Source organism: Medicago sativa, chromosome 1, assembly GCF_051527215.1.
Source record: "Medicago sativa cultivar Bolivia chromosome 1, Bolivia_mono, whole genome shotgun sequence".
Taxonomy (NCBI): domain Eukaryota; kingdom Viridiplantae; phylum Streptophyta; class Magnoliopsida; order Fabales; family Fabaceae; genus Medicago; species Medicago sativa.
Window position 1 is genome coordinate 6,211,810 of NC_140749.1, and position 72,089 is coordinate 6,283,898.

At 33.3% G+C, this 72,089-nt stretch overlaps 4 protein-coding genes across 4 annotated transcripts; 2 read left to right on the forward strand and 2 right to left on the reverse strand.

Moving 5' to 3' along the window:
- The first annotated feature begins 20,261 nt into the window (after window positions 1-20,261).
- On the forward strand, window positions 20,262-25,279 carry LOC146952080 (cysteine proteinase mucunain-like). Its single transcript, XM_085741054.1, has 5 exons — window positions 20,262-20,788; window positions 22,350-22,585; window positions 22,722-22,862; window positions 23,484-23,936; window positions 24,836-25,279. Exons 1-5 carry the CDS (start codon window positions 20,305-20,307, stop codon window positions 24,929-24,931), a joined length of 1,410 nt encoding a protein of 469 aa, XP_085597180.1. The 5' UTR covers window positions 20,262-20,304; the 3' UTR covers window positions 24,932-25,279.
- Window positions 25,280-32,054: 6,775 nt separating this feature from the next.
- On the reverse strand, window positions 32,055-34,886 carry LOC146952081 (protein RICE SALT SENSITIVE 3-like). Its single transcript, XM_085741055.1, has 7 exons — window positions 34,633-34,886; window positions 34,452-34,505; window positions 34,173-34,304; window positions 33,933-34,041; window positions 33,572-33,613; window positions 33,381-33,437; window positions 32,055-32,712 (listed from the first exon to the last, which is right to left on the reverse strand). Exons 1-7 carry the CDS (start codon window positions 34,773-34,775, stop codon window positions 32,284-32,286), a joined length of 966 nt encoding a protein of 321 aa, XP_085597181.1. The 5' UTR covers window positions 34,776-34,886; the 3' UTR covers window positions 32,055-32,283.
- A 7,620-nt stretch (window positions 34,887-42,506) lies between these two features.
- Window positions 42,507-48,570, forward strand: LOC146952082 (Mannose-P-dolichol utilization defect 1 protein). Its single transcript, XM_085741057.1, has 8 exons — window positions 42,507-42,761; window positions 43,391-43,544; window positions 44,528-44,600; window positions 44,697-44,763; window positions 44,946-45,005; window positions 46,253-46,313; window positions 46,407-46,448; window positions 48,178-48,570. The coding sequence occupies exons 1-8, from the start codon at window positions 42,615-42,617 to the stop codon at window positions 48,279-48,281; spliced, it is 708 nt and encodes a 235-aa protein (XP_085597183.1). The 5' UTR covers window positions 42,507-42,614; the 3' UTR covers window positions 48,282-48,570.
- Window positions 48,571-49,875: 1,305 nt separating this feature from the next.
- On the reverse strand, window positions 49,876-52,331 carry LOC146952083 (F-box protein At1g47056-like). The gene has a single exon (XM_085741058.1). It carries the CDS (start codon window positions 51,916-51,918, stop codon window positions 50,275-50,277), a length of 1,644 nt encoding a protein of 547 aa, XP_085597184.1. The 5' UTR covers window positions 51,919-52,331; the 3' UTR covers window positions 49,876-50,274.
- Between the last annotated feature and the right edge of the window lie 19,758 nt (window positions 52,332-72,089).

A 72,089-nucleotide genomic window follows, 5' to 3' on the forward strand; every position in this document is an offset into this window, starting at 1 on the left:
ATCAATATTATTTTAAGGATTTAACTTCTTTTTTTTTTGAAGGAAGGATTTAACTTTTTTAGTCAGTCGGGACTTAAATTCTCATATTTTCAACTCATTAACTTCTTGAACTTCTTTCAAAAAAAAAACTTCTTGAACTTTTAGCTTAAAACAATTGAGCTATGTAACCCTTTTTTAAGAATTTAATTTATAAATATTGATAATGTACAACTGTTGTTTTATATATGCATTTGAACAAATCACTTTGAGATAGCTGGTCTCCAAAATATCTCCATACATATATATATCTACTCGACAGTAATTTTTTGAAGGTTTATTAAAAAAAAAAGTAATTTTTTGAAGGAATCTAGTTGACAGTGTTTGATTAGATGCATATTTACGTTGTTCTTCAAAAATATCAAAATTAATCGCTTATTTTAAAGGCACGTTATTCTCATTACAAATATAGAGCACAGATATTTAAAATACAATAACTTTGTTGCTTTCCTCAAGAAAAAAAAAAAAAAACTTTGCTGCTTTATTTGATTCATCTAACTCTAAGCATTCACGTGAACCGCGAGGAGGCAACCATGAAAAAATATTTTTTTTTTTGAGGGAGAGGCAACCTTAATATTTAAAGGCTGTTTTACATCTTAAAAACACATACTCCGTAAGTCCGTATTATACATACAAGTCGTTGTTACGTGAAGGAATGAGGAAACATGGATGGAGGAAAAAATAATCTCTCAACTTGAAGTTTATGTATATAAAAGGGTCGATGCTAACATGCATCTTATTTATCTTTTTATAATATATAAATAAATAAGAGGGACTTAAAAATTATTGGAGAAATATTTTGAGAATTTCAGAGGACCTAAAAAATTTATTCAAATCCTCTACACATTTTAGCATGTTCTCAAAATTAAAAATATATCAACTATAGTTACTTTATTTTATTTTTCTACGAAACTGCATCTCGTCTTAAATATGGTCGTAGATTTTTATCTTTCTCCTCTCTTTCTTACAAAGCTCTTACATTTTCTTCTCTTTAGACTTTCAAATAAAGCTTAAGCGTATATTTCTGGGAGGAGGATTTTGGGTGGTAAGTGATGACTTGTTTTTCTTTTCTATGTTAAGCACACTATAAAATGCATGTTGTTAAAAACCACCGAATTGTGGTTGAAGGATCATATGTTAGTATTTTCTTTCAATTTTATTAGGAGCAAATAGTCACTTTAGTCCCTGGCTCTGCACCTCGCTGTCACATAGGTCCCTGACTCATGATTAAATACAAACAAGTCCCTGACTCTACACTTCCGTTATCACTTTAGTCCCTGCCGTTAAAAAAATCTGTTAAGTGATGACGTGGCACGCTGACAAGGAGTATGACGTGTCACAGGGACTAAAGTGAAAGTAAAAAAAATGGTCACTTTGGTCCCTGAATCGAAAATCAATATCCTCAATTTACTGTTAGATCACTGACTGTGTATACTTACTGTCAGTTAGGTCTGAAGGTGAGAAAAACACAAGAAGGGGGGTTGAATTGTGTTTTGAAAAATTCTTCAATTCTCCTAAAAACTGAACACACTGATCAGAAGCTAAGTGAGACAGCTTCTGAAGTGATAATCAGAATCTAAATGCAGCGGAATAAAACAGAGAGAGAGAAGAAGAACGACACAAAGCAATTATACTGGTTCCTTCCACAATCCGGAAGTAGTCCAGTCCCCCTTGCACTTCCAAGGAGATTTCACTATGAGTAATATCTGATTACAAATGCTCAAGCACACAAGCAAGAGACTTCCTTTGCTCAAGCACACAAGCTAGAGACTTCCTTTGCTCAAGAACACAATCAAGAGACTTCCTGCTCAAGCACAACTGCAAGAGACTTCCTAACTAAACAAAATTACACAGAAAATTGTTTAAGGTTGAACACTTGATATACAATCAGAGGTGCTCTCAATACAAATCAGATACAGACTCAATGGACTTAAGAATTTCTAAGATATGACTTTGAGACACAGAAATTCTAAGTGAATGCAGAACAATTTCAGCAGAGGTTTGGCACTTGTAAAAATGTTATGAGTCCTTTGTTCAGCGTTCTTGCATTACCAAATCTTTAGGTCTTCACTCCTTTATATAGAGGTGTGAAAGAGACGTTGTGAAATTGCCAGCACACCAAAGAGTCGTTGTTGAAGCTTGATCTTTCACCAATGATCTTTTGCCTGATTTGGTTGTTGTCCTATGAAGAACCAATTTGAAATCCATTCCTTATCCAAAGGAACATATATGCAGGCGAGACCGTATTCTGGAGCTGTTTTCTTGTCTTGAAGCGTGGACACAAAACAGAGTAGTGGAGAACGTGGCTGTACAATTCGTACAATAGTACAATGTCAACGCTTTCGTCCAAATTGCAAGCACATGCCTTCAAACACCTTTGAAATGACCGTTGCAATGTTCCACTGATTTTCTGCTGTGTTTTCGAGACCAATAGGCAGCTTTTGCAATGTAGATTCTTCAATCTTTGAATGTTTTGCAAATCCAGTTGATCTTCAGCTTCTGGTGAAATGACTTCTGATGAGGCAGCTTCTGATGATGCAGCTTCTGATGAAGCAGCTTCTGATGAAGCAGCTTCTGCAGTTTCTGATGGTGCAGCTTCTTCAGCTTCTGATGATGTGGCTTCTGGACCTCTTGTCTTCAGAAGCACTATTCTTCAGGAGCAGCTTTACTTCAGGAGCGCTTTGCCTTCAGAATTATCTAAGCTTCATTTTCTTTTGCTCTTTATTTGCTCATTCAGAACCAATGATGATGTAACTTTATAATTATGGTCCTGTACACTTGAACAAATATTAGCTAGTCCAATTTACAATTTTTAATACCTTGTTATCATCAAAACTCTTTAAGGTTCATTGTTAAACACATTTTGTTCCAACAATCTCCCCCTTTTTGATGATGACAAACAATAGTATTTAAAAAAAATTGATCAATTGTTGTTAATCTAATTAACAAGTTGACTTTGGGGTTCTGAGGTTTGTAAGCTCAGAATCTGAGGTTTGTAAGCTCAAACTCCCCCTGAGTCTGATAGTCTTTAAGGTGAGGTTTGTAAGCTCCCCCTAAGTTCTATCCAGGTTAATTAAATTCATTTTTCGCACAATAAAATTATCAGAGCTTTAAAAAAAAATTGAATCATTGAAAGAATTGACTTATAGATAAGAAGAATGGTTCAATTAATTTTACTTGAATTTTGATACTTCTTCGTTCGTTCATAGCTTATACCAATAAGGTAAAAAAAAAATGATAGAAGTTTTTCAAAAATTTCAAATGCCATTAATGGGGCTCAGAGCCTTTAAATACTTGTCACATATATTCCCCCTTTTGTCATTATCAAAAAAAATGAGATAAAAATAAGCATAAAAGACAAAAAGATTTTGAGAAAAACTCAAACATGAGAGAGTATACTAAGAAATTAACTAAATAAATCAGACAAAAGTATATGAACATGAATATCCAATTATCAGAAGCAGCTAAGCAGTCAGAATCATTTAAGCATTCAGAAGCATAGAAAAATAAAACAAGATGGTTTCAGAAGCAAGGACTAAAAATTTAAAACACACAACAAACAAAAGATAACACTAAGGTGTGCAACTAATGATTGGTTTGTTGTTGTTTCTTCATCTTCTCCATTTCTTCAGTTTTTGTCTTCAACAATTCTTCAAGGTATTGTTGCTTCTGGAGAAGAGCCTGTTCCCTTTCCTTAGCCTCTTGCTGCTGATGTGCCATCTGTTTCTTCAGAAGCTTACACAACCTTGCTTCTCTGGTCAAGTAGTCCTTTTCTGAGAAGAAAGGCTGGTTTGCCAGGAGCAGTGTAGAACTTCTTACTCTGAGATTCTGCTTCAGATTTTCCATAAGCCTTCTGACTGAAGCTTGCTTGACTCTGATGCACTTAGCCTTTATGTTTTCAATGAGCTCATTTGCCCGGTTCTGAAGTGATACCCAGGAGTCTTCATATGCGTTGGTGAGATCAATTGACCTTCTTTGATCCACCAGATTATGCATGTGACTAAGGATTGTGAGAAGCTCAGCATTAATATATCCAGATTCCAGGATGTTTGTGGGTGGTTGTTCAAGGGTTTCAAGATCAGAATCACTGATTTCCAGGTCTTGAACAGGGTTAGGAACTGGAATGGTAAAGTGTGTTTGTGTGTTTGAAGATGAGGGCTGGTCAGAAGCAATGTGTGCGGTAGAGGTTGAGGCTTGAACATTGACTTGAGAGTTGTCAACATCCATGGGAGTTGGTTCTGGGGAGTGTTCAATTTCAGTTGGTGGTTGTTGTGGTGAAGTTGATGTTTGAGTGTTGAGTTGGGGGTCAATGGTAGCTGTTGGTGATTGTGGGGGTGTTGTGGGTTTATGTGGTTCAGGTGTTTGTTGATGGGGGTTTTCTGAAACAACATTTTCAGAAGCAGCTGCTTCTGGAGTTGTTTCAGAGGCTTTTTCTGAGGTAAACTCAACATTTTCTGGAGGAATCATGTTGAGAGGTTGAATGTTAAGGGGTTGAGGGTTAAGGCGAAAGATAGTATCAATGACTCTTTCTCTCTGCTCAGCCATTTCAGCCAACTTCTCATTAATTATGTGACCAACTGGTTCATAAGTAGTTGACTGAGAGGGCTTTGTGTTGGTTTTGGTTGATGTTGACTGGCTTTTTACTGGTTTTTGAAAAAGTTGAGCTAAGGGTATATCATCATCAGAATCATCAGAATCTGATAATGATGAGGATGCGGAATCTGATGATATATTAATTACCTTCTCTGGTTCAGGATCAGAATCCTCTTTAGCAGACTCACTGATCATCAGCATCAGTTGCTTGGCTTCTGAAACTACAGACTCTTGTAGGTCAGCAGCAATTTCCAAGACCTTTTCAGCTGCTGCCTTCTTCCCTTGTAAGTCCTTTAACTCCAAATCAGAAGCAGCTTGAGCTGTCATGGTGATATGAGGAAAATCCTTGGTCCTCCTCAAAGCTGGCTTCCTCTTCCTCTTTGGTATAGCTGGTTGTACAGGGGCAATACCAGAACTTAGGACTACACAAGAGTTGTTGTCTTCAGCTACTTCTTTAATTGATGGCATTGCAGAACCACCAATCTTAAGCTTGACAGAAGCAGGTCTTGCCTTCTTTGCAGATTCTTCAACCTTCAGATATTCTTCTTTGGTCATTTTCCTCTTAACACTCCTGCTTTTTGCCAGAGGCACAGTACCACCATACATTTCCTCAGGTACCTCATCCAACCTGATGACCTCTTTGGTTGCCACATAGTGTTCCTTGATGTACCTCATCTGTACTTCAATAGGATCCTGTTTACAGATGGGTGGAAAATCCCTCATAAGATCAGACACGACATGAGATTCACTTAGATCAGTTCTAAGTTTGGTGACCTTGCTGATCAGCTTCATGTTCTTGAGAGTTTGAGCATTTATGAATGCTCCAGTTTTTGTATCCAGCATCTGATCTGTGTAGCCTTGAGCTCTGCTTAAACTGTCCAAGACACCTCCTTGAAAGAATATCTCTGACAAGAGTCTGCCATAAGGAACCCAAGGCCTTGGTTTGTCCTGCAGCTGACTCTGTTTCAGACACTCTACCAAGTACTTGAACATGTATTTGGGCACATTCACCTTTTCCTTCTTGATGAGGTGCTGGAGAAAGACCTTCTGAGCCAAATTTGGTTTCTCATTATCACCACATGGAAACAAATCCTCATTCTGAATCTTCAGAAGCATCTTGGTTTCCATGTTTAATTCAGCATATTTCTTCTCCTTTTCAGAATTGAATATAACCAAGTTAGCTTTTTCCTTCCAAATGCGTTGTTCAGCAGCACTTAAAAGATCAATTCCAGAGTAATATCCAGACACTTCAACCTTAAGAACAGCTTCTATTTGCCATTGAGTAATTCTTACTGGAATACCGCAGATACTTGATCTGATTTCATCCTCAACAAACGGTGCAAGACCCATTTCTTCTCTTGTTTTCCTTTCTAATTCAGGATACATTAACACCATCTGACTTTCCTCAGCTAGGGATGCCGCTCTGTTGTAAAATTTTGCTCTTACCCAGAAGTGTCTAACCAGAGCCTCGTATGTTGGTCCATTCAACATTTTGAAGTAATGCATGAGTCCTTGCTCTTCAAAGTAGCTTCTGATCCAACACTTATGAAAACTCAGAGAATCAAAATCCACTTGATTCTCTATCTGAACTTGTAAATCCCATTCTTCCAATTTCATGCTTCTTCCTCTGTAGTCATATTCTGGGACCATTCGTGAAGTAGATACTGAATCTTCTTGTTGCGAACTTGATGATGCCATTTGATGATTGACGAAGATTTGAAGAAGATGAAGATTTTAGGGTTCTAAGGATGAGAGAATGCGCTTACTTCGCAAGAGGTTTGAGAGCAAATGTGTTTGTTGTGAGTGAGTAGTGTGTGAATTGTCAAAGTGTTAAAAGTAAAACGATTGCAATTCAAAAGAGACAAACAAACATAACATTAATGACAAAATTGGGGGCGCGTGAAAAGTACTTTCAAAGCTAAAATCATCATTGCCCTTTTTAGTTATACACCAACACATACAGGCCACGTAAGAAGTTCACAGAGTAACTACCAAGTTAGTGGGCCAGAAGTTACTTTTAAAAAGTAACTCCCAACGTTTCCATTAATTCAACTATTCAGAAGCAATAAATCCAGCTTCTGGACTTCAGATGCTGACGTCATCAGAAGCGAGTTTTCCTCAGAACCTCAATAAAGAGCTTCTGATGGACTACTGCTTCTGAACTAACTTCAGAACCTAAAATCCTATTCAGGAGCAAGCAAACATCTAATCAGACACGTAATGCATGTTCAAATTTTTCTTTATAAAATCAAATCTTTCAACAGTTAAAGGCTTAGTAAATATATCAGCCCATTGATTTTCAGTATCAATGAATTGTATATCTAAAATTCCTTTTTGAACATAATCTCTGATAAAATGGTGTTTGATTTCAATGTGCTTAGCTCTTGAATGCAAAATTGGATTTTTAGACAAACAAATAGCAGCAGTATTATCACAATAAATGGGAATACTGTTGGCAGTTATCTGATAATCTTCCAACTGATGTTTCATCCAAAGTAGTTGTGTACAACAACTTGCAGCTGAAATGTATTCTGCTTCTGCTGTAGACATAGCAATAGTTGTTTGTCTTTTGCTAGCCCAGGATATAAGATTATCACCCAGAAATTGACAATTGCCACTGGTTGACTTTCTTTCAATCCTATCACCAGCATAATCAGCATCACAGAATCCAATTAGCTTATAATCTAAGGATTTCCTATAAAGGAGTCCAAGATTAGTTGTTCCTTTCAAATACCTGAAGATTCTCTTGACAGCAGTCATATGAGATTCTCTAGGATCTGATTGGAATCTTGCACACAAGCATACACTGAATAAAATATCTGGCCTAGATGCAGTGAGGTATAACAAAGAACCAATCATACCTCTATACAGCTTCTGATCCACTTTAGCTCCTTCATCTTCTTTGCTTAAGGTGCACGTAGGGTGCATTGGAGTGTTCATCACTTTACAATCTTCAAGTTTGAACTTCTTCAGAAGCTCCTTTGTGTACTTTGATTGATGAACATAGACTCCATCTTTGCATTGATTGATTTGAATGCCAAGGAAGAACTTCAGCTCTCCCATCATGCTCATTTCAAAATCATCCTGCATTAACTCAGAAAATTCCTTGCAAAGAGATGCATTAGTAGAACCAAATATTATATCATCAACATATATTTGCACAACAAGAATATCTTTCCCAAGGGTCCTTCTGAAGAGTGTAGTATCAACCTGTCCTCTTTTAAAATCATTCTTGATTAAGAAATTACTTAGTCTATCATACCAAGCTCTAGGAGCTTGTTTCAAGCCATATAGTGATTTCTTCAGTTTAAAAACATGGTCAGGATATTTAATATCCTCAAATCCAGGAGGTTGCTTGACATACACTTCTTCTTCTATGACACCATTTAGAAATGCACTCTTGACATCCATTTGATATAATATTATGCCATGATTAACTGCATAGGAAAGAAGTAACCTGATTGCTTCCAATCTTGCAACCGGAGCAAACGTTTCAGTGTAGTCAATGCCTTCTTGTTGACTATATCCTTGTGCAACAAGCCTGGCTTTATTTCTTGTTACTTCACTTTGCTCATTCAGCTTGTTTCTGAATACCCATTTTGTTCCAATAATGTTCTTGTGCTGAGGTTTGGGTACCAGGTCCCACACATCATTTCTTTGAAATTGATTCAACTCTTCTTGCATAGCTAGGATCCATCCATCATCTGAAAGTGCTTCATCAACTGTTGTAGGTTCAATCATTGAGATTAGTCCAATCATTGACTCCACTTGTCTGAAATGTGATCTTGTTCTTCTTGGACTATCTTTGTTTCCAATGATTAGCTCCTCAGGATGTGAAGACTTGTGTTTGAATGTGTTTCTGGGAGGATCTGCTTGATGTGAGCCATCTTGTGCTTCATCAGAAGCAGCTTCATCTTGTGCTTCTGATGTGGGTTCAGCTTCTGGACTATCCTCAGACTCAGCTATCTGATCAGGTTCTGGAGTAGCTTCAGGAACCTGTATCTCTGCAAAACTTTCACCTTGCTTTGAAGTTTTATCTTCAAGCTCCTTGTCATCAAATTTAACGTGCATAGATTCTTCAACACATAGTGTTTCTGAATTATACACTCTGTATGCCTTTGACCTTTCAGAGTAACCTAAAAAGATTCCTCTTTGGGCCTTGGCATCAAATTTCTTTAGGTAGAGCTTGTTGTTCATAATGTAACATGTACATCCAAATTGATGAAAGTAAGAGATATTAGGTTTTCTTCCTTTAAAGAGTTCATATGCTGTTTTCTCCAAAATAGGTCTAATATAGATCCTGTTTTGAACATAGCATGTTGTATTCACTGCTTCTGCCCAAAAATGTTTTGGTAAATTGTTTTCATGAATCATGGTTCTGGCCATTTCTTGTAAAGTTCTATTCTTTCTCTCTACAACCCCATTTTGTTGTGGTGTTCTAGGAGAAGAGAATTCATGGAAAATTCCATGTTTTTCACAAAAAGCTTCAAATGGCTCATTTTCAAATTCTCCACCATGATCACTTCTGACTTTCAAAATTTTTGATTCTTTTTCAGATTGAATTTGAGTGCAGAAGCTACTGAATACATCACACGCAACATTTTTACTCTTTATGAATTTCACCCAAGTCCATCTGCTGTAATCATCAACAATGACTAATCCATATTTACTTCCATATAAGGATGCAGTACTCACTGGTCCAAATAAATCAATATGGAGTAATTCTAAAGGTCTTGAGGTTGAAACAATGTCTTTGGTTTTAAAAGATGATTTCACAATTTTCCCTCTCTGACATGCACCACAGAGTGCATCTGAATGATAGTCAATGTCTGGTAGCCCTTTCACAAGTTGTAACTTACTAAGCTTAGAGATTAACCTCCAGTTAGCATGTCCCAACCTTCTGTGCCACATCCATTTCTTATCATTCACTGATAGTAGGCACATCACCTTCTGATCAGCCAGTTCAGAAAAATTGATTTTATAGACATTGTCAACTCTCTTTCCCTTGAACACAATGGATTTGTCTTCCTTATTGATTACTGTACAGTTGGGTTTTTCAAAAAGCACATCATAACCATTATCACAAAATTGACTAATGCTCAAAAGGTTATGTTCAAGACCATCTACCAACCATACATTATTAATTGAGGTAGAGAAATTACCAATAGTTCCTGTACCTATGATCTTGCCTGACTGGTTGCCTCCAAATTTCACATTTCCTCCTGTTATACCCTAATTTTGGACCTAAAAATACTAATCAATTTCTCCTTTTCTTGCATTATAAGTCATTTGAATTGTCTCTGATCAACTGCATCTTTCTCTGCATTTTATTTCAATGTTATTTGTAAAATTTACATGCAAGGGTATTTTAGTCATTTCCTATGTCAAATCTCTCTCAGTCTTTCAAAATTTTGTTTGAGTCCTTTCAAATAGGTTGAATAAGTCTTTGTTTCATTCTGTGTCAAAATCCATTCCAAAATTTGCATTTGAAGTCATTTTGAGTCAGTTTTGCCCCTAGGGGCATTTTGGTCATTTCAAGTGTCAAGCCTTGTTTAAATCCTAAAAAATTTGTCTCTGAGTCTTTTAAATTTTGCTTGTATGAGTCTTTGAGTCAATTTCTGTTAAAAATCCATTTTAAATTTGCATCTGAGTCATTTTTAGTCATTTTAGCCCCAGGGGCATTTTGGTCATTTCACACGAAATTTCGGCAGAGAGGTACTTTAAAGTACCTCATTTAGGCCATTGGTTCGTTTTAGTCCGTTTTGTCAATTTTAATCGTTTCACTTTACGTTATTTTCCAATTACCAATTTTAATTCATTTTATTTTTTTTATTTTTAGTCCTAAATTCCTAAAAATTGCATTTTTAGTCCATTTTTGTCCAAGTCACAGTCCAGGTGCCACGTGTCCTTCTTTCATTTGTCCAAGAGTTAGTTATGCCACATGTCATCATTTAACAGGTCCAGCAGTCACAATTGTCAGCTATAAAAGCCACATCACAGTCAAAAGGTCAGTTTCACCAATCATTACAATACAGTCATCAAAAACACTTTCTCTTTCTCTCTCTCCACCAGAAACAGATCAAAATCATCAAGATTCACATGAACTTGATGAATCTCATCAAGAACACATGAATCCCAAACCCTAACAAACTCAATTCCTCCCCAAAAATCATAACAATCCGAGCCAAATTCATCAAAATAACCACAGATTTCTCAGTTACGAGTTAGATTCGTCTGAATCCAACAACAACGCCACCAAATCACACAGAAATTGAATCAAAAATCAGTACCGAATCATAACAAATTCGAATCCGAAGATTCCAGTGCCAAATCACACATCCGAATCCAGTTCCAACACTGAATCAAGCAAAGGCTCAGATCAAAGGAGCAACACAGAGGAACGGTGCCAGGGAAGCCGTCGTCCACAACAAAAGAAAAAAGAGGAAGAACGAGTTGCGGCAGTAAAGAGGTAGAGACACAACGCAAAGAAAGCAGTAAACGGTTAGTTCTTCCTTCATCCTTCTTTCCAACTTTACTTTTCGTGGTTTTAAAATGTAGATCTAGGCACATACGAGTCTCTCCTTGAAATTTCAAGCACGGATTTGGAAAGAGCATAAGAAAAGATTTACGAAACTGTACAAAATTTTGATTCCGAGCTGAAGCGCCGCCGCCGGCGCCGGAAACTAACTCCGGCCGCCGCGCCGGCATGCCAGGCCTCGCCGGAGAAGATGAAGACTCATCTTCTTCCGGCATCTCTTTCCAGATGCGTGTTTGAAGGGAGAGAAGAGAGTTTCTCTCTCTAGGTTAACCTTAGAGAGAGAAACGGTGGTGAATTGTGTGAAAATCCCCTTGTATTTTGTTTATATACCATGCCATGATCCTGTGTGTGCGCGTGTATCCGTTTCCCATGTATCTTCGCCACCAATGGCCTTTGGATCTTGGATCTGATCCATGTGGATCAATCCAACGATCCTTAAGCAATCTGGTGAACCGTTTTATGTGATGTATGGGCCTGGACCTAGTTTTTCTGCTGAATTTCGTTTTTCCTCTATGTTTTTGCTATGTGCACCACACTGCATGCTGTTTACACCTCCTGCATACCAAAATTTCTTTAAGAAGCTCCAAATAAATTTCCACAAATTTTTGATGACTTTCTTGATGTTTTCTAACCGTGTTGCATAATAAAACCTGATAAAAAATATGTGTAGTATTTTTATACCATTCTTGATAAAACTAGTATTTTGTTTGGTACTTTTTAGTCTAAAAACCTTTAAAAAAATTCCTAAAAAATTCACATAGGCTTCTTGATATTTTTGTAGCATTTTTGTGATAATTTTCGCCTGTTAAAAATGGTTAAAAAATAAGGTGTGAATTTTCTTGCTATTTTTGTCATATTTTGTGTTAAAAATGATTGAAACTTTGCTTGATTTTAATCCAAATTGCTTGATAAATGTTGGTGACCTATACTACTTGAGTTCATAGGATTTTAGCTACTGTTTGTGTTTAATTTTGTTGCATAATTGTGAATTTTGGTAGGTTACTTAGCTTACAAGTCATTAGGTAGTTAAATAATGTAAATATGCTCCAAATTTGTTTTAAAAATGTCAAGTAAATCATGTAGCCTTAATTCCCATTCCAAAACTTGTTTCTAAACCTTTAAAATGTAATTGGAATGTGAGAATTATAGGTCACTTGGTTCTTGCATTTTATGAACAAATTTTAGCCATGTTTGCACTTATTTTCTATCTTTTATATTCTAGTATTTCTCTTACTTCACCTCTTTGATATTGCCTTATGCTACTAACCTTTTCATTTCATATTTCATATTCACCATAAGCATCTCCATTTCATCCCATTCTCATCTCTATTCTTCTTGCAATATGATTTGTACCAAAGTTAGAATGTAATAATTAGGAATTCTTGTAATATTTTACTTTCATGCTTTTAATTTCTTGGCAAAGAGGCCATAGAATGTATCTAGGGTATGATGTAAAGGACAATGGACTCTAATGATGTACACCGACACAAGCACCGACACATGCACACACATCACTATATAGCTAGAATATGCATGTTTAGATGTATGCTTAGGATTGTATGTTTAGATGAATGCCTAGGACTTATACTTAGAAAAAACCAATTTTCCAAACAAATGTGAACAACTTCACTCAAACCTTTTCCAAATAAACCTTGGGATCCAACATCCCATTGTATTTTCTTTTCCATTTTCTTAATCAAATTTCAATGAAAATAATCAAACTTTGACTTCTTTTGCAAATCACTAATCAAACCTCACAATTTCCCAATCTCATGCCCTTGAGGCCTCTTTCTATTCTTCAAACTCCAATTTTCAAACTTAAAATCAACCAACAAAAACAAAAACATTTTTGGAAGAGAACTACGGTGGATTTGATCCCTTAAACGGGTACGTAGGCAAGGAACAAAATTCCTTCAATTCAACTAAAATAAAAATCCAAAAAACATTCTTCTCCCTCCAATTCTTCATTTAGTAAGTCTTAGGCTTAATATTCTCTTTTAAAATAGCATTTAAAAATAAAGCGCGCACGTAGAAATTAAAGACGGTTCCTATAGGTTACTATAGTCGTTATGGGTGCCTAACACCTTCCCGTAGCGAAAACAACTCCCGGACCTCGATTCTCAAGGGTTTTGCTTACTTTTTTCCCTTCCCAAGAAAAAATAAGATATCACCGGTTTAAAAGGTTCAAACGTAATCAATGTTTGACACCCAAAAACCAAGATAAAACACCTCCCTCTTTCATTGTTAGGCTGAGGAACATGGACTTGTCTCCTGTCATGTGTCTTGAGCAACCGCTGTCTAGGTACCATGATCTTTGCTTTGGCACTGCTCTTAGACATACCTGCATCATTGACATTTTTAGATTTAGGTACCCATTGTTCTATGGGTCCTGGAAGGTTAGTACTTAAGGCTTTACTCTTCACTTCTTGTACCTTGTGCTGTGAGTTGGGTTGCTTCTGATTAACCATCACCTTAGGTTTTGGTACTTCAGAAGCAGTAACTGTCTTCTTCTGAAACTTAGACTTCAGAACCCCAGATTTTGGTTTCACCAGACTCTGAGGAATAGGTTCTGATCTTTTCAGGATCCTGACCTTTGAAGTCTTGGAATCAGATTTGATCATAGCCTTTGACTTTGAGTTCTTTGGCTTTGAAGTAATCTTAGCCTTAGAACTAGAAGCTTCAGGTTCTGATTGAACAACAGTTTCCAACTCAGCCCCTTCTGGTACAAAGAAGGTTTTCAGTCCTTCCTTGATGCATTCACAACAAGATTTTAGATTGGTTTTCTCAAGTTTCACTTCTGGAAAACCAATTCCTCTGCCATTGTTCTTGTAAATGCTATAAATCATAGAAGCTACTCTGCTTCTGTCAATGCCAGATATAATAAAATCTTCAAGAGCAATTTCATGGTTACTTAAAGGTTTTTCATTACACTTTTCTTGTAGCTTCTGACATAAGAACCTGAGCTGTTCTTCATATGTTTTACACATGAAGTCAAAGCCCCTAAGTCCTTGTTCAGAAGCTTTCAGATCCAATAGAGTTGATTTTTGCTATTGTACCAAATCAGCATATTTTTCTTTTAAATCCTTCAACTCATTGGTTCTTACTTCAAAATGTGTAAGAAGTTCTTTAAGTGACTCAACAAGTTCATCTCTGGGAATTTTGGAATATACCTCGTTTTCATCTTCTGAGTCTGAATCTGATCCAGCTTCTGAAGTTGCTGTTGCTACCAACCCAACAGCTACCTTTGCATCTTCATCAGCTTCCTCTTTATCAGATCCAGATTCACTACCCAAATCATCCCAGGTTGCCATTAAACTCTGCTTAATCTGCTTCTTGAGTTTGCTTGGTTTGAATGTAGACCTCTTTGACTTGTCCTTTGACTTTTCTCTTTGAAGATCAGGGCATTCAGCAATGAAGTGTCCAGGCTTCTTACAGTTGAAGCATCCCTTCTGATCTTCTTTCTTTGAGCTTCTGGAGTTACCCCTTCTGGAGAGAAACTTTCTGTTCTTCTTGGCCAGATATTGAAGTCTGTTTGAGAGCATGGCCATTTCAGCAGCATCTGGTTCAGAATCTGAACTTGACTGTTCTTCCTCTTCAGATTCAACTACTTTGAGAGCTTTTGATGACTTGCCTTTGGATGGAAGAGCTATTGATTTACTCTTCTTAGTAGACTCATGTTCATTAAGACTTAACTCATGAACTTTGAGAGAACTAACAAGATCTTCGACACTTAACGTGTTTAAATCTTTAGCTTCCTCAATGGCAGTCACCTTTGGTCTCCATCTGGCAGGTAAGCTTCTGAGTATCTTGCTTACATGATCAGAAGCAACATAGCTCTTCTTTAGAATCTGTAGCCCAGAAACTAAGGTTTGAAACCTTGAGTACATCTCCTCAATAGTTTCATCATCCTTCATCTTGAATAACTCATACTGATGTACAAGCAGGAGAGCCTTTGCTTCTTTGACCTTCTTGCTCCCTTCATAATTTGAACAGAGAGAAGCAAACATAGCTTTAGCAGTGGATTTGTCACTCATCTTCATATACTCTGCTTTGGGTATGGCAGTGACAAGAGCTCCTCTGATAATATGATGCTTCTTGTAGAGTTTCCTCAGTTCTGGAGTATGTTTCTTTCTATCCACAGCAACTCCTTCTTCATCAAGGACTAAATCACCAACACCATCTTCCAGAATATCCCATAATTCTTCATCTAGGCTCATGATGTAACTGTAAAAGTTGGTCTTCCACCAAGAGAACTCTTCAGCATCTCCATTGAACTTTGGAACTTTTCCAACACTGGTTTTCTTACTATCACTATAATCATGTGAGACATTTTTATAGCTAGTATCACCAGGACCAGTAGGAGGAGGAGTAGACATGTTTTTCTCAGATCTTTGACTGTTGCACGGTTAAGTGTTACACAACAGACCAAGGCTCTAGATACCAATTGAAGGTGAGAAAAACACAAGAAGGGGGGTTGAATTGTGTTTTGAAAAATTCTTCAATTCTCCTAAAAACTGAACACACTGATCAGAAGCTAAGTGAGACAGCTTCTGAAGTGATAATCAGAATCTAAATGCAGCGGAATAAAACAGAGAGAGAGAAGAAGAACGACACAAAGCAATTATACTGGTTCCTTCCACAATCCGGAAGTAGTCCAGTCCCCCTTGCACTTCCAAGGAGATTTCACTATGAGTAATATCTGATTACAAATGCTCAAGCACACAAGCAAGAGACTTCCTTTGCTCAAGCACACAAGCTAGAGACTTCCTTTGCTCAAGAACACAATCAAGAGACTTCCTGCTCAAGCACAACTGCAAGAGACTTCCTAACTAAACAAAATTACACAGAAAATTGTTTAAGGTTGAACACTTGATATACAATCAGAGGTGCTCTCAATACAAATCAGATACAGACTCAATGGACTTAAGAATTTCTAAGATATGACTTTGAGACACAGAAATTCTAAGTGAATGCAGAACAATTTCAGCAGAGGTTTGGCACTTGTAAAAATGTTATGAGTCCTTTGTTCAGCGTTCTTGCATTACCAAATCTTTAGGTTTTCACTCCTTTATATAGAGGTGTGAAAGAGACGTTGTGAAATTGCCAGCACACCAAAGAGTCGTTGTTGAAGCTTGATCTTTCACCAATGATCTTTTGCCTGATTTGGTTGTTGTCCTATGAAGAACCAATTTGAAATCCATTCCTTATCCAAAGGAACATATATGCAGGCGAGACCGTATTCTGGAGCTGTTTTCTTGTCTTGAAGCGTGGACACAAAACAGAGTAGTGGAGAACGTGGCTGTACAATTCGTACAATAGTACAATGTCAACGCTTTCGTCCAAATTGCAAGCACATGCCTTCAAACACCTTTGAAATGACCGTTGCAATGTTCCACTGATTTTCTGCTGTGTTTTCGAGACCAATAGGCAGCTTTTGCAATGTAGATTCTTCAATCTTTGAATGTTTTGCAAATCCAGTTGATCTTCAGCTTCTGGTGAAATGACTTCTGATGAGGCAGCTTCTGATGATGCAGCTTCTGATGAAGCAGCTTCTGATGAAGCAGCTTCTGCAGTTTCTGATGGTGCAGCTTCTTCAGCTTCTGATGATGTGGCTTCTGGACCTCTTGTCTTCAGAAACACTATTCTTCAGGAGCAGCTTTACTTCAGGAGCGCTTTGCCTTCAAAATTATCTAAGCTTCATTTTCTTTTGCTCTTTATTTGCTCATTCAGAACCAATGATGATGTAACTTTATAATTATGGTCCTGTACACTTGAACAAATATTAGCTAGTCCAATTTACAATTTTTAATACCTTGTTATCATCAAAACTCTTTAAGGTTCATTGTTAAACACATTTTGTTCCAACAAGGTCCCTCAATCGAAAATCAATATCATCAATTTATGTTAGGTCCCTGACTGTGTATACTTACTGTCAGTCAGGTCCCTAATAGTAAACACGAAATTAGGGGTCAAAATCCAAATGCACGTCTGAATGAACTACAAATGCTTACATCTTTCATGCCAACTCCAAGGGGTCCGAGGCCAACTATGTGATGTTTGTTAGTTTATTTATGTACCAAAATTGCTAAATTATAAGCACAACTGTGGTGCGATATTTTGTTTAATATTTTGCTGAATCATTATGTAATGACTTGTTGAATTATATGCCCAAATATGGTGCAATCTTTTAATTACTCTATGGTTGACATTAATGACTTAATAGTTATGTTATGGAAACATTTGTTATTAAACTATGGAATCATTTTTATAAGTGTTATAATAATATTTTGATATTTAGCACAAATACCTTAGTGTTGAGTAAGTAGCATGTTAAACTAACAACTTGCCAAAGATCTTAGTGAAATTTCGTGTTTAATGTCAGGGTTATAACTGATAGTAAGTACACACAGTCAGGAACCTAACAGTAAATTGAGGATATTGATTTTCGATTCAGGGACGTAACTGACAGTAAGTACACACAGTCAGGGATCTAACAGTAAATTTAGGATATTGATTTTCGATTCAGGGACCAAATTGACCATTTTTTACTTTCACTTTAGTCCCTGTGACACGTCATACTCCTTGTCAGCGTGCCACATCATCACTTAACAGATTTTTTTTAACTGCAGGGACTAAAGTGATAACGGAACTGTAGAGTCAGGGACTTATTTGTATTTAATCCTGAGTCAGGGACCTATGTGACAGCGAGGTGCAAAGTCAGGGACTAAAGTGACTATTTGCTCATTTTATTAGCATCTTACATACCATGCGAGTTTGTTTCGTTTTAAAAATAGGGAAATGTTTCTTTCAAAAAAATAAAAAAGGGAAATGTTAACAAAAGGACACTTGTTAAGAAGTTTAAAAAGGAAATTTTATCTTGGGTATGATGTATTCAATACATTGAAAGTTTAAAAAGTAATTTTATGTACATAAAACTTGTAAATTATTTATATATTTGAATCATTAACTAATGCCCTAAGGGCATTGGTTAACAAGACCCTTAAAAATATGAGGGAATGAAAGTGGCTTTAATCGAATGAAAGTGTAAAATTACATTTTCCACCTTAGTAATGCATAATGTCACATTAAATAAAATAATATTTAAGTCCAAATTTTGGTGAAATAATAAATGAATAGGCCTGATAATTTTTCTCTAAAATTATCTCTACCTTTTCACTAAAAAGCCTCGCACGCCTTTCACTCTTTTTTCCTCCCCAATCCAAACCTTCAGGTAAAGATGTAGAGATTTGATGGTGGTGGTGCTCTCGCTTTTGATTTTCATAATTGAGGGCTTAAATCTTTAATAGTCGCGACTTAATCTTGTAGTTCCTCTTACTTTTTTTTTTGTACGACTCTTTTGTTCCTTTTGCACTTCTCGTGCTAGGGAGAACTGTTTTCGTGATATACATAATTTATTTTGCCTTATTTGTAAAAAGTTTTGAGCCACATTATTTTTTTTTTCCTTTTATCAAACTAGTCAGGATCACATCATTACCTGAACAAAACCACCTTAAGGTTGAGTGGATTAGACCCAAACTTAAACAGGTTTTGGTAAAATGCGGACTGATTTGAATTTGTTCATTGGGTTGAACAAGTCACAAGAACCCGTTTGGTAAAATGCGGATTGATTTGAATTAGTGCATCAGGTTAAACAAGTCACAAAAACCCGTGTGAATACTCATAAATAACAATGTGTCATTTTACTGTTTATCTACATCTTTATTTCGTTTTACATTTTACAATTTATATGCATTGAAAAATACACAAAATAAATGACACCGTAATCAACATAAAAAATTGATATAAACAAAATATTTTTCCATTTCTTTAACAAACATAAAACTCAAAATACTCCTAAAAAAATTAGTAAAAGTAATCTAAAAATATTTAAGTAAATACGTATAAAATACTTATACCTTTATTATAAAATGAATGGGCGTAGACATGTGCCCAATCAAGAAAGAGATTCCCAATTCTGTGGGTACTCTACTCTCCTTCCGTGTCCCCACCGGCCCCCCAATCACATTCAATCCACATGCGCTCCCCCCTCTTACTTGGATCACTTGTCCTTACCTTGCACTTTCTCACTCTTCCTACCTTATTATTACAAAGTCGTCATTTTCAGTTTATTTTGTTGGACAAGAGTTTCAGTTTTATATATTTATTCAATTGAATCATTCAAATTAATTTTTTAGAATAATAAATAATTTTCACAATTATTAAAACGAATATAGTTTTGTCCACCGAAAAAAACAATTATAGTTTCAAATATAAAGGTTTGATCTATTAGTAAAATGACATACCTTGAATTAAAATAGTATGATTTGAGCTATACCACCCTATACTATACTAATACCATTCAAGAAATCCTTCAAAAAAATACCTTTGAAGAAAGATAAAAATGTAAATACTTTTTGGGTCTATTAAAGATATTTTATGTGCATAATTACAAAACTAATTTATCTAAAATAATTGAGATTCATTTAAAATGTTGATCCCTTTATAGATATTTTTTTATACACGTTGATTGAGATTGAACGCTAAACCAAATAGTCAAGGGGTTCAAGTATCCAACGTTTATGTCACACTACATTACTTGATATTTTTGTAAGTGCATTTTGATATTAAAGTCTTATATATCTCGAATCGAACACTATCCCTTATCTTAAATTGTTTTCATTAAAAAATAATATATAGTTTCCATCATTAATAAATCTTAGCAAACAAAATATAATCTTATCTTTGCAAAAAAAAAAAAAAGTCTTATCTCAAACAATCGTGCCTTAGCTGTATTCTCCACGTTAAATTTACTTAGTTCATATCTTTACATCTTATCTCTGTATATTCTTAGTCTAATTTTAGGAAAATATATTTTTTATAAGGTCTTAGAAAAATATTGTTAGTCATTATCAATAACCCATCCATCAAAATAAATAAAAAAATCCCACGCTATAATTTCTTACCTAATCAACATCGATTATGATAATAAATATAATAATTATCTATAATTAAAATAATTTAAAATTAATCCATTTTCCAATTTCCCACCCCTCGTGTCTTTATAAGGTCCACGTTCACTTCACCTTTTCTTCTCATTCTTTCTCACCTTCTTCTCCTTCTTCATCTTCCTCCAAAAAATGGATTCATCGATGAAACTCATGATCGTTTTCATCTTAGCCACTTTCACAGTTTCACTAGCCTTAGACATGTCGATCATCTCCTACGACAAAACCCACCCAGACAAATCAACAAGCAAAAGAACCAACAAAGAAGTGTTGACTATGTACGAAGAGTGGTTGGTGAAACATGGAAAATCCTACAACGGTTTAGGTGAAAAAGACAAAAGGTTTGAGATCTTCAAAGACAACCTTAAATTCATTGATGAACATAACGGTTTGAATTCGACATATAGATTAGGGTTGACCCGGTTCGCGGATCTAACCAACGAAGAGTATAGAAGCAAGTTTTTGGGAACAAAGATCGATCCGAACCGTAGGATGAAGAAATTGGGTGGTTCTAGGAGCAATCGTTATGCGCCACGTGTCGGTGATAAATTGCCTGAATCTGTTGATTGGAGGAAGGAAGGTGCTGTTGTTGGAGTCAAAGACCAAGCAAGTTGTGGTAAGCACTTCGATCACTTATCTTAAACACTTTCGATGCTTTTTACTTTTTTTTCTTTTTCTTTTAAATAAAAAATAAATAAATAAAGCTAAATTCTTTTCTTTGTTTCTAATCATTCTTTGATTTTTTTCTCAAAAAAAAAAAATCATTCTTTGATTTTAAATTAATAATTAATAATATCTACTGTCTGTTACTATTGACTTATTGTGAATATTATTTTGTTTTTAAATTTTATGATCTTATCTTTGATTTACTGCCATCCATGTGTAACAATATCTGGGAAAAAATATTTCAGTGTTAATGATGTACTTTAATTTGTGGCTGAAAAATATTGATTTTATTTATTTAATTTTAAAATTAAATACAAGGCTTTTAATTTTAGATTTTTCTTATTTTCTTGGATATGTTATTAGGATTTCATGATTCTTATTTGTGATCTGACTATGATATGAATCAAAGTATCAACTCTTGATCCTGATAATTCATCTGGATTTCCTTATTTGCTTTGGGATTTCATGTTTTATAATGAAATCTACAAAAATAAATAAATAAATTGAAGAAGAAACTTACAAAATTTTAATTCATAAAAGGGCAACCTGCGCACTAAAACTCCCCGCATAAGTAGGGTCCGGGAAGGGTCCCATAATTTTTTGGTGTATTGTACGCAGTCTTACCCAGTTTCTTGGTGTATTGTATGTGGCCTTACCCGGTGCACAAAATTTTAAATCATACACACTGATAATCAATTGTCCTCCTAACTCTCAGATCATTAAAATTGTTTGACTTTAATTATACATAGACCATACGATTGATTTTGATTTACTGATAGTGTTAAACTAAAAACAATTCTTTGGATTTCGTTTGCAGTATGGATTCCTTTTTTTTTTTGTATTACTTAATACTTAAGTTCTTTGTTTTGTAGTCATATAAGGTCTGTTTGGAAAGTAAATATAGTATAAAGAGTATCATCACCACAGCTGATGGATATCTTACACCTAAAATCACCAGAATTCTTGGTTTGCATTTGTTTGTTCAATATGGGTTTAATTGATATGCACTTTTATCTATCAATCAATCATAACATGGCTCGAAATATACGCCTTTAATCATGTCTACCTTAAAAGTCATACGAAATATATATTTTGTGACTGTTTAACTACCTTAAAAGTTTTACGACGACGGTGCATCAAAATTAATCTCTTTGAATATTCTCAAAATTGTTAAGAGAACACGTAGATAATCATGTAACATGTGGTTTGTGCTTGTCAATCAGACTCAGATTCTTCAGCTCCCAAGAGTACTCAATATATCAATCATTGGTGTAATAATATGGCTCTATCTTACCATAATATAATGCTTTTTTGTTTGTCAATAAATAATGAATATCCTTTATTTCTTGAGCAGAAGTATTAATCACTCTTCTAATGAAAAAGCCCTTCACCCCATGATTAACTGAGTTTGATTAAGGAACATGATAGTTTTTGGCTTCTTTTAATTGTATTCATACAATTTAATTTGTCCACAAAAAATTGCTAATATTATCTTCTTTTTTTCAATGAAGGGAGTTGTTGGGCATTCTCAGCAATCGCAGCTGTTGAAGGAATAAATAAGATTGTGACAGGAGATCTAATTTCACTATCAGAACAAGAACTGGTGGACTGTGATACATCATACAACGAAGGATGCAATGGTGGACTTATGGATTACGCCTTTGAGTTCATCATCAGTAATGGTGGCATTGACTCTGAAGAGGATTACCCTTACAAGGCTATTGATGGTAGATGTGACCAGAACAGGGTTAGTTACTTGGTCATTGATTTTTTAATGACAATAGTAAATGTTTGTGGAAGATAGTTAATCAGTAGGACTAGTTAGTTAACACTCTAATTCTTTCATTGGTTTTAAACTGTTTGGTTATTCTCTTTGTGCGCAGAAAAATGCTAAAGTTGTTACAATTGATGACTATGAAGATGTTCCTGCTTATGATGAATTGGCCTTGCAAAAGGCTGTTGCAAACCAGCCTATCGCCGTTGCTGTTGAAGGAGGCGGTAGGGAATTCCAGTTATATGAATATGTAAGTTTCTAAATTAATTCTACTATGAAACTAGGAATTTTATACTGTGTTGCATTGGGATAACGTCATATTCATGTCATGGATTTTGATTCCCTGACTGCAGAGAATTTGGTTTCCCTGACTCCAGGGAATTTTTATTCCATATTCACATAATCACGCAATCTTAGACTAGTATTCTGACTTTCTAAAATGGATTCAAAGCATGTTTCAGATGGTCCGAAATCACAAAGCGTGATTGCATGACTGCAGTCAATCTGTTTCCGAATGAAAGATATCCCTAGTAGTGGCTATATAGCATGGCAGCAATGAATGGAAAGAGTCGAAATTTCCAATGTATCTAAACCATATTGTATCTAACAATACATTGGAAATTTTAGTTCCTTCTCTTCTAAACAATTTATATTTTCCTCATTGCCTATACATTCGATAGAGACAAATATGCTACATATTGATTTTGAATAAAAATCATCTGTCTGGCAAGTGGTTTTGCTATAACTATCCTTCACATTATCTTCAATAGCCTGTTAATTTATTTTTTTTTACTTTGCTTCACAAGATTGGTACATACTGTTATATTTCATGAACTTTTTGTTAGAATGTATTCCATTTGTCTCTTGTCAGGGTGTATTTACCGGTAGATGTGGAACAGCACTAGACCATGGTGTTGCAGCTGTTGGATACGGTACAGAAAACGGGAAAGATTATTGGATTGTGAGAAATTCATGGGGTGGTAGCTGGGGCGAACAAGGTTACATCAGACTCGAACGTAATCTAGCTTCAAGCAGAGCAGGAAAGTGTGGAATTGCGATCGAGCCATCTTATCCAATTAAGAATGGACAGAACCCCCCTAACCCTGGACCATCACCACCTTCACCTATCAAGCCACCATCTGTCTGTGACAGCTACTACAGCTGTGCTGAAGGCTCTACTTGTTGCTGTATTTACGAGTATGGAAGATCTTGCTTTGAGTGGGGATGCTGTCCTCTTGAGTCTGCTACTTGCTGTGATGATCACTACAGTTGCTGCCCTCATGAGTATCCTGTCTGTGACACTCGTGCTGGACTTTGTCTTAAGGTATGTCCAAGTCAACCTTATCTTTTACTTGCTTGCATTTTTGATTGGATTTTCACTTGGAACCAATGCTTTAAAAGCCAAACCGGACATTGAAACGTAAAGACTTCAGTCATGGTTCAACCGTTTTAAACAGCTCAAATTGGAATGAAACCACGATCAAACAGTTTAAATAACCGAACCGTAGATAGTGTCTGTTCATTGCTCAACTGGTTGAACTGTCTTGTCTGGTTCCATTTTTAAAACATTACTTGGAACTAATTGTTGGCTACTATTTTGGATTTTTTTCCTGTTGATAGGGTGATGTCCCTTTTGCGTTCATTTGGACTTTTTGAATTATATTTTATGTTTTCAGTTAAAATATGATTAGTTTTAGCAGAAAAAACAATTTCTCAATGTTAAGTGTTTGTAAGTGAGTTAAATGAGATAGTTTTCTTAAAAAATTGAGATGCATTATGCATATTATGTTTAGAAGAGCTTATAAAGATAGCTTATAATATATCCATAAGCTGGTTTCAGATTATCGTCATAAGTTTTATGTGATAGCCTATAATTTTTTTATAAAAAGGCTTATGCACTATGCAGAGTTAAACTAATAAGCTCTAAGTATTATATTATTTGAGTTTATCTACTGAGACTGTTTGGGAGAACATGGAAAAATAGCCTATAACATGTCTATTATTCGTTTTCATAATATTTTCATAAGCTCTTCAGAATAACTTAAGAATACAACTTATAGCTTGAATAAAAACAATTCGACTTTATCCAAACAAAGTCAAATTCTTATGGGAAAAGAACTTATAGAACAAGCTCTTAATTTAGTTGTTTTATCGGGAATTATCCAAATTTGTATGGATTGTTTACACTTTTGCTTATCCAAATTTTTATGTGCTTGATCACAGGGCAAGAACAACCCATTGGGAGTGAAGTCATTCAAACGCACTCCTGCCAAGCCTCACTGGGCCTTTGGTGGTAAGAACAAGATGAGCAATGCTTAAGTCATCGACTCAAAAATGTACGTGCTGAAGGATAAGATGAGGAGGAACTCAGGAAGATTAAAGGACTAAAACACTAGCTGAATGCCCTTTTCCTTAGTTTTCAAAGACAATGCACGTAACATTCATATTTGTTCGCTATTTTATGATACAAACAGATACATTGTGTCAAATTTCAGTCACACACTGACTGTGTACATAACTATGCATTGTATTTGCATTGTATTTCTATATTCAAATTCCAAACCAAGAACTTATTTGATTATTGTACTTTTCATCGTTTGTAAATTATCTGATGATCATTCAGTAATGCTTGGATATATTCATATATAATAACATGTTCATGTGTTACTTTTGTTGAGTATCCTGGTCCTTACGTGAAAGCACATGCATTGATGCTTTATGTCTTTAGCTTAATTGCGTTAGTTGTGAAGATATTTTTTGATTTGATACATTATATTTTGATAGAGAAAGCGCATGTGGGACAAATTGATGGTGATAATATAATCAAGCATCCATGTTGAAACAATGAATGCATTTAGATTCCAATTTGAAACAAAGGCTCGTTTGTCACATGTTATCATGATAGTCAAATTGGGATAAGTATTGTGTATTGTTCAACCACTTGATACACGAACAAAAAAAAAATTGACTCAAAATATCATATATAAACTATAAAATACTTCAAATTAAAATAAAACTCAAGTCATAAACAATAGTAAATAACATAAAGCATCCTTAGTTCAATCAAAATCAAACATATAGACCGTAGAGTGTAGGGAAAACATATCGTGTATGTGCTGGAAGCTGTAAAGGAAGAGAAGGTGAGCGGCTTTTGGGAATAGCTCCAAATTAATTGATAGGTTACAAAACAAAACCCTTAATACAAAATGGTTCACATGCATTATTTGATGGGTCAAATAAACCCGACCCAAGGAAACCAGGTAAATTTGGGGGTTTTTTTGGAGGGTCATGCAAAACCCAACTCGGTCCATAAAAAACGAAATTTTTTTTGGAACTTTTCGCGAGTCGCGCAACCCGGGCAGGTTTCTGCAATTGAAACGCAAATGTCACAATATTGTAGGGTACTAAATTGAATCATGATACATGGGATACGCCCACAATACAATGTCATTTGGGATACAAACCCATGGTTGTTTTCATATCGTATCAAGATACATATGGTGGGATACCGACTATATTGTAGATTATACATTCATAGAGTTTTTTCCTTCCTTTTTTTAAAAATCTATTGTGTTTGTTTATCGTAATGAAAAAATATTTTTTTTTCTTCTAGAAAATGTGTTATAAAAAATAATTAAATGGAAAAAATGCTCGTAGGGACAAGTCTTAGCCATTAATTCTTTTCCTTAGATCCGAAGGATTGTATTATTTATTGACTATTACTTTTCCCACCCTGTTGTATTCAACCACACCCTATTTTTTCTTCCAAAAATACCCTTAGTCCGGATTACACAATCCGAACTGTTTTTGGATTATGAAATCCGGACAAATTCGTGGATTTTGAAACTTGAAGCACCCTGATCCCTAGGTGCAAGTTAAATGTGCATGCTAATATGCATAAGAGGATGGAGCAATCAAATGTGGGTTGAGGGTTGATTGAGGAGACAATTGCTCTTTAGACACCTAACCATTGCTCATAGACACCTATTGAACCACAATTAATTGTCATTTTGCACACCGATTTAAAAAGTGTGTCGAATGGTAGTCAATTACGGTTCGGCCTTTTCTAAGTGTCTAAAGAGCAATTGTCAGTTGTGGAGGCTTGAATTGGGGTTTTGATGGTGAATGATTATATGGTTTCTCAAACTTTCAGAGTTGTAGTGTTTACACTGCTGAGTAATGTAATGGCCAATGGGGGAGTCAACAATCGGGTGCTATCATTTCACTCGTTGCTATTTTTTGGTTTCTTGGGTGCTATACTTAGTGAGCGCTATTGTCTAATAGTTTTAATATGTCGCATAGAAAACAACTTCATGGACATCTACAACAGAAAAGAAAGAAACAAATTGAAATTAATATTGAATCTCAAAAGTGTGCTCATGAAAATGAAAATTTTATTGTCAAATATCCTACAATTTCTGTTCATATAATGATGTAAATCCAAATAAATTATTTTCTACAGCTGAAAATTTAGAGAATGAACAAGTAAATAGGGAGTAGAGCGAGATAATTTTAGTGAATTCAATAAAGAAAAGCTAAAAGCTAAAGAACATGAATTCACTACTCCTATAAGGTTTTAATTACTACAGTTTAGAAAATAAGGAGTAGTGAATTTTCTAGAATTCACTACTCTAGAAGCTAAAAACTGTAGTAATTCATTACTGTAGAAAGTTCTAGAATTCACTACTCCTATAAGCTAAAAACTGGTTGTTCCATTACAAACTCTAGAATATAAGGTTTTAATTACTAGAATCACCTTTCTATACGGCTTAAAGAGCATGAATGAAATACCAACCCCTCATCCTAAATTTTTCTTATCAATAAAGAAAAGACATGAATTAAGTGGTCCACAAATGACTTTCGTGAATAAATGGATTGATTGACAAATCAGATTTCAAAACAACACCGCATATTGATTAACATCTTAAGAGCGTATATGAAAAGAAAAAGAGAATTAGAAAGATGTTTTAGTTAGGATATTTTTTGATTAAAGGGAAAAAAAAAACAAGAAAAAGAAACTAAGACAAACGATTCCTAGAAACCCCGGAAGCGTCCGCCAACAAGATAAGGTTCAATTGAGGAGGTGGGGAAGTCCACATCATCAAAGTGTCCACACTATTCGCACCAAACTTTGCCAACCAATCAGCACACTCATTGCCTTCTCTGAATGTGTGGTTGAAGGTCACTGACCAAGGGAGGGAGATTTGCTTTCTGATGAGAGAAAGTAATGTTCCATAAGGATGGAAATCATGTTGATGCTCCTTAGAGATCAAGTTCAAAGCTGTCTTAGAGTCAGATTCCATAATAATAGTCCGGTAACCAAGATCCCAAGCCAAATAAAGGCCTCTCCAAATAGCTGAGAGTTCAGCTAGCAAATTAGAAGCTCTACCACATGATCCGGAAAAACCATGTAACCAAACTCCAATATCATTTCTTAAAAGGCCTCCAAAACCCGCATTACCTGGATTACCAAAAGAAGAACCATCCACATTCACCTTGATGCAACCTTCAGGAGGAGGGTACCATCTCACTTGTCGAGACACATGACGGTTCTCAGATTGCCCAAGTGCACGCACCATGGAAGAGTGATATGAGCATATGCTATTGATTGAAGCCCATGCATCTTTTTTCACATTTTGAAATATCTCCTCATTTCTGTTCTTCCAAATCTCCCAACATATCACAATAAAAAGAGACCCTGTTTTAGTTAGGATATAATTTATGTTGAAAGATATCTTGATTACAAAAATTAGCTTTTTATAGAACAAACACGATTATTAACGTAGAGAACAATCGATATCTTTTCTCACTTGAGAAGATTGTTGAATGGCATCATGTTATGAAAAAACATCTTGATCACATCACTACTCTCTCTCTCTCTCTCTCTCTCTCTCTCTCTCTCTCTCTCTCTCTATATATATATATATATATATATATATATAGTTATAGGGGTAGTACTTAGGTGACATTGTGACATTGGCCAACCACAATGTCACAAATATCTTTCTTTTTTCTCTTTCACAATATTTTTTTGTTTCTTTGTACACGTGTGACATTGCGGTTGGCCAATGTCACCAATGTCAACAACCACAATGTCACCCAAGTATTATCCAGTTATAGGGCATAATAATTCGCATAAGATACCTAAAATTTCAGGGATAACCTTGCCTTTAAGTTATAAATATTTAAATATTAGGATTAGGATAGGATAGTTTGATCCCTTAGATACATTCCCAAAAAAGATCAAATGTATAATGTTTATAACTTTTGAGAGTAAAATAGAACAAAAGAATTTTAAAGGATCAAATTAAAAACTAAAAATAACTTGAAGACCAGAAATATAATTTAACCTAAATTATAATTTAACCTAAATTATATTTCGAGCAAGAGTATTTAATCTGAAAAGGTATTTTTTGTTGGTGAAGACATTTAATGTGAAATTTCAGATTTGATTATAAGTCACCACACTCTTCTATCTTCGTGTGTGTTGATTTGAACATATATTGACTCCTAAGGCAATATAAAAATGAAAAGAAAAGAAAAACTAAATATTTCGAGCAAAGATGTTTCTTCTCTAGCAAATCAACCTTAATTATATGTTTGGGGCATGCTTTAAGGGCCTGTTTGTTTTGGATTTTTTTTGAAAAAAATTTATTTTTTTGAGTAAAAAATCACTTTTTTAGTTTTTGTTGTGTTTGTTTGAGATTTTTAAAAAATCCATTTTGCTAAAAAAATCATTTTTAGCTTCAAAATGAAAATCTATTTCAAGTAGCTTTTCCAAAATCTATTTTTTTCTTAATGCAAGGAACTCAAGTGTAAGTGTTTCAAATCTCAAAAAAAATGATTTTTATGATATTAGACAAACAGAAATAGCTTTAGATTTTTTTAAAAATCTCTAAAAAAAAAATCTCTAGATTTTTTTAACTCAAAATCTATTTTTTTTAAAGCTGAAACAAACGCACCCTAAATCGGTGAGTCAAACCAAGACTGGCTTCGTTTACATGAAAATAAGGTCTCTTGTATTTTTCTTTTATCCTTTTTGTGTTTGGGATGTTTCATTTACAATTTTTCTTTGTTAAGTATTTTGGTGGCTAGAATTTTACCTTTTTAAGATGAATGAATGGAGAATTCGATATTCGAACAATAGTCCTTATATATATAATACAGTATCCATGTCACTTGAGCAACACTCACATGGACTCATTTACTATTTTAATATTAGTGATTTTTTTTTATACTATTTTACTTATATTAATATTACAGTACAGTTATATAGACACGCTATTACATGGACTACAAAAAAAATTATCACTCATCTAAATAAGTTATACTTCGTCAGACAAACGTTTAAGAAAAATTATCTAAACATATATCAAACCGAAGAAAACCAATTTTAAAAACTTTAATACAGAAAATATTGGAAAACTTTAGTAAAGACTTTTAGAAATGTTCTTAGGAGTGAAATACTGTTCTTTGTTCCTCACACCACAAGTGAAGGACGCTTTGTTGGATTGCATTTTTTTTTTTTAATAGCTTGGATTGCACATTATAGGTTGAACCTTGCAAAACCATGTGCATAAGAATGAGGAGAAGAGGCATCCAGCAAAGTCAACAACACAACTATTATGACTCTTTATGCATATCTATTAAAACTTACTTTTTATTGATATTAAAATATATATTGTTTTTTTTGACATAAAAATATAATTTTCTATTAAACATAAAACTCAAGTTTTTTTTGATAGAAAAATATAATTTTCTATTAAACATAAAACTCAAGAAAACTAAAATTAACAATTCAATTGCATACCATACCATGAAATAAGTTTTTAAATAGACTTTGAAGTTCGTTTAGCCTATTTAAAAGTAGGTAAAATGAACTATTTTATGCCTTTAATGTGAAAAAGCCCTGTAAATAGATTCTCAGATCAGGGAAATTTTTTTTTTCGATCAAATATCAGGCCAAACTTTTAAATTGGCCTAAAAAATCTTACGACAGACCGTAAGCCAGACTCCGATCTTTTAAAGTCTGATTTAGCATATTGTCACCCCTGCCTACAATTCTCTCTTTATAACAAACAAGAGCACCCTCTCACTACTAACTTCTTTCTCTACCACTTCACTACCCTTCTTAGCTCTTCTATGAACCTTCCATATTTTTTTGTTTACTCAAAGTATCATTGGTCTCACGTCATAATGTTTGCTGAGGACATAGAGCTCTCCTTAATAGCAAGTCTTAAAGATAGCAATTAATTTAGAGACTATTCTATACCCGATCCTCCAAGTTTAAATAATTCTCTAAATGAACAATTATTCTAATTTGTATCCAAATAAAGCGACCCCAATATCATTTTAGCATTGCCTATGTACTGTACGTGTATTCATAGACCTTAGAATTTTAGGAGAAAAAGAGTGTAGTGTTGGCTGTTGGGGACCAGAGGCAAATACCAATTGTCGCCTACAACAGCTTTGATGCAGACTTTCAAATTCAATTATCACTCTTTTTTCTTGCATTTCATTTTCAAAACCAGCCCACAAAATGGAGCACCACACTTCATAGGGATGGGTCTGACACATTTGTCCCACTCCACTTGCAATCTAGCCCAGGTAAAGGGTAACTTGATCTTTATTCCCTTGAGGTTATGAGAGATTTGCAACCATTGGTTAAATTTAGTACTACCATCTAACAGGCATTTATCAAAGTTATGAATGTTATAATTGGAACTACTTTTTCATTCTTTTAAATTGCTTGGTGAAAAAGGTTCACCTGTAAGTGTCTGTTTGCTCCAGCTGTGGAAAAGTAAAAAAACATACGTTTGGAGAGAAACTATAAATTTGAGCTTCAGAAAATCACGGTAAAATTGGTTGTAAACGTGAAAAAACAGGCTTTAACATCAAACCAAACACACTATAAATTAGATTAGATATGTTTGGTCTGAAGAAATTTCAATTTGATATACAAAATTGTCATATTTTTGTTTTGTTTTAGTTTGTTGGAAAATGTCAATTCAGTGATAAAAGTTTGATCTTATAACTGTAATTTGTAAATGATGAAATTCAAATTACTTTTGAGATAATAATTGTAAAGTGATCATTAGTATCACTTAGCTTTAACCAATAATAATTTTCCCCTTCCCTAATATTTTATTTAAAAAAATTGTTTCAGTTTCACTTTGTTTTCAAAACTACATATATTTGAAAATAGGAAACAAGTAAAATAAGGTAAAAGTGTTCAAAAAAATGTTTTTTCAAACTATACATTCTCTACACTTCTTAGTCTACAACTTTTTCAATTATGTTTTAAGTTTTTTTATATATGAAATAAGCATTTTGTATGGCTTAGAAATAATTTAGACAATTGGGATCCGACCATAAGGTATTGAGGCAACATCAATGTCTTTTCACACAATAGAAGAAAAGGTGAAATGTTAGTGCACAATAATTTGTAGCAGATATTATCAGCATTGCATTTATATTTAACATTAATGAACAAAAGGAAGAAGCAATAGTACATAGCTATGATTGATTGAATATTTGCCACACATAAAATGTGCCACCCATACCATTGTGGTGGCCTAATCCCAGTGGTACAAAATACAACCATCTCTCTCATAATTATAATTATAATTATTACATGCAAACTACTACAACTAGTGTTATTTGTTTAGGAATTAGGACCACCCTGCCTTTCCTTTTTGATCTCCATAATTAGCAATATGAAATGTGCCCTCTTCAATCTTCACTTTGTGGCTTGTGTTATTGATCCTATTTGTTTCATGAAGTTGAATGTGATTGTTAGGCAAAGAAAGTGGAGGTGACCAAAGTGGTGGCATTGATGTTCCATTCTGTGGATGATTTAAACCTAAGTTTATGGCTATCATGGAGAAATAGTTGGATCTTTCATCTTGCATGTTATTAAGTTTGGTTACATGGTTCTTAGAAACTTCATTGCTTTCCATCATTTGGAAATTTGGTTTGGTAATGCATGGATGTTGAAATGGTATGTGTTGTGGTCTTTGAAATGAAAGTAATCCTGGCATGGTTTGGAGGTAGCTGAATTTCCTTTGTATGTTGAGCACTAAATCAAGATCTTCTGCAATCTGAACACAACTTGTGATTTGATAATGATTTTCAAGAAATATGAAATATTTGAGTAGATCGTGATTTTGGTCTCTAAATATGTGGGTCGGTGTGACTATAGTCCACGAATGTATTAAACTTGCAAAAATGAAAATCTGAGTGTATCTTTAGTCTGTAATTTTATGGACTAAATTGACTAACGAAAGATATATTTGATGATCAAACTAACTAATGAAATATACATTTAAGGACCAAACTGACTTAGCATAGACACATCATGTTTTTTAATTTTGTTACATAAGGACTTGCTTGACATTTAAAGAACCAAAATGACGATTTTTTCGAAATATTTAGGAAATAATCAATCATTTCAGTCCTCAATTGTGTGAGGCACTGTTATCACTATAACCCTTGAATTCTACACGTATCAAAATTACAAAAACATTTTAAGGTGTGTTTTATGTAAATAGTTTTATGAATCAAGCTGACTAACGAAAAACATATTTGATGACCAACTAACTAATAAAAGACAGATTCAATGACTAACTAAGTAACGAAAAATGTGTTTAGATATCTTTTTATAATTTTGATACATTTAAGAATTGTTAGAATTGTTGTGACAGTGCCGCGCATATTTAAAGACCAAAATTGTTCTGTGCTCATATTTTGAAGGAAAAAGGAGCAGTACCTTGTTAAATGAACCAAGTTGTACTAAGCCTTCTTTGACAGCAATGACAGCAATAGTCTACCAAAAATGAATAGTAATTTGATAGCATTATAGTTAAATTTATCTGACAAATTTGAATATTGCTGTTCACATAATTAACATGAAAATGAAGTTTTTTTTTTGTCATTATTTGAATCAATTTCCCAACTAACCTGAATGCCTGAATTTAACTGAAACTCCCATGCCCTTGGTTGCTGTCAAAATTTAAAGAGTTGTGTTATTTGAACAACTATTTCAATGTTAATTTATGGGACAACGGCAACCATAATTTACAAAGAAAATGAGGTATTGACAAAAATCAAAGCAATAAAGAGAGAAATAAACATAATCTGAGTATGAAAGAGAAAATTGACACAAAAGTTGTCAAAAAATGGTTGTAAAAATTTCTTTTCTCAAATTTAAAAGACAGTTATAGAAAGAAAGAGAAATCAAAACATTTAGAATTTGCACAAAGGAGGACAAAATATGAAGAACTTTCTACTTTTATTTCTTTCAAAAAACAAAATCCCTTACATGATCAATTGAAGCATTCCATGGACCAACATAGTTAGCATCACACCCATTTTGAGTGTCACTATAAACCCATTTGTGACCATTATCTGCTGCAACTTTCCCCACTAATCTGCATAATATTTATTATACAATATATATATCAAACAATAATTTTTTTGTCCCACTAAAAAGATAGTAAAATCTTATTTTCTTAAACATGGCAAGAAAGTGTAAGGTTTGAGAAATGTTTTTGTCTCTTACCCTTCTCCATAACTATAAACCTCATGAGACATTTTGAAGAATACATCAGCTCCAAATCTTTCATTCAAGCATCCATTCTTCCTTTGCTCACATTCATTAAAATCACAGAATCCATCTTCCCATACAATAATCCTAACAAACAAAACGTGTTATTATTTCAGAACGTGTTATTAATATTTTACACACATGATTTGTTAATATTTTATCGAAAGAACTTATAACTAAAATGAGACAAATATAACATATAGGATAATATTATCACCATGAAATAAAACTTACCAATTTCTTTTATTTCCCTTGGAACGATCAAGAGAAGTCCCTCCAAATTCCCACCTTAAACAACAAAGCACATTAGTAGTCTATAAACATTAACATAAAGTCAAATTTCCTATACTATAAAAAAAAGTTTTTTTTTTTGCTTGAATATTTTACGTTCATTAGTTAATATTTAGTATTTTACCTTGGTGGAGGAAAGATACGTGGTACTACCCTCCAGAAAACAGCATAGACCCATTTGGAAGAAGTTGAAGAGGTAGGAAATGAGCATAAGTTTCTTAGAGTATGTTGCAAGAGAGAATGAAGCAAGGGTAATCCACTTTCCATTGTGCAAAAAGAGTGGGGAGAGTGTTGGGAGTATAATGATCACATTTGAAGGACCAAAATGTTGAACACTATTGTAAAATGGTACCCCACTCACTCCATTATGGTTGTAATTTTTAGAGTGGACCTAGACTTTCCCTTTCAGCTTGGTGACCGGTGAATAGTGAGTGACATTTATAATTGGGGTAATGGTCATTTTTGTTCTTGAATATCTAACGAGTAATTATAATGGTCCTTCAATATATCGAAATTTTAAAATAGTCTCTGATTGTACACTTTGTTAGTTAAAATAGTCACTGACATTAAAATACTTGCATTGTCATTTCGGTCCCTATATAAAAAGAGTTATTGTGAGTATTGAGATATTATTTTAGTGTCAGAGGCTATTTTGACTAACAAAACACACAATCAAGGACTATTTTAAAATTTTGATACATTGAAGGACTAGTGTGACTATTCCTTACACATCCAGAGACCAAAATGACTATTACTCTTTTATAATTCAAATCTTCTTAAAAATGAATTGGTTAGAGTTTGATATTTCCTTGACTGGCAAATAGAAGTTTCATTCTCTTGCTACTTCTCTATAACTTGCTTCTTTAAAACATTTTTTTTTCATTTTTTAATTTAGAATTGAAATGATTTCTTAATCAAGCATTGCTTTGGATCGTTGCACTCAAATCATGGCTGCATTTTTGCTATAAATTTTCAATTTTGCCAATTACGGTTCAAGTTCTGGAAACAACTTTTTGAGTAAAAAATAAGGTAAATATGTGTACAATACACCAAAATGGTGGGACCCCTTCTCAGACCCTACGTATGCGTGAGCTTTAATGTATCGGATTGCCCTTTTTACTAGTTTGAATGTATGCACTAGAAAATAGTTAATTAGTCCGATATGAAATTTTCATACGAAGAGAGTAATAAAAGACGTATGACAAATCATTCTTTGGGAAGGAATGCATGGTAAGGGAAAAATGTAGAGTACTCCTATCATGCTATTTACTCCCTCCAGTTCTTTTTATAAGATACATTTGATTCAACAAAATTTGATGTATTTGGTTTAAATTTGAACCAAATACATCAACTTGTTGACCTAAATGTATCTTATAAAAAAGACAGAAGGAGATATCATGCGTAATATCATTTATAGCAACTCATATTGACTTTCATGCAAAATTTTCACATCATTATCTATTACCTCCGTCTCCCTAAATAATCTTGGGATTTGTATTTGTCACTTTTGCTAAGTTTTTTTTTTCTTTCAATTAACATATTGACCGCGTTAATTATTATCAACATATTTGTAATTATGTTGCAATTTTTTTTATGCAATCTGAAAATAAATAGCATGATAGGAGTAAAAACTAAACTTATTATCTCTTCTAAAGGATAAATTTGTAAAACAATAATTAATTTGGTGGGTGTATGTTGGGTCAAGTGAGGGAACTTCATTAGACTGGATTATCACATTAAACTAAGAACAATCACAAGTGAGATTGAACCATGAGGGGGAGTCTCGCTAAGTTGAATCGCCACGTCTTCACATTGGCTTAAAAGCCTCATTAGGTTAGAGTTTGATATTTCCTTGATTAGTAAAGAGAGGTTTGATTCCTTGCTACTTCTATATAACTTGCTCTTTTTTGGATTTGAATTGGATACAGTTGAAATCTCATGCATTCTCATAGTATTTGTCATATGTGCATCGATAGCAACACCGGGTTTTAAGATCATATTTTAGAGATCCTTTTTTAAAAAGAGTTGCACGTTTTTTAAACTTTCACTCTTGATTTTAAATGATCATAAGTGGATGTATTAACAACATGAATGAATGACATTCTGACCACATACTATACAAATCTTGTTTTTTGTTAACATATTAGAAATACGATTTTTCCACCAGGTAACAAATATTCTTTAATATCCATCAGAGAATCTATGAGGTACACAAGGTGATGTTTCTCCTTCCAACTAAATTTTCTCCACATGAAAGAGTTGAGAATCAAACTCATGACCACTTACTTAAGGAGATCAAATCTCTTAACTTTAACTAATATATTGTTGGTCATACTATCCAAAGCTGTCTTCTTCTTTTTTCATTTTTTTAATATATAACCGAAATGATTTCGTAGTTAGGCATTGATTTGGCTAATGACACTCACTCAAATCATAAGTGTTTTTTGTCATAAATTTTCCAATTTTAACAAATACAAATTTTAATATATTCAATAGAATATGGTTAATTATGTTGATGTGTCACATTTCCCCTCCAACAGGATTATCTGATCTCTTATATTCAAACTCTGTGGGAACCTGATTCCGTAGACTTTAGTCTTTTCTTTTTTTGTTAGCTTTGTACCAAAAAAAATTTATGTTGATGTGCATATTTTCATACAAAAAGAAAAATAATGAAAAACGTATACGTGTATACAAGTCATGCTTTGGATGAGAATATATATCATATAATGTAACTATGAATGACGAGGTTGAGTTCAACTTCACTTGCTTGATAATGCACGAGTTTAAGAGATGAGGAAATTCTTCACAAAAATAATTAGTTAGTCAATTGACACAATGTCTCCATGAGTATGACTTAATTAACATGGACAATGCATTGTTATATGCAGGAGTTCGGGTTAAAACTTAAAACACTTCACTTTATTCAACTTAAAAAGTGAATTATAACTATTAAACTACTTGACCAAAAAAAATCCAAGTTGATACTGTTGTGAATTCGGACAAAATCACACCAATGAATAACAAAGATGTGTGGAGCAAAGGAAGTGGTAATCAATAGATAAAGTGTCTCCAAGCAACAACAACAAAAACAGATCTAAATCTAAGTGTAGAGCAACACCACAAGCATAATCAAAGCAATAAAGATAAGCAATGAAAGAAAGGAACAAACACACCAAGATGGTAACCCAGTTCGGTCCAATATGACCTACTCTGGGGGAGAGAGCAGCCCTCCAATCCACTAAGATGAAAGTGATACAAATGGGTTACAAGAAATTAGCTTAAAAGCTCACAAAAGAACAAGACCTAATTTCTACCCATTTTCATGTCACCCACACTCACAATGAATCCTAAGAGAAAACACAAAAGGAAGCTTTTGATCCTTCCAATGGTGAAATCTCACTACCCAAGGTGTTTACAATGTTTCCCAACCCAAGAGATCCTCACTACAAAGACACTCAACCCTAAAGTTACCTCCTTTGTAATCCAAGTTTCTCTCTCTTCAAGCTCTCCTTCAAAATCTGCAAAGAAACACTTATATAGCAGTCTTCAGCTGTCCAAATCGTGTCACGTTTGTCCAAATCGTGACACGTTTGATACGTACGACCCAAGGTACGACCAACCTTATCCTGAAAACGTGCCCAGCAAGCCGAAAATCGTGTCACGTTTTCCCAAAATCGTGCCACGATTATACACCAGCAAAACATGCTTTCGGCATAGCCAAAATCGTGACACGTTGATGAAATCGTGTCACGATTTCTCTGTTTCTCAAAACCACAAATTTGAAGCCAAAACAACAGATACCATATATACAACATTAAATGGGGTAATAGTCACTTTGGTCCTTGATATTGTAATGAGTAGTCAAAATAGTCTTTCAATTTATCAAAACTTCAAAATAGTCCTTAATTATGCATTTTGTTAGTCAAAATAGTCTTTGATGTTAAAATATTTAATTAATATTGTCAAATTTGTCCTTCAATATACTTACTTATTGTCATATTAGTCCTTATAAGTACATGTTTATTGTCATTTTAGTCCCTATATGAAAAGAGTTATTGTGAGCATTGAAAGGTTATTTTAGTGTCAAAGATTATTCTGACTAACATAATGCACAATCAAGGACTATTTTAAAATTTTGATACAATAAAGAACTAAAATAACTAATCATTACACATTCAGGACCAAATGACTATTACCCCAACATTAAATGATTGGATTGAGTTCAACGTATTATAGGTATCGTTTTAGCGCAATCTATCGCGTTGGGTTTTGTCTTTGTCTCTATTGCAAGTATGGTCATATTCAACAGCAACCTCAATTCAGAACTAATCATTACACATTCAGGACCAAATGACTATTACCCCAACATTAAATGATTGGATTGAGTTCAACGTATTATAGGTATCGTTTTAGCGCAATCTATCGCGTTGGGTTTTGTCTTTGTCTCTATTGCAAGTATGGTCATATTCAACAGCAACCTCAATTCAGCACTGTGTTTGCGATTGCAAGTGTAGTCTTTTTCAATACCAATTGAATTTACCACTTTTTTAGTTGAAACCAGAAGTTCATAATTAATTTATTCAGACACTAAGATCTATTTAAGAATTGAGATCTCCTAACACATGCTATTAGGATCGAACACCGAGTAACTATCAAGAGATTTAACTATTTACTAACCGTGTTACACTGTATTGGTTGAATAAATTCAACACGTACATTTGAATAAACTTCCTTACACACGCATATATTTGGTCAAAAAAAGAGTCTTTTACACTTGTATTATCTTTGCTCAACTCATTGTTAACTAATATAAGTGTATGTTTGGGATCCTGGTCAAGTTTTAACTAAAAAACAAGATTTTTTTTCTTTCTTTCTAATCCACCATACTTAGGGTTTTTGACCCCTAGTAGGTGTCGCAAGGTATACCACGACATAGGTCTTTTGGATCCTCTATGAAACTAATTATCAAGTTGGCAACAAAACATTTGTATTTTTTTTTTTAGATTTCTTTTTTACTAAAGTAACTATCTTTCAAGTAGACAACTCTAAAAATATATATATTGAATGTGAAATAACGAAAACTAATGAATTTTAAATATTTATATTTTCCAGATTATTGATGGTGGATTTGCTGAAATCACTATGATCTTCATTATTTTAGCAAATCTAGTGAACATGCACTAAAATTATTGTTTTAAGGGTGAGTAGGTTACCAACTAAAATTATTGATCATACTAGTTTATTTTGTACAAAAAAATACATGATTTGTCTCATATTAATTGTCATATTTGCAAAAGAAATATCATTTTAATTGATTATTTTTTCAATTCTACATTTTAATTAATAGTATGTGCGTTACCCTCGAGTTATTTTTTTCAATAACTATCTTTATCTCTTATTTATCATATATATATATTTAAATAGTCAAATTAATATATGTGTAGATAGAGAGATTACTACTTTATGCCACTCATAAGTCCTTGGACAATAAGCCAAGGCAATCAAAACTTAACTTTCAGATTACAAGACCACCCAAAGGTACGAGGGGACATGGTTTTTAATGTTTGCTCTACAAAGTAGAGAATGGGCCAGGCTAAAATAAACACGAAGTAGGTGATGCACCCATAGGTTGGGGGCAAGCAAGCTAACTGACAGCTGATATGAATACATCTATTATTCTCATAACTCATTTCATTATTTCATGGCTTAAAGTTTAACCGATGCAATATAACAGCACCAACTCAGTTTGGTGAAATAATAATTATCTCAATATTGATTAATTCACTTATATATCTACTCAATGCTAAAGTAACCTATTTTTCAACCACAAAGTTGGATGCAAGTGATTAATACACTCTACCTAAAGAAACAAACTAGGCTTATATCCGAGTTTAATTCATAGTGATGAAATAATTTGTCGTCAATCTTTACTTCTCAGTAATATAAATCAATTCAGAGATCATTTTTTGCTGTAATTTTTTGACAGCACAAATACCGTTGTATAGATATTATTTAAAAATTGTAAACCTAGTGATATAAGTATTTTAGACCGTTTAAAAAGTATATTTTAGACTACTCACAATATCTTACCCTAAAACTGTCAAAAAAGCATCTCACTCTATAGATGTCAACGCCATAACCTGAACCCACAATAGGAGTATTATTTACGACTACAAATCATGTAATGCATTATTTGGAGGGTGTTTGTGGGGTTTGATTTGATTTTGAAGTTAAAAGTCATCTGAACTACGAGATAAAAAAAAGCATGTCATTTGGTTTGGAATTCGGCTGGTTTTTTAAAAAAATCAAACCAAACAAATGTGATTTAAGTTGGTTTGGTTTTTGCGATACAGTACGCAACTACAACACTGCTGATAGGATCACTTTTAATATTAAAGCAACATGGAAAAGTTGCTGAAACTACAAGCAACAATAGAATCCTCATTTTGCTGGTAGCACTAGCAGCCATTGAAATGATATGATGCATGTGAGATATATAAGATAGCAGTGACAGGAAAAACAAAGTAAAATAAGGTGAAAGAACAAAACCTAAAATTTGTTTCCTTTCTCATGAAATTACTGACATACCAATTTCATCCCATATGAAACATTAGAAAGCAAACTAATGAATGGGTTTTCTGAGCGAGTGTTTGGGACTTTGGGTTGAGTGAATGTTTTTTAGGGAGTTTGATATGAGTGACAAGAGTTTAGTTGAGCTAAAGTCAGTGTTTCTCTAAGTCTACGGTTCGATTCACATCGCACAACTTATATTAAATACACCACTCCAGCCTTTGTTATTGAAGATAGATTAATATGGAAGGCTGAGAAAAATGGTAAGTATTATGTTAGTAATACACATTGTCTTCTTAGTTGCATCTATCGGGCGTTGGAGCTCAATCTCGAAGCTAAAAGCCCCTCCCAAGATAATTTTTTTTTAATGGCGAGTGTTCGGATGGTGTTTCCCGACCAGAGCCCGTCTTAGCATATATGTGTTATTGGTGTGTCCTAGTGCTACCCAAGTTTGACGTGGTGTGAATCTTTAGGACAAAATTGATAGAACTCTTCAACAAAATTAGAACATAGATGTCGTGATTTTTAATCTTTTGCACCAACTTCCTCCGGTTCAAAGTGAGCTTTTTTTTTGCCACAGTTATGTGGAGCTTGTGGAAGTGTAGGAACTTGAAACTTTGGCAACAACATGATAAAACGAGTTTGCAGGCAGTCGAGCGCACATCTCCTTAATGAATGGAGAGCAGCCCAAAATATCAGGTCCCGAACCCCGGCAAGTTCTAGCAATGACCAACAAGGGTCGAGCAGCAGTGGCTTGGTGACATGAACGAAACCAGAAATTGGTAAACATGTAACATAGATGCCTCGTTCTCGTCGTCATCTAATATGATGGGTATTGGCATATGTTTAAGAGATTATGCAGGTGAGTTCGTTATTGCTTAAACTGATTGTTTCTCTCTATGTGATGTTGATGTGGGAGACTGGTGGGTTACACACGACGTTGACTTGGTTAGCAAACTTTCAGTTTGATAAGGTTGATTTTACTCTAAACTCTAAGAAGGTCGTTGATTAGTTTATATCCGATATAAGAGATAATAATGAATTCGATTGTATTATATCTGCTTGTAAACGAGGATTTTAAAATATTTTAAAGGATTTGTATATATATATAGGTCGTTGATTAGTTTATATCCGATATAAGAGATAATAATGAATTCGATTGTATTATATCTGCTTGTAAACGAGGATTTTAAAATATTTTAAAGGATTTGTATATATATTTTCAAGTTCAACTGATATAATATTTTCTTAAAGAAAAACCATCTATAGGGGGTAATATTTCTTTTTAAAAAAATGAAATTACTATTTACCACAACAACCAGAAAGAATGAAATGACCATAACAACCTCAAGAAGAAAAAGATATTACAGTGAATTGAATTTTCTTCACAGACACTTCATCGTTCGTGGCAGTACCCAAAGACGACCAGAAAAATCATAAATCGCAGTTTCAGTTTAACTCATTTAGCGTTAAAATAAACAATCGAATTGAATTAGATTGAGATCATCATCATCGAAGAAGAAGAAGAAGAAGATGGAATATTTAGGGATTGATTTAAGCTGTGCAATTGGATCTCTTCGTAACGGAAACATTCCTGAAAAAGATTGCTTGCTTCCTCTCATTTCCAAACTCCTCGGTTACGCCATCGTCGCCGCTTCCACCACCGTCAAACTCCCTCAGGCACCAACTCTCCTCTTCTCTCAATTTACCGTTTTTCGTTATCGTTTAACTAATTTCTCTTCTCTCAATTATCGATTGAGGAAAAAGAACTTAATTATGAGATTTTGATAGTTTGTTATGCACATGCAATACTTAATTTTGTAATTGAATTGTTATAGCTCAGCTCTTTATTAGTGTTGTATTCATTAGTTTCCAAGGAAATCTTCATTTGTTAATAAGCATGTTTTGTTTTGTTCGGTAAATGTTGATTTAAGTGTGATTAGTGTCATTTTGGTCAAAAGGGAGTAGAATTTTAACCTAGAAAGTTAGAGTTCGGTCGTATACGGCGAAAGAATGTAAACAAGTTAGATAAATTTAAGTAAAAGTGAGTTGAATAATTAATTTGAGGCTGAAAGTTACATTTGGAGGCATAAACTCCAAATTTGAGCTTCAAGTCATGATTAATTTTGGAGGCAAAATCAATTTTATATTTCTAGAATTACTTTGTCTTTTGCAGAAATGTATCAATTTTGTACTTCTAGAGTTACTCACTCTGTATTTTGTGAAAATGAATGCAAATACGCACTTAATGTCTGCACACTTTGAAATTCAACTAGAGTTTGTAATTGCGTTGATATTGTTAAGCGCAGATTTTGAAAATTTTGAAGCATCAAAGTGTGAGAGGACTTAGTATGTTGTCGTTTGAGCTTGAAGTTGTTGGATATACCATAGCACTGGCTTACTGTCTTCACAAAGGCCTTCCCTTTTCGGCTTATGGAGAATTGTTGTTTCTTTTGATCCAAGGTGTGTGCTAATGTTTTGTAATTTTCATTTTGCTTATTCTTTTGTCAGTATATGTTTTTCATCATTCTTCCATTCAATCATTATGTTATATCATGCACTTTTAAACGGGATTGAGGGGAGAGTTGAATGAGAATGATTTGTAGCTAAAATGTTGACTGAAAAAGGAATAGAATAAACAAAGATAATACGACAAAACAAAAGAAAGGCAAATTTTGGGTGTTTTATTGGAATGCTAACCGCTTGAGTTGTTTGGCAGTAAAGTGCCAAGAAAAGCACGAGCCAAGTGTCTTGGTGGATGAGTAGACATGCTAGAAAAGATAAGAAATGAAATGAATGAATATATTTGAGAAAAATGGGGATATTAGTACTAGCAACAAACAAATTAAAATTTCTCACATAAGACAATTCGGTAGTCATGTGAAAAAAGACCAATAGAGATCCCAATAAGGATAGTTGATCATGTGGACATTAGTAGTCCAATAAACAGAGGTAGAGGTGGACCAAGTAAACTCTTAAAGGAAACAAAGGTTTTTAATTCAAATGGTCTTTCTGCTATCAACTGTAGTAAAATTTAATAATTTTAATTTGAAATTTCTTAGAGATGTAGGCTGCATGGCCATGTAATCTGAAAGGTGTTAGCTTCTATAAAAGTTAAACCAAATTTACACCTCAGCCTTGATATGAGATCATTGATTTTTTTCCTGGTTTGTTACACCGCAAGAACTGGCCCATTGACTGTGTTTGGGTATTTCTTTTTCAAGCATTCTCTCTATTCTTACTTGGTGGAATCGTATATATATACTACTTTGTCATGTGTATTCTGTTGATGATTTTGACTAATTTTACATGCTGAATTGCTGATATTCCTAATTGCTCATTAAACATAGGCTGTAGATCATGCTCTATATTTTGTTAGATATATCTTACTCTTCCATTTACGTGAATTTGTCTAACTTACTTCGTCCTCTCCGTTTCTGATACAGCTCTTGTATTGGTTGCCATAATCTACTACTATTCTCAACCTATTAGTACAATCACATGGATTCGGCCATTGATGTATCCTACTTGCTTGCTGAAGCACTAATTTTCATTCTCATATTATGCAATTTAATCAAATATTCTCGATCATTTCCTTGATAAATTGGTTTTCAGATATTGTGCTGTAGCACCCACAATCTTAGCTGGTAAAATTGATCCTGTCCTCTTTGAGGCCTTGTATGTGAGTAATAACTTTATGTTCAATATGTATTTACTTATGCTGTTGAAATTTTTCTCCTATTGTATCTGCAGTATTCATCTGTCAATTCATGGTGTCGAATGTTTTAGCTTTTGTTTTATAATAATTAGTAATCTATGTTCTCTATGGCCAATATTATTTCATGCAAATATGATCTTTTGCAGGCATCGCAACATGCAATATTTCTGTGTGCAAGGATCCCACAAATATTCCAAAACTTTTCTGTAAGTGGAAACATGAAGGGCTGTTCTGTATTCATGCTATATTGTGTTGGAGAAAACACTTAGTTGTCATGAAATTTATAAACTTATTTGTTTTCTAGTTTTTACATACATACATGATACTTGATTCTCCGGTCAGAATGGCTACTTTTTCCCTTTAAAGCAACTGGTAAATAAGTTATTTTGTTGTGTAGTTAATGATGATCTACTTGAAACTAGTAAGATACATGGTTGTCAAACTTTGGAGTTAACAAATACAATCATACAAGTTTCCAGCCCAGTATTAAAATTGAGCTAACTTGCTAAAAAAATTGTTTTATGTAAATTTGGGTAGACTCGCATAGATTCCCAAATGAAACGATGATAAGGCTCCACAGTGCACAAAACTTCAATCTCACCTATTGTGGGTTGTAGCACTAAACTCCACGAATATACAACGTGAACCATCTGTAAAGGAGGTGAATGATGTTGTATTGAGTCTCAACCCCATAGCTCCCAGCATAAACGTAGTGAATAAGAGAAAACATAAACAAACCCATCTTTGCAAGTTCACAATAATCCAACTGGCCAACAAGGTCAATGCCCTGATGAGCTGAGAGTCTGAAACCTAGCTCTACTGAGATAAATCTAGCTCCAACTAGGGGAATTCGGTCCCATCATTATTTGTCTTGGTAATTTTGAATGTTTGTCAATTTGTACGTTAATTTTGAACTTAGTACACTCTTTTGCATCCTGAATTGTCAAAATATCTTGTAATTTGTGAATTTGTCCATCATTTTTGAATTGGTCTGGTCTGGTCATGTGGTTAGAGTATTTATTAGAAGGTTGAATAACTACTATGTACATACTGTTAAATTATGTTTTTAATATTGTGATAGATGCTTTAAAATTTATTTTTGTATTAAGTAAACCCTTCCAAATTTACAAATTGAGTCTATGTATATTTCATGAGTTTGCGTAGACCCTTGAGTTTGACAACATTGATTACATGACAAACATGGTTTCTATGTATGCCGTGTTGCCATTCTATCTGTATTTTGAGGAAAACTAGGAGCTTGTATTCCTCTTGTAATGATAGGCCAGAATCCTGTCAATCCTGTCAACTTTGTTAATGTGGATATGCTGAATTTTTCATATTTTGCCTCAATGTTCGTTTTAGATTTTTTTACAAAATGTTTCAACTAATGAAGTATGTCAGCAATTTGTTTTTCACCATTCTTATTTGTCACTGGTAACTCTGGTTTGAGCAGAATAAAAGTACAGGGGAGCTCAGCTTCTTAACTTCTTTTATGAACTTTGGAGGCTCAATGGGTAAGCCAGTAGATCTTTAATACAACTTAGGTTACATTACAGTTTTCATTTGTTGGAATGGATTACTAATTTATTTGCTTATATTTGCTGCAGTTAGAGTATTCACCACCATCCAAGAAAATGCCCCAAAAAGCGGTATCCTTTCTTCTTAATTTGTTTTCACCGTCATTTCTCTTGTTTTGGTCATTGTCATCCGTGAATATTAGATCAGTTTTTGGTCTTAATACTAATAGTTGTGCTTAAGAAAGTAAGGACCTATTCTATTTTTGTGTATAGAAACATTTATTTGTTTTAAAAACCAAAATATGTTCGCAGGATGTCCCTCCCTATCTCAATTTTTCTGCAGAAAAATGGAACCAATTTGAAAATATATTCCCTATTTGCCTCTTTTTTTATTCTCATTTTGTGGTATTGTGTTCATGAAATTGCTATCTTCACCTATTCTTTGCTTGATAACTTTGTTTCCATCTCACTGAAGTTACCTACTCTTATGTGCAAGACAAGTGGGTCCTTCACCCCTCGTGAAATTACACTTTTTTTTGTGAACTTTTTAGAAATTAAGTTTGAGAAATCCCAACAATACGAGGTTCTTTTTCCCTATGTTCTATGGGTTCTTTCTCCGTAACTGTTTGTGATTGTAGACCAAAAGGTGTTTTAGATGTCCGGGATAAATAAGAACTATCTGATTTTCATACTTTGATTTATATTTTTGGGGAATAGTTTTCATGCTTTGTTATTGGCAATTGAAAAAGATAGTAGATATTGTTACTTTGTTTACATCAGAACAAGAGCTGTTTGGATTAGATTTCTGCAGAAGCTGATGGGAAAAAACCACATTCCAATTCACTTTTTACCAAATCAAAGAATTGTAGCCTCGGTCAACCTTAAGTTTAAGAGCCTTCCCAATGCCATAACAGACAGGCACATTTTGTGATTTTGGAAAACTGGTTCTAACAATTATTTTCCCATTCGCATTCCCCCTTTCTATGAAACTGTTCTTAAATCTGCCTTTGAAAATTAGAAGACAAAACTAATCCGACTACTATTTGTGGTTGAAGGGTAGAGTGAAACACTTTGTATTGAGTGTTAGGATTTGGATACTCATCTTTTTTTGGTAGAAAATTTAAATTGTAGTTTTGGGAGGGGGGAGAGAGAAGCATTTCTATTGCAAGATCTATGATCCCCTATACCAGAAAACATAGATCGCTATTTAAGGGAATTTGTGTATTTCCCTCTCTAAGAAAGGAAACTCATTTTCCTAAGGATGAGTCTATTGAGAGCTTTACCTCCTGTTCATTAGTTTGCTACAGAGATGCTTAATAATTATCTTCATCAAGTCACATTCATATACAGGTCACTTGGATGATCTAATGAATATGATAGTAGATCACTTGAGAACTCAAGCTCTCTATAGACGTGCTTTTCTTTATCCTTATGAAGCAGAAAACCTGAAGTTCATTTTTTCATGCTTATATATACCTGTTGTAAATGTTCTGCGATGTAAACTGTAAAGCCGTAATATGTGCTTAGAAAATGGTTATTTCTAAGCAGTTTGCTTTTCAAGTTTGTTACCACTATTGAAAGCCACTTTAATAATCACATTGTTCCTATCATTTTGTTGAGGAAATTGAACATATTCTACCAAGTTTTTATTGTTCCATTATTTCAAAACAAACTTTTGGGGTTGTGTCTGCTTAGGGATCTGGCAATTTTAATTAGCAAACCTATTTTTTTGGAAAATTATGTCATCCATCTCTTGACTTACAAAGTTCTGGGTACATTTCAGTCTTTTTGACATTTATGTGTATACAGTACATTTATTCTCTTACTGTTAATTGTGACCGTTTCCTTAATTCTATTGAAGTTCTACTGGGCTATGGAATTGGTGTTGCAACGAATTTTACAATCTTGAGTCAGATAGTGATGTACCAAAAGCCTCAGGCTGCGAAAGAGAAGAAAGTTAAATAGAAGAACTATATGGAGTTGTCCATATTCCTTCATCCTGTTCAACTCTCAACAGGTGCTGCTGCGTGCACAGGCGATACACAGAATTTTATCATTCTTAAATTAACCCACTGAATTTTACGGATTTTCATGTGCTGATGGGTGGACCATTTTATGATAGCCAAGGGTGCATAAGAAACAGGTGTATGTTGTCATTTTATTTTAGAACCTGTAATTCTTATGCTTGATTATTTTGTCGTTGTCTATCACACGATAATTTTTTAAAGTATCTTATCGTTGTTGATTCTCTTTATATGGTCATGTGATTTATTACTCATTCAAGCTAGTTGGTCCTTGTGGGATGAATCGATTTAGCAATATATATGCATGCATCTGTTCTTGATGAAGTGATAACAGAGCAGAACGAAGAGCTTTTAGTTGGGCTCATAATAAAGGTAATTTTTCATTCGCATGCTTACAAGTGAGAAACTTTTTGTGGGAAGGAAAAAATGTCATATCGTTGTGAAATTATATTCTTATCATAATTTACTAGAATTTTGGTGAATTCATAATTTTTTTTTTTAGTATTTAGAAAAATAATCATATTTTTAGAATATCAAACTGAATCAAACAATAATTTTTTGGAAATCAGTGCATTTTTCAAGAAGAAAATAAAAACTTGGCCTCTTAAATTAGGAAAACGAATTTGGATCTGTCAAAATTTGCAAGCATTAAGCGAGGAATGAATATGCAATGATCTCAATTTTTATTTTTATTTTTATTTTAAGGAAAAACTTAATCTCAATATTACTTGTTCGAAATGCAAAAATATTCTATGAATATTCTACTGCGATCAAAGAGGGATACATCACCACCAAAAAACAAAGGGATTATTTCAAATTCCCTAGCATCAGACCTATTGATATCCTCATCATCAGAAGGATGCAGGTTTGCGAGCAATATGCTTTTATTTTGAAGGAGCAAGGAGACAAAAGATTGGACAATTTGCATCCATTTTCGTGTGTTAGACTCAATTTACTAAAGCCAAAACAAGAGCTGTACTATGTTAATTTTAACAATCAAATTTGTAATTGAAAATGCTCAACTCTTTACTCAAAACATGTCATATCACAATCGACGTGTATATCACAATTGTGACTGAGTCAATAGTGACCGAGTCAAATGTACAAGAGATCTTTTGTTGCCTCTCAAAGTTCAAATGTACAAAAAATCTTTTGTTGCCTCTCAAAGCATCTCCAATGGAGAACCCTTAACAAGTCCCTCAAGAAGAGCTTAAATTTAAAATATGTATCTAAATGAAAACCAAGAACAGCTTAAAATTAAAAGATTTGTCTAAATGAATTTATGTGAAAAACTTAATCCAGTTGTATAAAAATAAATACAAACGAGGATAGAAAAAATTAAAGATAATAAAATATAAATGAGGTTAATTATGAGTTATTTAAATGCAATCGCCATTGGAGTAAAAACAGGTCGAGTTTGCTTAAATTTTTGGGTCAATGTCCTTAAAGAGTTAGTTAAGCAATCCATTTAATTCCTCACTATTAAAGATCCTTTCAAGAGTCTACACATTTGAATGTAACATGCACCCAATATATAACCTGAAAAACAAATATCTTCGGCCATTGACTACCAAACATCTGATACAATGCTATAGTTTGATGAAACATAGATACAACAATCATAAATCATACAAAAACCATACAACCTTAACCTCTGATCCTATACACACTGTTGTTTCCAGTCCTTCAAATCTTGGAATCCAGTCAAGAGTCGAATCAAACAAACAATGTAAAATCTACGCAGGATGAGTGAGAGGAAAAATGTCATTTGACACTTCAACCGTGAAGATTCAATTCAAAATTCAAAAGGCAATAAACATCACACGGCATAAATATCAAATGTTAAGTACAACATATAGAAAATCAAATGATACAGGACAATAATAATATTGAAAAATGGTCAAAAGACAACAAGCTTCCTTATGCTCTTGTCTCTAACCATGGCGGGCACTAGTGCTACCACCTGACCATCTTCTCAAAGTGCTAGCCACAATTTTCCTCCCGGACAGTAGCCCTAACCTTTGCTTGAATGAACTCGATCGAACAGTACTTCTCGATGCAATATTTGCCGATGTAGATGCCGCGGAGCCGGGCATTGCAGGAAATTCAATCCCATTCTCTTGTGCTCCACCATCACTAGCACTAGCATCTTGAAGTTCTGCTTCAACCGCGTCCAGATTCACAGCTACAGAAACCCTAGTGTGCCTCAACCAATCCCCACCTTCAGGTGTAACACCCTTACACTTCTTGACCTTCACTTTCACCAAATTGGGACACCCATTTGCCAAAGCTTCCATCCCAAGATCAGAAACAGGACAACTCTTGATGCAAAGTTTCTTCAAAGCCAAACACTTTGCAGCAATGCAAGATATCTCAGGATCACCAACAGTATCACTTGCACACAAAGCCAATCTCTCTAGATTCGGGCAATTCGATGCCAACATTTCCAAACTCACTCTCGTAGGGTTAACACCAATAAGCACCAATTCTTGCAAATTAGGGCAAAACTTTGCAACCGCAATTAACCCTTCATCGCCAATCCGATTTGCCTTCCATCCATCAATATGTAGCTTCCTTAACAACTTACATCTTTCTGCTATCGCAACAAGTCCCATATCAGTACACTCGGGTGTCTTAACAAGATGCAAAATCTCCAAATTCGAACAATTCGAAATAGCTTGCAATCCAATATCACTAATCTGAAGCCTCTCAAAATGAACCTCAACAATCATACTCGCCACTCTTTCAGCCATAAGCGTAAAAAGCGTATCCCAATCACCGGAACATCGAAATAGCTTCAAAGTCTTCAAATTCTTAGCACCTAAAATCAACGAACCAAAACACTGTCCATTATAAAGTTCCTTCAAACAAATCGTCTTCAACGACGCAGCGGCCACACCCGGTCCAATCGGCTCAGCCACCGCAGTCTCAGCAATTCCCCTAAGCCGCTTCACCGACAATTCCTCGAGCGCAGCGCAATTTTCAAGCACCGCGTTCATACCTTTAGATCCAAAAGTACAAGATCCACACGATAATTTTCTCAAACCCTTACAATTCTTAGCAAAAGCTTCCATTCCAGCATCCGTAAGTTCGCGACACGCGCGGAGCTTAAGGCGCGTGAGATTAGGACAACGCTCGGAGATTATCACAAGCGCTTCATCTCTAATACTCGCAGATCTACGATCACACTTCAACGCTAATTTCGTCACTGAATCAAATCGATTAAACAGAGAAGGAATTACCGGAAGAAGATCAAACTTCGCGTTCAACGAAAGCCGTTGACGACTCTGTCCTTCAACGTGAAGCCACCGCCGGCAAACGAGTGAACACTGATTCCGATCAGAGGGATTCAACGACTGAAACACAATCGCTAAACATTCATCAGGTAGATCTGATATATAATCGGAGTTTCCGATTCCGTCGTTACCGTCACCGTCAACCGGATCTGCAACATCGTCACCGTCGTCGGTGGAGATCATCGGAGAAACCAAGGCGGTGGATCTGTTGGTTTTGGTAGATCGGTTGCCTGCACTTTCCCGGCGGTTGGTTCCGGTGACCGTGGAAGCTGCTTGGCCCATCCACGGCTGATATTGAACTATCGGTGAAATGAACGGTTAAGATTGAAAGATGCTCGTTTCTTAACAGAAACTATAACTGTGTGAGTTTCATCATCTTTGTATTGTTTTTTTGGATTTCAGAGACTGAAAATGCGGATTTGAAATGAATGTTGAATTTGATTAATTTTTTTTGGTTGGGTTGTGTTTGGTGTGAGACTCGATATAGATGGAGAATGTGATTGGGTGTGGGTGAGTTCATTGGGTTATCATGGGGGTGTTTATTGGTTTTGCGACACGTGGAAGTAAGATGGAAGGTGCAGGCCGTTGTGGTGAAGGTTGATAGGGACTGGAAGTAGAGGACACGACGGAACGGAAGTCATGAAAGAAAAGTGGACTTCTACTTTGCTTTGTCTTCTTTAGGATAATGCTAACTAATGTTTGAGTGTCCTTTAAAAAATTTAAAGGGAAATGATAACTTGTGCCTTTAAGATACTTCTTTCGACTTTTAATACATGATCTATTTGACAATATACATTATTGACTTTTTTTTGGTAACAAAAGGGAAGAAAAAAAAAAACTAAAAAGGACCCATACTAGGGTCGAACAAACTCAACACCCCTGGCATCTGCTAAGAGGATAGAGGTCATATCAGGAGGGGCTTCATTCAAAATAACAAAGCTACTACCACTAAGAGCACCCTTTTTAGCTAGAAAATCAGCTGCAGCGTTACCCTCACGCAAAGTATGTCGTAAACTAACCACCCAATCTCTACGAAGAAGGTGTTTAATAGCCATGACTAAATTTCCATATTTGTGATGAACATTAAAATCCTTTTGGATGAGGTCAACAACAATAGTTGAATCAGAGAGACACACCACATGCTTAAATCCAGTATCCCAACACAACTTCAAACCATGGTATAAACCCAAAATCTCAGCATGGAGGATGCAAGGTCTACTAATTTTTCCAAAGAAACCATGCAAAAAGGAACCTGTATGATCACGAATAAGACCACCAAAACCTCCCAAGTTGGAATCAAGGAACACACTGCCATCAACATTAAGAGCTACTGAATCCATACTTTGACCATATTTTTTTACTAATTCACAAAAATAAATAATACTCCATCCGTTTCAAAATGAGTGTCGTTTTAGGTGTTTACACACATATTAAGAAATGCAATGATTAAAAGAAAGAGAATGATTATTTTACCAAATTATCCTTATTAACTATTGATTAGTTTTAAAAGTAATACTTTGGAAGTAGTGTGTTGAGTATTAATTGGAGGGTACAATTGAAAAGAAAAAGTTATTATTGCATTGGAAACTGAAAGTGACATTCATTTTGAAACAATTTTTTTTGGCTAAAACAACACTCATTTTGAAACGGATGGAGTATCATGTAAGATGTTGGATTCGTCTCTATGAATATTTTTAAAATATTAAATTTTCATAATTTTTTTTAGTAGAGAATTAAAGATATCAAAGATAAAACATATGCATTGGTACGTGTGTCAGAGTCAACTAGGTCATCTAATATGAGACGGAGAAAATAGTTTATTGGAATGTATGCATTACATTTAATCTTTAACTTTTTAATGAATTGAATGCACAAAATTTTAGAGAATATTTATTCTTTTGGATTTCTTAACATGTGTCATAAGGGCACAAGTTAACACTACCCAAATTTAAATGGTGAAAATTATTTGTTGTATTGAAAGTTGAAATATTTGTTTTTTTAATTTAAATTTTTTAAAGAGTGTTTCGGTTACTCATTAACAAGACCTTTTACTTTATTTTACTTATTGAGAACGTCAATAGAATGAAATGAAAGATGAGATAGTTTGTCTTTGCTCTAGTCTTAAATACTCTCGTCGTTCATTTTTAAATGTTGTTTGATTATGGATTTAGCGTTTTAATTTAACTGTCGTTTTTCATATTTTAAAGGTATGATTTGTCACTTATACCATTTCTCAATTACTCTTATCTTTTTCAATAAAACTAATTAATGTTATCTATTTTTTTTAGAAAAATTAATGTTATCTATTTGAAAAACTAAAGTTTGTTATTCTTAGACAAGGTTTGTTTTTTATTTTTATTTTTATTTTTTTTTTGAAAAAAAGTTTGTTTTTTTTGTTATCTTCAGCATTCAAAACTATGTTCTAGTGTGTAAATCTAGTATTGATCGAAACCATAGTTGAATCCTTAATTTTGATTAAAGGAACTGGAGGAAAGTTAATTTTTCTTAACTTTTGATTAATGTGAAGTTGAAATATTTTTTATTTTGTTTTACAATTATTAAAAAAAAATATGTGTGTAGTATTTAGATTATTGATAATTGTTTGTTATAGGAGAAAAATAAAGTATGTTAAAAAAAAAATTGTTGAAGAAAAAGAGAGTAACTAACAATTGTTTTTTTTTTTTTGACGATAACTAACAATTGTTTGTTATTCGAGAAAGATAACGCATAAAATTTATTGGAAAGAGAAAGTATATGCAAAAACATAGGAATTTACTAGTAGATTAAAATGAGAGTATAATAGAAAGAAAATATGTATAAATAAACCTCCTTAATTTACAGTTATTATTATAAAACGACACTTAAAAAAGAACGGATATAGTATAAACAAACACTCACTGAATTTATATCATAAATTAGATAATCAATTACTCAATAATCTTTAATAAAAAACATATTTAAGATCGGAGATAATGTACAATAAATATGCATCATTATTTAAAAAACATATCCTATTTTAGGTAAAATCTAATATAAAAATGTTTAAGATTTTCTTTATTAAAAAATTGTGAAATGCTGTTGCAAAAGATTTAGATATTTTTAGGTAAATCTACATATTTGTGTGATCATATTTTATTGATAAGATTGAAAATCGTTTATCTCGATGGAAAGTTCATCATTTAATAAGGGAATGCGTCTCATTCTCCTCAAAGTATTCTTATTTGCGCTATTGATTCACTTCTTTTTCTTCTTTAAGGTTTCTACTCAGGGGGATAATTGCCTATTTACTCGATCATATTATTGATAAGATTGAAAATCGTTTATCTCGATGGAAAGTTCATCATTTAATAAGGGAATGTGTCTCATTCTTCTCAAAGTATTCTTATTTGCGCTATTGATTCACTTCTTTTTCTTCTTTAAGGTTTCTACATTAATCATTTCTAAAATGTAATTTTTGTTTAATTCTTTTTAATGGGAGGCATTGAAGAACTAGGAAAATTCATTGTGTCAAATGGAAATAAGATTGTTTAGCAAAAAAAGGATGGGTTAAGGGTGTGTGACGCATGAAACTTTAATTATGCAATGTAAGGATAACTGTGTCAGAGGTTTAGAGTGGAGAAGATAAAATTTATGGTTGGGTTAAATAAGTTTTTCGTCCTAATAAATATAATAGATTTTGATTTTAGTCCTTATAATATAAAACGAGGTGTTTTCATCCTCACAAAAAAATTTGTTTTGTTTTTGGTCTCTAATGAAAATAATTTTGACGTGACGTTCCTGACATTTTCTTATTATAATACGAACATACAAAAATTGAATAAAAATAAACGGACATAACATGAACACATTTTAAACATAAAAGACTTATAATCTTGACATTTATATTAACATAAATTGGTCATTATGGACCAAAAACAAAATAATTTTTTTTAGGACGAAAACATTCTAATTAATTTTTTAGGGACTAAAATCAAAATTCGCTATATTTTTAAGGACGAAAAACTTGTTTAACCCATTTATGATTTAATATTTTGGCTACAAAATATGGATTGTTATATTGTAAGTTCAGGTAGAGACTCGTCGTGGTGGAGTGATATTTAAAGGATATGGGATTACTTTGAATTGATCGAGCTAGTTGGTTTAAAAAAAAATGGCAAAGATTATTGGCAATAAAAGGAATTCATTGTTTTGACATGATATTTGGGTGAATCTGTAGTGTTAAAGGATCAATTTAGCAGAATACATAATTTGACAAGTAATAAAGATGATTGTGTGGTTGATATGATGCTTAGTGAGGAAGAAGGGGGAAGGTTTATGTGGTGTGTGTTGTTTCAATAAGAGGTAGAGTTGGTTAAGAGTGTTATTTGTTGGTTGATAATATTGTTTTGCAATAAAACTCAATGGATAGGTGGACTTGGAGAAATGTTTATGATGGTGATTTTTAGTCAAAGGGGCTTTACCATCTTCAACATAAAAGTGTGATAATTTTGACATTAATACCAACGTAAATTGAACAAAAACAAAACATAATGTCAAGATTATCACTCTTTTATGTTCAAGATGTGTCGATATTACATTCGCATGTTATTCTCAACTCTTGTATGCCAATAGTATGTTAAAGAAATGCTAATAATAACAAGTCAAAATTATATCTATTAAGGACCAAAAACAAAATGAAATTTTTCGCGAGGATAGAAACATCACGTTTTATTTTTTATGACTGAAATCAAAATTTACTATATATTTAAGGAGGGATGACTTATTTAATCCTATATTTTAATTAAGGTCCTCTTATTAAAATTAAATCGTTGATTTCCAATGCATTCAGATGTACAGAGTACACTTTTTCTTCTCAAGGTTAGTTTTCTGGTCAGTTTTAAAATCTAAAACATGGACAATTTTGAATTTTTGAAGGGCGTGGAAGAACAGGGGGAGGAAAAATAAAAACTGGTCTGATTGTGTTTGTTGTTGAACCTACGATTTTGGACTAAGATTGCAAGCAAACAATCAAAAAGAACTAGGAACGGTAAATTTTTATCGCACACTATCATCTTTTGAGAACGTAAAACATGTTCAAAATAAAATTGGATTATAAAATCCAAAAATATGGTGCATGAGAAGGTTGGAGGGTGTGATGATAGATTCACACTAGGAACTTCCTCTTTATTGGACTGAGCTACAAGGGTTGCTTAGTTAAGTACATTATTTGTCTCTTTTAAAAATAAAATTGGAATTTCTAGTCCCACCCTCGTCTTTCTTGCACGTCCTTCATAATCTTAATTTGCATCCGTTCAAATTTTATAATCTAAAGCAAGTTTTGACATTTTTGGAATATATAGTCCAAATTATACAGACTCTGGAAAACAACAGAAAATGCATGTATACCTATGTACATTTAACAAACACATTCATAAATTTAAAGATTTGACCAATAGAAAGATATATAATTATATCAAAAAATTATTATACATAATATGTGTTTGGTTTCCTAATGATATTTAGTTAAACTAATTTTTGGTGAGGTCTATGCTATCTCAATCATCACTTTCAAGACTATCATCTTCAACTTTTACTCCATCTACAACCTTCTTATCATCTTCATCCTTTTCAAGGCTTTCAAACTATCACCACGTCATCTTCGATTATCTCATTACATGTAACATGAATGAATTCATTATAACTAACCATCCCGTGGATAAATCTAGGCCCTAAGGATCATGCATCATCTTTACTGTGGCGATTCTATATTACAAAAAATGAAAGCTAAATCCCAACATTTTCTCTTAGTGGACAAGGCGATGCCATTTTCGCATTTCGACCATTTTGTTGTTGCTAAATGACAATTGCTCTTTAGGCACCTTAAAAAAAGGCTAGACAACAAATAATTGTTGTTCGAACATTTTTTCAATTGGTTAAATCAATTTTTAAATTGTCTTTATCGATTTATTAAGTTTTCGAACAATTAACTACCGTTGTGTTTTAGGTGCCTAAAGAGCAATCCTCTTTCTAAAAGTTGTGTGTGCAAGTTGAGTGTTTTCAACTTGAGTGTTGCTAAAGTGGTCTCCGCAAGTTTTTATGGAAACCGGAACTTGAGTGTTTTCATTGATTGTCTGTACAAAGTTATTTTGAACCGACCTTCCACCACATTTAAACTCAAAATACTATCATATTTCTTTTATGTACACATTTTTCAAGTAATTTTTTTTGTGTGAGACTGTATTTTGATTTGTGTATGGATCGGAGTAGCCGACCATTTTATTTTCACTAATAAAACTATCTAACCGAGAATAAAAATTAAAATATAATTCAGTAAAAAACAATTAATTTTGACAAGCTTAAGAGTGAAAAACAATTTATCAAAATCTAACATAAAACAAACATATCATAAATCATTTTCCTACCAAACATGTCACGATGGCTTTGTACATGGAATCAGAATCTCTTGTCTCCCCCAAGATAGATACCATGGGTAGCATAACAAAGGCAGTGCCATTTTCAGAATCGTACTAATTTATTAGGTCCAACAAATTGTGGCGTGTTTCATCCACATGCGTATCATGAGTGATAAGAACTGCATGATACACTGCTTCTATTATATATTTATATTTATATTTATAGGGGTTTGCTACAATAGACCCACTCATTTTCATGAAGGTCTATTTTAGCAAGGAGCACCTTTTCACTTGGACAAAAATACCCATGTTTTTGTTTTTTGAACCAATTAAAATTAAAGGACACAAATGTAATTGTCAATTTTTCTTTTTATTTTCTATTTTTTTTACAGTCCTTTTGCTTCTCTCTTTCTCTTTCTTGCTTCTTGTCTTTTGTTATTGCCCTTCACCAGGTTCCATGAATTGATGTCCTTTGACCTTTCTTCCTTCCATTCCGTTTTATGCTTAGCTAATTCATTTTTGAACAAATATGCTTAGCCAATTCTAATTCACTATTTTGATCAATCAAAGGTTAAATGTCATCTGCAGATTCTAAATCACGATATTGTTCCAAAATTTAGAATTGCTTCCAAAAACTAACAAAAAAATATCGCCTTGTTGATGTTAAGGAAGGCAACACGCGCAACTGAAATGGGTGGCGGAGCCGCAACAGCCCACGGCGGCGACTGAAACTAGGATCCTATTTTGGGATATAGGGTTTCATCAGTTCCTTTTCTGTGTAAAACTAAAATCGAAAACATAATTGGAAAAAAGAAATTGAAACCTCATAAGATTTCAAGAGAAGAGAGATTGCAGATTAGAAAACTAGAACACAGAGAAAGTGATGAGGGAAGAGGGATGACAAAAACTCAGAAAAAGCGCTAGATACGAGATACCAAAGAACAGTAAGAAAAATAGAAAATAAAAAGAAAAATTGACAATTACATTTGTGTCCTTTAATTTTAATTGGTTCAAAAAACAAAAACATGGGTATTTTTGTCCAAGTGAAAAGGTGCTTCTTGCTAAAATAGACCTTCATGAAAATGAGTGGGTCTATTGTAGCAAACCCCATATTTATATGCATATATGTTTTGTCTTTATTGTTTTGTTGCCATAGTTGGTATTCTTCTTAAAGATTCAGATATTTGGAACTGGTCACGGGTGGGGGCAAATGATTCTTTATACTAGAACCAATTAATCAATTCGGTATCCTTGTGGGTTACAAGTAAAACACTTTGTTCTTTCACCTAACCAAATCAATATCAAATTAATAATAGAGATTAATGAATGTATACGTACTAATATTTTTGAAGAGAAAGAAAGTTTTAGTTCTACATCATTTTCCATTAAATTAAATAAGACAAAGAGAATAGGTAGTTATTTCAGTATTTTATTTCTGTTAAACATAGACGGCTTAGTAGATAGATTATTGCATGTTGATGTCGGTCCTTTCCTCGAACGGGTTGTTTGGTATTCTTCTAGTTTCTTACAAAAAAGATTCTTGTAAAAAGCAAATAAAAAGAAGTACACTGTGTTATTTAGATTCTTCAAGTTAAAAGTAACCAATTAGAAATTGATCGGAGTGATAGGAAATGTCGACCTTATTGAACACCAATCCGTCGAGATGCAAAGTGTGGTCTTGCAAGCAATTCGACACTCAAGTCAGTAAGGAAACAAGAGTGAAACGTATTAAAAGGATGGAAGTTGTGCACTTTGTCATTGTGATGAAGAGTGCATTTTATAGGCATAGATGTAGAGTCATTAGAAGGTTGATAAGAGTTTGTTACATATAGTGTGTCATCAATCTCGAACTCACATCAGTTACATGCCGTTGAGGCGTTACATAGCCTTGGAGTGTTGATTGCATGAGACGGATCCAATGCCTCTGGACTTGGTTTGGTAATGTTTTCGGTCCGGAGTGCTTTATGGTTCAATGTATAGAGTATCGTGGACTTTGGACCGGTCCAAAACAATAATCAATTAAAAACAAGTAAGTATTTGTAAATTTCCAAACTTCATCAATTACAGTTAACACATATCGTTAGATTTTCTTGCTTTCACACTAATTATAATTTGGTTTTAGTTTTAATCATGATTGATATTGACGATCTCTCTAACCTTACATGAAAGTGTGTATCTTCTCAAAATTTCTATTTATAAAAATAAATTTGATGGCCTATGTTAAAATTTGTTGAATAAAAATCACTACTGTAATTGGACCATGTATAGGGAGAAGCTATGGAGCTATGGACCATCTGCCAGGTCCCCCCAGCCCCATATGAATCCGGACCTGCCTTCTCAGCGGTCTAAACATGAACCACACATTTCGACCAAAAACAATGAAAGAATTACCACACACAAATAAAGAAATTCAAAGCATTATATGTTTTCTTTTTGTTGTTGACAGTTTTAAAGCATTATGTCTACTGTTTAATTAGTACATTGTACATTTTTTTAGAAGGGACTTCTCTGAGTTGCATGTTTGGGATGCTAGTTATCAGATCACATGTGATAGAGTAGTTTGTAATGTTTGAGTTTTTTATTAATACTATATTAATGTAGGTTTAATCCTTTTAGAACTTAGTATATACACTCTGTTACTCTTGTACATTACTAACACTTGCTATTATAATAGAGGAGTAGTTATGAACCCTTCAGGATGCTTAATGATGACAATGTTGATATTTTATCACATACAAAATTATTGGAACACTAGTTGAATTTGAGTGGAAGTTGCAAGAGCGAACACAAGTTCCTTTAGAAAGAACTAGTATTGGTATAAATTGAAAAAAAGTCTCACGTTAAAAAAGACATATCCACTAATAGAGTTTATATAAGTTGAGGTTAACCTACAAGAGTGTGCCTTTAATATACTCACTTATGCGAACTGGTGAGCGTTTTTTATATATATGCTGCCGCCATCTATTCCGGCTCGGGTCAAAAATTAATATATATTTTCTTTTACAAAATATATATATATATATATATATATATATATATATATATATATATATATATTTCCTGTGTAAGTTTTATAAGAGGTTATTTGTTATGCACTTAGGGTGTGTTTGGTTTGCAAAACAGTAAGTACTGGACATAACAGTACAAGACAGAACAGCACAACACAAGGCAGAACAGCACAGGACAAATTTTTTACGGCAATGAGTAATTTTATTTTTTATACGATTTTTGGGGGACAAAATGCTATTTTGGTATTTTATACAACTTGTACGTGGGACAAAAAGTTGTGCTGTGGTTTGGTGAGGGACAAAAATATGAGTTTTTGTCCTGTCCCTTGCCTCCAGTTTGTCCTGTACCTGAAACTGTTTTACAAATCAAACACTTGACAACTAGAGTTGTTCTGTCCTGTCCTTCATTTTTTAGCAAATCAAACGCACTCTTAGGGTGTAGACCTATTTTCACAAGCATTCAATCACATCTTTATATATGCAAATGTTAGCGGTTAATATTTTTCTTTAAGGAGGAAAAATTGTGAGCAATAAGGATCAAACTCAGGATCTCTTTCGTCCATCCCAATTCATACTGTTAGGCTACGCAATCGGGGCTAAACATACCCAACTTGATAAAATTGCTAAAAATAATTTATACATGTGTTCTATGTAAGAATAAATCCATTTAACTACTGTATTTGCATGTATTAATTAACTCCCTTTGTTGGGGAACATATCGGGAGGAACATGAATCTACACCAACTTGATGTTGTTGAAGGACTAAGACAAGTTTGATCGAAACAATAATATTTTACTAAAATATCTTAATAAATTATTGGAAAAATCAAATCCCGCGTAGATTTAATTTAGGCCAAAAAAGTTTAATAAAAATGCAGTCTCATACTATAAGACGGTTTTATAATAATGAGTCGGACCTTTACTCAAAAAATAATAATAAGTCGGACCTAATATATAAACTCAATATAAATAACTTGTAAAAGAAAAACTCAATATAAATAAAATTAATTAAGGTGGAATTTAAATTACAATCTTTGTCTTAGTTAAAGAAGAAATAGAAAAAGTACACAAAAGGAAGATGCAAGAGGGGTTAGGCGTGGACAAGGACAGGGACAGAGTGAAAGACACAGAACACGTGATACGAATCCTTTGGAACACATAAAAACAAATGTTTTTTCTCAGTGGTGGGCGAGAAAGCAAGGCCAAGTATCTCACAAAAGATTCTTCTCTTTCTCTCTGATTCTAATTCTATTTAGAAAATTCTATAAAGCAAAATTTAATTGAAATTAGTATTATTTTTTTATGATGTCGAGAACATTAAACTTTTTTATCTCCTTCATTTAATATGTGATCTCCACCTTATTTGTTCAATAATCGAATAATATTTGTCATCAGAGGTAAATTACCCCAATTCATCAAAGGGTAATGTTAGCCTCACCAAAATAGGTTTTTTTTTAAGGGTCTTGTTAACCAGTGCCCTAGGGGCACAGGTCAATGAAACCAAAAGAGGAAATTTTAACTCAAAAATGACACTTTTTAAACTTTTAATGCATTGACTACACAACTTTCAATGTAAATACTGCATTGGAGGCACCAGTTAACATTTCCATTTTTTTAATAATCAGTTATCATTTTTATCTCAAGAACATCAAATTTCTACATCTCATTCATTCAACATGTGATCTCTATGTCATTCGTTTCATAATCAAATCATACTGATCATCAAGGGTAAATTACCTCTAATTCATCAAGAGGTAACGTAGGTCTCGCTTAAAAAAATACGAATTTTAAATTCCCTAAAAAATAATTCATAAAATTATCATTAATATTGCTTTACTAAAAGTTCCACAATTAAAAAAACAAACAAAAAAATTCCACGATAAAACAGGCCTGATGGCAACCTCTACCAATCCACATGCAGTCATTGCTTTTAGGAAGCACACTCTCTTGTCAAATTTCCCTCTTGAACAAGTGGCTCTCTGCGTTGGTCCAGCAGCTTCTAACGTGGAAGTACTTAACCATTTTTCATCATGGAATCTTGCATCTTTTTTGCTTACCTTTTCCTCTCTCCATCAATACTCAAAATACAGTATATACCCAAACACCCTGAATTTTATTTGACTTTTGGTCTCATGATAAAATTCATGTTTATATATATATATATATATATATATATATATATATATATATATATATATATATATATATATATATATAGGGTTTTGTTACAAGCCACCATTTGAAGGTGTCTTTTATCAAGTCACACCTCAAGGTGTGATTTTCACTTTTTAGTTATAACTTTGCTAAAAGACACCTTCATAAAAAGTAGTTGGTGTCTTTTAACAAATGCTCATAGAATAACTTGATAAAAGACACCTTCATAAAAGGTGTCTTCTATCAAAACCCATATATATATATATATATATATATATATATATATATATATCAACTTTCAAATCTATTAATAATACATTTTCAGGTTTTATCCAAACTCTCCCAATTGAGATTCCTCACAAAAAATTGTTTATGTGGCAACATTCTAGGGTCTTTCTATTAAATTTCATTATTTCAAAAAGAATTAAAATTATAATAGTTATTATAATTATAACAATGGTATTGTGGGGAGTCCGAGGAACGCCGAGAATGATCATGAGTTAAACGTCGAAGACCACTAAGAGATTTTCATACTAGGTGTATTTAACATTTCCTCAATTTCTAATCGATGTGAGATTTAATCACTCGCACTTGAATTTCAGCATTTTGTCCATTTTTTGGCTTGATTCCTCGCTGAAATTTCTTTGATTTTTATTAGGAAGTTTGTAGTTCATCTTTGAGAATTTGAATCTCGACCCTTCTCAACTTCACCCAAACTCAATAGTGTTCGTGATGACTTTCGAGTTGGTCTATCTCCATTTGGAAATGCTTCGAACCCTGTGTTTTTTCTTCCATATATTAATTTTCACTTGCAAAGGTCGACAAATATTTAAGGTAACACTTTACTCAAAAAACTATATTTAAGGTAACACTAGTTGGGTTTCTCTGAAACAACCTTGAAAATATTTGAGATGCTCGTGGATTCTATTCGCGACTTTAATGGTAAATAATTTATATATATGCCTACTTTTTTTTTGGAATATATATATACTCCTTCAGGTCCTATTTATAAGAAAGATTTAACTTTTTTGATGCATTGCATAAATGATGTATTTGGTCTATATTCTAGACAAGATACATCAATTACTCAATGAATCTAAAAAATCAAATTTTTCTTATAAATAGGACCGGAGGGGGTAATATTTGATTTGTCGTAAGACGACGACTGAGGCCTCAACTTTAATGGAGATGAGGGCTACGCAAGATGAAGATAGGGGTTGTAATTACTAACAACGTCGGGTGTTAGTTACTGACGCGCGAGCTAGAGGATTACAAAAGTCTGTTTATTTACCCCTTCCAGAATGAAATATGAGCAAAAGTGATAATTGAAAGGTTAGTGTATGTGGTTAAAAATTTAGTCCACATACATCAACATCTGACCTACACTTTTTGTTTATATTTCATTCCAAATAGAGTATGTGGACAGTTTCGAACCCTTTACTCTTATAGACATAGTTGGAATTGTCCTTCTTGATGAAAATAATATGGTTATGATCAAAGCTTGATATATAGACACATTTATGTTAGTTAAGTGTCGATTTGATGAAGAGGTGAAAGAGCCTACTCAATAAGTTATATCTTTTTTGTTTTTGTGTTTGATGTATTTTTCTTTTTTCATTTGTCTTTAACTTTGATTCTTCATTTTGTTGTAGGTAAAATGTCTTATTTTCAAGAAAGGTCGGTGAAATTGAACCAAAATATATAAATCATAATTATTAATTGTCATATTATTTAATTATTTTTATATTTAACACATATTTATTAAAATTGAAGAAAAATTTAATGATATGTACAATATTTTGGTCAAATATGAAGTGCCAAATCACATGACCTTGAAACATCATCAAAATTGATCCCAAAATAGAGCGAGGAGATCAAAACTAAGAAGAAAAAACATCGAAGGACCAAAAAGCTTATTTTTAGAATGGAGGATCAAAACATCATTTTGTTTTAAAACAAAAGTGCATTTATGTTTATATTTTATCGTTTATAATTATCTATTTATTTTGGCCACATGACCTCGTTAGAACGAGATGTTGAGAATACAAAAAAGCAAAACAGCAAATAAACAGTTATGGCTTATTGGCTGTCCCAAAAGCTAGGATCAAAGAGGTCGACATTCTGTTTCTTTCATGCATTTGAACGTTCCTTTCATTACAAGAGTAAGCATAAATACATGGTTAACAAGTAAAGATATAGCCAACCTAGTCGGTGCTTTTTATTTTTTAGCTTTTTCTTGATATAAGCAGGGTGGCCTTTTTGTATGTGTGGATTTTCAGCTTATCTAAAAGAAAACTATATGTGGATGTTGAATGCTCGCATATCTTATCTCAAAAGCTTTGGCGTTATCAATTGCAACCAATTAAAATTCTGATTTGTTTACAACTAGCTATAAATAATACAAAAAAATGAGTAGTTTTTTTTAGGGAAAAAAATGTAATTAAATAGCTAGATAATTGTTCGAAAACTTTTTTATTGTTACTTGGTCTAATTAGGCCAGTTAGCTAATATAAAAGATGTTTGAGATGCATGTACGTACACCATTAATTTGAGACATGTAGGGGGTATTTGGATAAATAGTTTAAGTAAAGGCTTTTTCTTTAATAAAAAAACAATTTTAAGTAGTGATATAAATTATTTTTACATTGGAAAAGAGAATTAATGAAAATAAACTTTATATAAATTTGATGTAAGTTGTCTATATAAGCAATGTAAGAGACCTTATAAAAATGAATTGAAAACAGATGAGAGGTAATTTCATAAGCTATATTCATGGGTGCTTTCAAATATTTATGCTAATAGTTAAATCTTAAGATAAATCAAACAAACTCTTCCAAAATACAACTCGGGTGGAATTATGGAAAAGATGTGTCATTCAAGATGTATACCAACAAAGTTGTGTACTTTGCTTTTAGAGAAATTGAAACAACAGGACATTTATTTGCAAGCTGCACAAAGACAAGATTAATATGGGAGTGCATATTTAAGTGGATGGATTGGTACGTAGCAGGGTGGGAAGATGAATTGGTTGATACTCCCTCCGGTCCTTATTATAAGAAAAAGTTGACTTTTTAGGTTTATTGTGTAAGTGATGTATCTAGTCTATATTTATAACAAGATACATTAATTATTCTATGAATCAAAAAAGTCAATTGTTTCTTATAATAAGGACCGAAGGGAGTACTTTTTTGACTTTTTAAAGAGTGTTTGTAAAGGGAATATTGGTAGGAAAATGTATCATTTAATTTGGTTAGCTACAACATGGTGCATCTGGTTGGAGCGTAATAACATTCTTTTTAATGGGAAGGTGGAAAATATTACGAAAGTGGTTGATTTGATTAATCGGATAGCATGGTCTTAGTGATGCCCCATTTCTCGTGTTCCAATCTATTTTAAACGTGACTTTTTTGAAGCTAGATATTCAAGCTTTCGTCTATTCGGACGTTAGGAGCATTTTGAATGCAATTCCAAACATACTATTAGTTTATTTATAGAAAAGGAAGAAATAAGAATCTAGTTTTTGCTAATTGGTGCGCTAATCCACTATGTTATTTTCAGTGTATTTGACTTGACGCTTTGTTGTGGGTTTGAGTATCCCTTGAACTCAAAAGTAATAAAATCATTTTGCTTATAAAAAAACCTCATTAAAGAAAAGATATTATTATTTATTATATTAGATCAAAGTAAGGTAGACAGTGGCGCCGCCGTGGAACCTTCTTTCTTAAACCCTTACGGGTTTGTTCCTCTGGTGTCGTCGAAAATCGTTTCTTGTTTGATAGATATTAAAACCTCACATTCTTGAGGTTCTATTTAGTTCGGGTGGTTGGTCATTATACCCTTTGAGGGTTACTTTGGTATTCTTCTTGTTTGTTGTTCTCTAAAACTCTCGAGGGTCTGAATGGTTGTTTGTGGATCAAGATCGGTCTGGTTGTCTTCATGTGCTGGTGGCTTTCTTGGTTCGTGATCGCCTTATATAGAGGTGTTGCTACTTTTTTATGGCCACATTATTCGTCATTGTTATTGTTATGTTTCTCAATCCAATGTGTCTTTGGTGTATTGGACTGGTAGGCTAAAAATGGTCATGGATTTAATGTCGTTTAGTTGTAGAATGTATGTGCTTGGATTCGTTTCCGTGTTGACGGTTGATCTCACTCATTGTAATCAAAATCTAGATCCATTGCTTATCATGTCACATATCTCTCTCTCTTTTTTTTTTTTTGCAATTTGGTTTTGCATATGTACGCAAGCGTGCTTGATTGTGCTAGTAGTTGTGGTTGATTACTCTAGATTGAGATCTGTAAGCGGGTGCGCTTTATTGTGTTGTTTATAATAGATCAAGTTTATGTCTCTTATTCTTTTATACTTTTTTTTTAATTTTAATTTATTTAAGGTGTCACAGTGCTATCTACACCCCTATTTGCTTGAATATATATACACTACAACCATTTGGAGAAGAGAATATATATATATATATATATATATAGGGAGATGTTAACTTGCACCCACCTAAAAACACTAAGGTGCAAGTTAGCAAGCTGCACCTACTTGTACTTTACTAAAACACTCTTTTGTCTCTATTAAACTTTATTTTAATTAAAAGGACATTTTTGTAAATAGCATAAATAATATTTGTTTATAATAGAAAAACATGGGTGTTTTAGTAAATAACTAGTAGGTGCAGCTTGTTAACTTGCACCTTAGTGTTTTTAGGTGGGTGCAAGTTAACAGTGGGGGCTGTTAACTTGCACCCACCTAAAAACACTAAGGTGCAAGTTAACAAGCTGCACATACTTGTACTTTACTAAAACACCCTTTTGTCTCTATTAAACTTTATTTTAATTAAAAGGATATTTTTGTAAATAGCATAAATAATATTTGTTTATAATATAAAAACATGGGTGTTTTGGTAAATAACTAGTAGGTGCAGCTTGTTAACTTGCACCTTAGTGTTTTTAGGTGGGTGCAAGTTAACAGCCCCCATATATATATATATATATATATATATATATATATATATATATATATTATTTGAACAATCATTCAGTTGACAACTTATAGGACAACCATAATTTAAAAAAAAATAATTAGAAAATTGTATGAAAACCAAAACAATTAGAGAGTTAAAGTAAAAAATAATGTAAAAATGAAAGACAAAGTTGTCACAAAATTGATACTCCCTCCATCCCAGAATATCTGACTCATTTTCTAAAAAAAAGTGTCCCAAAATAACTGAGTCATTTCAATTTTCAATACAACTTTCATCATTCCCAATACAATATAACACTAAATAGTACTACTTTTATCATTCCCAATACAATATATTCCACTTTCCCCTTTATTTATACATTTTTCTTAATCTGTGTGAAATGAGCCAAGGGGTCAAATAAATTGGGACGGAGGGAGTATTCAAATACTATTTGTCATATATAAAAGTGCACAAGAGAAAGACAACACACCAAATATTTTTCTATTATTTAGTGTTCCATATTTAAAAAGTGAAGGAAAATAGAAAACATCTTGTGGGTCTCACAATGATTCTTTTTCTTGATTTTGAAAAGAAACATAAGATGGACCACTTAATTTTACCAATTTTCTTCTATATTTTCGTTAAATCCTACGACTTTTCTTGGAGCTGATTTCGCTTTTAAATATATACTACTATACAAGTTTCTTTATTTTCATTTTACATCAAAATCAATTAATTTTCTTTCAAGAAAATCAAACCAATTAACTTAAAATCATTTCATTTTTTTTCTCATTTTTCTTTTTCTTAACTCTACTTCTTCTCACATTATTTTATACACCAAACATAACATAAATGTCAAAATCATTGTTCTGGGCACCCAGTATTAGTAGTGAAATTAAATTTACTAGTATTATTATATGAACAAAAGGTAATGGTAGTGAAATGGTATTGGAACTTGAAAGTCTTGTATGTATTGAAAATTTGCAAATTGTTCGCCGCCATGGCCCCTTAGTTTAGCACTTGGGTGACATAATGTCACCGTGACATTAAATCTGGGCTATTCGCCGCCATGGCCCCTTAGTTTAGCACTTGGGTGACATAATGTCACCGTGACATTAAATCTGGGCTACACAACACATATTGTCACATAACATCTGGGTCACACAACGCATACAACACATCTGGGCCACACAACACAACACATTTGTGTGGCCCAGATTTAATGTTATGGTGACATTATGTCACTTAGGTATTTTCCGAAAGGGGAATCCGAAAGTGAGCCACCTTGATCATTTTAATATGGTCACAAGCCACACTCACTCTCTTTATTTTTTTTGTCTTTGGTCCACATGTATTAGCTTTTCCCTCAACCATGGAATACAATTAACAATATTATTCCGAAGATTCATGCATCTGTTAGTTTAACTTAAAATGACTAACTGTTGCAGCAGGCTCCTATATTTTACTATTTCAGTCGGCAAGGAAACTATTTTTTAGTACTAATAATCTCCATTAATTAATCAGTGGTACCAGACAGGTTCACAAAATTAAAAATAAATTGAGTATTCTAAAATCTAATTATATTAATTTTAATTGTTATATTGTTTTTTATTTCGTTGTCCTTGATTATAAGGTCACTTTTGAAGATTTGTTTGTCACTATATAAAAGATGTTAAACTCGAATTTGTCAAGTTAAACTCGAATTTTCTAAAATAATTTGTTTTAGGTGAAATTTATAGTCTCTTGGTTGGCTCTTAATGCTTTTTTTAATATTAAAAACGAACTTCATTTATAAGCACCGACAATATAATTTTATTTATTTATGTATTTTCTCAATTATGCTATTGAAATTTTTTAAGCTATTTAGTAAAATATAAAAGTGACAGTTTTGTGTTATTAGGCATGTATAAAAAATTACATTGTTAGTGTATAAAAATTAATATGGTTAAAATATGTTTCGGTGATATAATTAATTAAATTACCAGCCGAGCTACAATTTCAATAGGAAGATTCGTTGTTTAAAATATGATATAGATACTGCTAGATCTTTCTTTAATTAAAGTGTTTGAAAAAAATTAAATATAAACAAATTGAAGAAAAGTTCAAATTGAACATCTTGGCTCTTTTTGATTTATGATTAATTAAACATTTGTTGGTGAAAATTAAATAATGATACTAGTGTCTGTAGCAGCAGTTAAGTCGACATTAAATAAGGTAGGACCAATTAAGGACTATGATATTGAAAATCTCGAGGATTAATTAAATGTTTTGATACCAACAAGCACAATGCACGAGATTGCATCACGTTGAGTACTACTACTGTTACTGTAACAATGACGTGGTGGCAGTGGAGTTTGACTCATTGATTCTTTGCTATGAAACTTGTGGGGTGGCACTTTGGTGACATTAATGTCACCGTGCCATTGCATCTGGGCCACACATTGTCATTGCCATTGCATCTGGGCCACACAACACATCTAATGTCACCCAATGTGTGGTCCAGATTTAATGTCACCGTGACATTAATGTCACACAAGTATTTCCCAAACTTGTGATTCTATTTTTAGATTCAAAAACGGCGATTCTAATTTTTTTTTTGATACCAAAACGGCGATTCTTTTTACCTGCAAAAATAAATTCGTGATTCCTTCATAAGTGAATCTTTTAGATATGGACAAAAACATAGTAATTCAAGTAATTAAATACGTGATGAGAATTAAAAAAATATCTTTTTTTTAACAAGTAAAAATAAAATACATTAACATCAAAAGAAGATTCTCTCCAACATAAGATATGTCAGAGAGACTCCCATCAAAGTTTACAACAATAACAATTTGAAGAAATAAACAACTGAAAGAGAAAAAAATCAACTAATATTCAAACAAAACAAAAGGACATAGCTACCAACTATGATAACCAAGAAAGCAGCTTTACTTTATTCAGAAATTGGAGTATTGATTTTTCCTTATTTTTGAATGACGTGTTGTTTATTTCAATCCATAAAACCCAAATGCAAGAGATCTAAATTAGATGCACGAAGGAACGTCGTGCTTTAGAAAACATTTGTTGAGTAAGCGAACCGAACAAAATGATCCAAGATATGAGGAGGATCAACCCAAGAGAAACCTATCCAAGTATGCACAAAGTGCCAAAGAGAACTAAAAGTATTGAAAGATAGAAACAAACGTTGAGTTGTCTTTACATTACCAAACCCACTCACACAAAGTCGTGATTCGTGAGGAATTATGTCGCGTCTAACCAAATTGTCATTGGTCGGCAACCTATTTTGAAGCAGTCACCAAACAAATAGAGAAACCTTGAAGGAAATATCTTTATGACAAATGAGTTCTGAAACTGCAGTGAAACGATGTGGCTCCTAACTAGTAAGCAAATGGTACCCTAAATACATTGCTTAAATAATGTGTAAAAGAAAATTTTGCTTTGCAAATCAAATATTTTTCAAAGTAATAATTACATCATTATTTAAGCAAAAATTATTTCTTTTGAGTACTTAAACCATGCTTTAAAGATATTTGTTAGCATTTTCCTTAAAAAAACCACAAAGAAAGCAATTCAATGAAAGTCGGATTAACCAGTGTCCTTTGTTAAGAAACTTAAAATAAGAAATTGGAAAATTGCTAATGAGAACAAATTAAAAAGCTAAAGATAATTTTTTTTTAACTTGTGTATTCAATATTGTAAAAGTTTAAGCATGTATATTTTTAATACAAAATTTATTTTTTATTTTCCCTTTTAGTTTCTTAGCTTGTGTCCTAAGGTCACAAGTAAGCATGACCCTGAGAATTTTTATAATGAAAAAAAAAAGCTTTTTTAAGCTTTTAAAGAAATGACGCAAATTGAAAATCTAAATATTAGGTAAACATAAATTTTGCAATAATTTTTTTATATAAAAAATATTAAATGCACAATTTT

Excerpts from the sequence above, each read along its gene's own strand:
- LOC146952082 (XM_085741057.1), top strand. The coding sequence starts at position 42,615 with ATGGAATATTTAGGGATTGATTTAAGCTGTGCAATTGGATCTCTTCGT. Across the intron at positions 44,764-44,945 it reads TCCTCTTTGAGGCCTTGTAT|GCATCGCAACATGCAATATT; the intron begins GTGAGTAATAAC and ends GATCTTTTGCAG. Across the intron at positions 46,449-48,177 it reads AGAAAATGCCCCAAAAAGCG|TTCTACTGGGCTATGGAATT; the intron begins GTATCCTTTCTT and ends ATTCTATTGAAG.
- LOC146952080 (XM_085741054.1), top strand. The coding sequence starts at position 20,305 with ATGGATTCATCGATGAAACTCATGATCGTTTTCATCTTAGCCACTTTC. Across the intron at positions 22,586-22,721 it reads GTAGATGTGACCAGAACAGG|AAAAATGCTAAAGTTGTTAC; the intron begins GTTAGTTACTTG and ends CTTTGTGCGCAG. Across the intron at positions 23,937-24,835 it reads GTGCTGGACTTTGTCTTAAG|GGCAAGAACAACCCATTGGG; the intron begins GTATGTCCAAGT and ends GCTTGATCACAG.
- LOC146952083 (XM_085741058.1), bottom strand. The coding sequence starts at position 51,918 with ATGGGCCAAGCAGCTTCCACGGTCACCGGAACCAACCGCCGGGAAAGT.
- LOC146952081 (XM_085741055.1), bottom strand. The coding sequence starts at position 34,775 with ATGGAAAGTGGATTACCCTTGCTTCATTCTCTCTTGCAACATACTCTA. Across the intron at positions 34,042-34,172 it reads GTTTATAGTTATGGAGAAGG|ATTAGTGGGGAAAGTTGCAG; the intron begins GTAAGAGACAAA and ends AATATTATGCAG. Across the intron at positions 33,438-33,571 it reads AGTTAAATTCAGGCATTCAG|ACTATTGCTGTCATTGCTGT; the intron begins GTTAGTTGGGAA and ends CATTTTTGGTAG.